Below are 66,555 nucleotides of genomic sequence, written 5' to 3' on the forward strand. Positions count from 1 at the left end.
TACCAAGCAGCAGAATTACTGGATCATATGGTAGTTCTACTTTTAAATTTCTGTGGAAATCCCAGACTGTTTTCCACAGTGTCTATACTAATAGTCCCAACAACAGTGTGGAAGGGTTCCCTTTTCTCTATATCCTCACCAGCATTTGTTACCTTTTTTCTTTTTTATATAGCTAGTCTTGTCAGAGTAAGGTGATAAATCATTGTGGTCTTAAGAAGTCCTAGTACAGGCCATCTAGAAGCTGGAGAACTGGAATATGGGTAGTGTGGCTCAGTCCAAACCCTAAAGCTTCAAGCCATGTGTGGTGGCCCATGCCTGTAATCCCAGCCCTCAGGAGGCTGAGGCAGGAGGATCACTTCGAGTTTGAGGCCAGCCTGGGCTACATAGCGAGATGCTGTTTCTAAAAAAAACACCCTAAAGCTTCAGCCAAAGCAGCTAGTAGTCCAGTGCCAAAGACCTCAGTGCCTGGGGGCTGCTGCTCTAAATCCTGGAGTCCCAGGCCCAAAACCCTAGAGTCCTGGTATCTAAGGACAGCAGAAAAGGACAAAGACTTACTTTTCTTTGCCTTTTCCCCAGTCCTGGGGATTGAATCCAGGAAGTGCTGTGCCAAATCCTCAGTCCTCTTTTTATTTTGTTTATTTTCAAATTTTATTCTGAGACAGACTCGCTAAGTTGCACAGGCTGTTCTCAAACTTGCAATCCTCCTGCCTCAGCCTCTAGAGTAGCTGGGATTACGAGTGTGTTTTCTACCTTTTTCTTCTGTCTGGTCCCCCAACTAATTGGATGGTGCCCTTATCCCCACTCAGTTCACCAACACACACACGCACACGCGCACCCCAGTCTGTTCTGGAAGAAGACACACCCAGAAGTGATCCTTTATGAGGTCTCGGGGTATCCCTTAATCCAGTCCATCTGACACCTGAACTAACCATCACAGCAAACATTTGAGGCAGCCTGACGGTCACGTGGCTAAGACGCCAGGCTGGTCCTGCCCTGCACTGCCTGGAGCCCAGGAGAAAGCTTGGCTCTTGAGCTGTGTAGCTGGCAATGTGAGAAACATAATGCTTTAAAGCAGATTTTCCTCCTATTCCTTTTGCGACACTGGGGATTAAACCCAGCTGCTTCTGCACTAAGTGCAAAGCCAGCCCTTGTTTTGAGATGGTGTCTCAGTAAATTGCTAAATTGCCCAGGTGGGACTTGAACTTGTGATCTTCCTGCCTCAGTCTCCCAGAGTACTGTGGTCACAGGCTTGTGCCACTGCACTTGGATGCCTTTATTATTAGTATTTATTTTGAAACAGGTTCTCACTAAGTTGCTCAGGCTGGGCTCAATCTTGCAATCCTCCTGCCTCAGCCTCCAGAGTGCTGGGATGACAGGGATTACAGGTGCATACCACCATGCCCAGCATGTCCACTCCTTTTACCCAACAGGTAAAAAATTGAGGTGCAGACAGAAGGGGGTGTATAAGTCTAATAACAGCACATGAAAGCCCCGGAGCCCTTTCCACTGCTGCACTCTGCCCCTTCTCCCTTGGTCCAGAGGTCATTGTGGCCACAAGAGGAAGCCAGGAAAGCTGATCGAAGTGTGAAGGCTATGGTAAAAGTGCACTGTGGGGTGGGAAAAGGAAAGGAGCAGCAGGAGAAAAAAATACCTGAAGTAGACAAACAGTTCTGATGAAAAAGCCACTGTAGACAGGTCTGGAAGAGATGTTCGCACACTCGCATTCACTGAGGCATTATTCACAACAGCCAAAGTGGGAGAAACCCAGATGCTCAGCAATCAATGAATGGATAAAGAAAATCTGGTATGAATACACAGTGGAATATTATTCAACTTTAAAAGATAATAAAATCCTGTTGAGCCAGGCATGGTGCGGCACGCCTGTAACCTCAACACCTCTGGGAGGCTGGGGCAGGAGGATCAGGAGTTGAGCCCAACCTAGGCAACCTAGGGAATTTGTGAGACTCTTCTCTAAAAATAAAAAGTAAGGGCAGGAGAGAGGAAGGGCCAGGGATTTAGCTCAGTGGTTCTGCTGCCTGCCTCGCAGGCGCAAGGTCCCAAGTTTGATCACCAGTATCAAAAAAATAAATAAGTAAATAATTAAAAATAAGAAAAGATAGCCAGGCATGGTGGCCCATGTCTGTAATTCCAGCACTCAGGAAGCTGAGGCAGGGGAATCATCATGAGTTCAAGCCCAGCCTGGGCTACATAGTGAGTTCAAGATCAGCTTGAACTACATAGTAAAATCCTGCCTTGGGGTGGGGAGGGGGTTAGTGGAAAGAAGAAAGAAAAGAAAAGATCTGTGAATGTAGTTCAGGACAAAGCCCCTAATTTTAATTTCCAGTACTGGGGAGGGGGCTGGGTTAAAAAGAAGAAAATCGTGTTGAAAAATACAACGTGGATGAACTTGGAGGACACTGAGCTAAGCAAATGAGTCAGCCATAAAAGGACAAGCACTGTACAATCCCACTTAAAAGAGATACAGAGAGGGCCGGGGATTTAGCTCAGTGGTTTCGCCGCTTGCTGCGCAAGTGCAGGGACCTGAGTTCAATCCCCGGTACCAAAAAACAAAATAAAACATAAAAGAGATACAGAGAGCAGTCAAACTCATGAAAACCAAAAGCAGAATGGTAGTTTGGCAGGGCTTGGCAAGCGGGCAGGAGGAGGCTGCTGTGTAACAGGTATGGACTATCAGTTCTTCGAGATGCAACACTTGCAGCAATCTGTCACACAAATGCGAATACAATAGCACCACTGAACTGCACACTGAGAAGTAGCTGGGGGCAAACCCTATAGTGTGTGTGTGTGTGTGTGTGTGTGTGCGTGTGTGTGTGTGTGTGTTTACCATAATTTTTTAAAAACTTAAAAGAACCTGTGGTAAAACAGTGTTTTAAGGGGCCAGGGATGAAGCTCAGCGGTGCAGCACCTGTCTGGCAAGGGCAAGACCGTCTGTTCGATTCCCAGTACCAAAAAAAAAAAAGAAAGAAAGAGAGAGATATGTGAAGAGGGTGGCCAGAATGAAGGCCCTGCAAAGGTGGAAGCTGCGCCTGGCATGTAGGGGCTGAGAGTCACAGGAACAGAGGACAGGAGGCAGGCGGTGAGACAGCCAGTATGGAGCCTCTCCAAGGGACAGGACAGAGACCAGGGAGGAGGCCTGGACTGGGCAGACAGTCAGGGGCAGGATGGCTGTGTCTGGTATTCATGCAGACCACCAAGCACATCTGGAGGAGGAGGGGGAGATACAGAGGAGGAAGGGGAAAGGGAGGTGGAGAGTGACAGCTTATAGAACAAATTCCTGGCCGGAGAGAGGAGGCCCTGGTGGAGGGAGCAGGCAGAGGCGGCGGTGTGGGCGGAGCCTCGTGTGAGCCGCCGGAGTGGGGAGCGGCCAGGCTGGGCAGCTGCACTGTCTTCTTATAAATTCACCCGCTAGGAGTGAGGACCAACTGCCGCTAGGGGCTGAGCTGGAGTCACGAGAAGCGTGGGAGAGCCGGGGAGCCACTGTGGGGCCTTGGCCAGGGAGTTACGGCAGACGAGGTATCACCCACTGTCTAGCAGACCCAAGTGGAGCTGGCCCACACAGCCCGAGCTTGGTGCCCTTCAGGCAGGGGTTCCAGAGAGCGCCCGGCCGCAGCCCCAGAGTCCTCCGGCCGGTGGATGCCGTGGCCACTTGCTCTGCTCACATCCTGGCTGTCCTCCGCTGGCGCGCTCTGCTCCAACAGAAACGTCAGCGACCGTAAGCTTTTCTCTTTTTAATAAAAATAAATCTCCTGTGACAAGCAGTTTTCAAACAAAGGGAGAGAGAGGAGAGGTCGGGGTCAGCCAGGGTGAAGGGGAGAACGAAACTCGGACCACCCCTGCCACGTTAGTCAGGACAGCGCGGGGCCGGCCCCAGCCGAAGCCGGAAGGGATGTGTCAGGCTCCAGGAACAATCTCCTGGAGTCGGTAAGGGGAGCGGTTGGTCAGCTCCCTGCAGGACCTGCAGACCCCTGGGAGTGGGGTGTTTGTGTCCAAGGTAGCAGCTGCCTTCAGAGTGAGTTTCCAGGAGTGTTGTCCTAGCTCTGGGCTATTTACCGTCTGGGCTTCATTACTGTCAGGTCCTGCAGCACTCAGGTTTTAGGGTCTCCCGGATGGGATTTTCTGGAGGGTTCCTGGGATGGCCAGAACGGAAGGACCCTCTCCAGGTCCTCCTGTCACAGCACAGGTGCGGGTCGGGGGCACCCCACTTCAGACAGCCCCGTGCATGGCAGAAGGGAGTCGCACTGGGGACCAGGCTCCATGCAGGGCCCCCTGCGTGCTACTGGCGGCACAGATGGCAGGAGAAGCTCCAGCGGAGGAGGAGGAGGAGGGAGGTCACCCCACATGCCACCCCCGCCCCAGTCAGGGCTGAGCGGCTTGGGGCCGCAGCCAGCATGGCTAGGTGCACGTCCCACTCAAGCCCAGCCTGCGCCCGGGTTAAGCCACCTCCGTGCCCAGGCAGTTGTTGTCGGCATCCACATCAGTGGCAGAGGTCCGGCTTTCTTTGGGGGGCTGGACGCGTGGCTCCCTGCTCAAGGGGGCCTTCTCCCCAGGGGGCAGCGTCCCACAGCCCTGGACCTTGCCCCGAGCCCGCAGTGCCCCCAGTGGGGAGGCCAGGAGGACGATGAGGGCCCCGGAGAGCACTAAGGCGAGGAGGACAGTGACGACGAGAAAGTGAAGCCAGTAGGATCGCTGGGCAGCCGCAGTGGCCCCGCCACCAACCCTGGTCAGCGGGACCTGCACACGCTCCCGGGGAATGCCCGCCAGCTCCGGGTCCAGGGCCAGGGGCTGGTCCTGGCTGTGCACCCAGTAGGAGACCACTGGGTATGAGAAGCCGTTCTCAGTGGCTATGCACTGGTAGAGGCCGCCGACTCCATCCTGGGGCAACAGCAAGAGGGAGCCATTGTAGACGGCGGAAGAGGCTTCGGGGACAGTCCTGGTACCACGACTCCAGCGGTAGGAGGCCAGCACGGACAGGTGGGGGCAGGGGAGCTCCAGGATGGAGTTGGGGACCACGAGGACTTCTTTAACTAGGGGACAAGGAAAGATGGGTCAGAGAGAGCAGAAGGAAGACAGCGAAGGGAGTGAGGAGCCTGCATTTGGACCTCCACTCTCATCTCCAGCTTCCATTTCAACTCCCAAACTCAATGTTCATCCCTTCTGTCTTCACGGAGCCCCGAAGTAACCTCCGGTCCTTCTAACTCCAGCCTGCTACCCACTCCAACTTCAGCCTCATCCTAATCCCACTTTGGCCCCCGCCAGAATTCCTGCTATTCTTCCCTATGGCCAGGACCCAGATCCAGCCCAGCTCTGGGGTTCAGGTCTCAGGCAGACAGGGGCCAGGGAAGACGGGAGCAGGAATGCCCACCCTGCCTGAGCGAGCGCCTGCCCAAGCCCCACACTCACTGATCTGGGGGCGGCTCTGAGGCCGGTGGCTCCTGCCCAGTGGGCCCTTGGCACAGGCCCATTCCGGGTTCCCTCGCTCCATGTCCTGCTTCCAGGACATTCTGAGGAGGCAAGGCGAGCAAAAATCATCTCTTGGAACAGACAGAAGTGGGAAGAGGAGAAAGGGAGGGAAGGGCAGAGAGGAAGACAGCCGAGGAGAGAAGGTTGGACAGGAGGGGACCTGGGGACCCAGGATGGCTGGAGCAGCTTCGGAACTGTCAGCCAAATGCCAGGCCAGGAGAAGGCCCCACGGGAGGGTGCACCTTGGAGTGAATGTGTCAGTGGGCCCTGGAGAGGAGGAGCAGCAGAAGCCAGGGAAGAAGGGCCCCAGCTGGTCACCTCACCTGCCACCTAGGCCTGGCACTTACAGGTCCAGGGTCCACAGCAGGGAGCAGACTCTCGACTCGGGGTCCCAGGCGCAGTGGGGGTCCCGGGCAAGGACACAGTCAACACAGCTCTCGTAGACACTGCAGTTGGCCCGGGGCACCCTCCAGACGCCTCCAGAGAAGCCTGCAAACACTGCACCCTGGTGGAGATGAGTGTCAGGAAGCCCCGGACACCTCGAAAAGCCCCAGCTCCCCGCCCGCCCCACCAGACCAACGAGCCCCCACCTGGCTGGGGGCCAGCTGCAGGTTGCGAATGGGCTCGGGCTCAGGGAACAGCTGGATCTCCTCCACCAGGTAAGCACGGCTGGCCTGGCTCACCACGGCCTTGTGCAGGAAGCCGGTGGCTGCAAGGAGACACAGCTGAGATCCCTCCCCTTGCAGCACGGCCTCCCCGCTGTCACATGCTCCTCGGGCAGCACTAGTGCTGGCACAGACTGACAGGCCACTCCCCTTCAGGCACCCTTCCTCTCAGCCCCTCAAGGCCAGAAGGAGTGAGGTCTACCCTCGGTGCCCCCCGCTCCTCTCCACCCTGACACGGCTGCAAGTCCATACAGCTCTTCTTAAACCACGGAATGCTCCCACCAAGCACCACGAAGCCAGAAGCTCGGGAAGGGCATGGACTGCACTGTCCCCCCCCCCCGCACCGTATTTCCAGAAACAAGCAAGCCACCAGGTGTAGTAAACGCCTGCTGAACAAATGCACACGCGGCTGATCTCAGAGGGCTCCCCCCTCGGCTGGGGAGCAGCCCCACACCAGTCCCTCCTCACAGGATGTCCGGAGCCCTTACTCACAGGTGCCCAGGTACATGACCACATAGCTGTGCCCATCCAGGCCCCGGGCTGTCTCCACCGTGAGCCGAGTGTACTCCACATCGGATTTCACCAGCAGGGGTGTCCCCACCACCTGCTCATCCATCAGGAAATGGTCCTTCATGAAGGTCAAGGCCTTATCAGAGGAGGGGCCCACCGCACACTGCAGGAGGAAGCAGGCGGCTCAGTCAGCTCGACACTTTGCTTTCCTGCAGCTCGAGCAGTGCCACCTCCTCCCTCCCTCCCCCAGGCTGCTGTTCGCCTTTGGCTTCTTCCTGCAGGAGCCACGGCTCTCAGCTCAGGACTCTGAGCCATCTGGCTACAAGTTCCAGCCCTGGCGGCTGAGGTTCCTTGGCTGTAAGGAGAGCATGCACCAGAACTCAGAAAGTCACCAGCGCAGTGCTGGGCGCACAGGAAGTGCTGTGGATGCGCTGCAACTGCCACGTGTTCCTGCCCCTTCCTTAGCACCTGTGCCAGAGGAAGCAAGGTGACAGCCCCTGCAGGCAAGGACGCCGTTTCACTCTGGAGTCCCAGGCCCAGCCCAGGACCTGGCGCACAGATACTGTTCAGCCAGCGCCTGCTGCCTCCACGACGGAGTGAAGGGCGTCACAGAGTGGGGCGGTGTGGCACGGAGCTTTTGCATGACTCGGGAGAGCCTCTCCTCCATTCTGGGCCTCTTTTTTCTCACCCAAATGAGGGGGTTGGACCAGCTGCTCACCAAAGGCCCTGCCAACACGAGAGCGTGCTGTGGCTCTGGGACAGCTGTGTCCCATCATCCAGGCCCGAGCGCACCTTATGGGGCCAGCCTCAACCCCGTCACGGATACACTGTCTTCAGAGAAGTTACTTCACCCCTCCAAGCTCAACTTCCATATCTATAAAGGGAGGTAACATCCACATCCTCTGTGATGCCAGCAGGAACACACACCTCCTCCTGCCTCTTCCCAAAAGGATTTCTTTTGTAGAAGTAGAAACTTACAGGGACATGTGAAACAGGGAAGCAGGCAAATCTTCCACATTTTGGAAGCAGGAAAACAAATGAACTGGGGCTGGGGATGTAGCTCAGTGGCGCTACACCTGCCTGGCAACCGCAAAGTCCTGAGTTCAGTCCCCAGTACCACAAAAAAAGAAAGAAAGAAAACCAAATGAACCAACAAAAACAACTCAGACAGAAAAGAGTCTTCTCAAACCAGCTCTGAAGCCCTGAAACATCTGATTTACAAGGTAAATTCCTAAAATGCATGAATTATGGCCCCAGCTATCCCCTGGAATCGAGGAGAAGGGAAAGCTAAACAGGGAGGATCACTGCTAAGTCTGTTCAGAAGCAGGCCAGTCTCCTCCCAGCTCCACACGCCTGGGGGACCACCCCTTCCACATCCAGCCCCTGCAGGTGAGGAGCTGATCCCCGAAGAAAGCACACAGAAGGTCCCTAATGCAGCACAGCAGCCCTGCGGCTGGGGATGCCATCCTGAAGGCAGAGGGACTGAGCACAGGCAACCAAGTAACTTACTGAGACACTGTCTCAAAATTTAAAAATAAAATAAAAAGGGCTGGAGATGTAGCTCAATGGGAAAGCCCTGGGTTCAAACCCCAGCCTGTCTGTCTGTCTGTCTGTCTCTTTCCTCTCTCTCTCCCAATGGAAGGCGCAGAATATAAAATTGAAACACTCTCAAAGACTTGAAAAATACGAAAGGTTTAAAGAGTAGAGGGCCAGTCTAGAAGGCTCAGGCAGAAGTGAGAAAAAGCCTTTAGAACATAAGTGCCAGGAGGGAAGGGCCTTTAGCCTCTCCTGCTCATGGATGGAACCCCAGTGCTTACAACAGTGACACATATACTCGATAAATATTTTTTAAATGAAAAAGAAACAGAGAAATATAGTTCAAGAAAATTTTTTTTTAGTGCTGAGGCTTGAACCCAGGACCTCGTGCATACTAACCAAGTAGAGAACTACTGAGCAACATCTCCAGTCCAACAAAACTTCTTAAAACTAAAGAACTGAATTTCTAGGCTGAAGTGGCCCACTGAATGCCCACCCCGCACAGTAAATGATTAGAGTTTCATTAATGCACACTATCATGAAATGTTTTTCTGGTCTTTTTTTTTTCCTTTTTTGGTACCAGGAATCGAAGTCAGGGCCTTGTGCTTGTGAGGCAGACACTGCACCACTGAGTAACATCCTCAGCCCACTGGCATGAAATTTTAGAATACTAGGACAACCCCCAGAAAAAAGACAGAGTCCAGTGAGAAAATAACAGGTTATAGTCAAAGGACTAAAGAATATCTCTGAGAGGAAAAAAAAAAAAAAAGAATAGCTCTGAGCTTCTCCACAATAGCACTGGATGCTAGAATATAAAAGAGCAAAGTTCTCAAACTTTGAAGGAAAATTATTTCTATTACAGAAACATATGCCTGCTGAGCATGGTAGTGCACACTTGTAATACCAGTTCCTTGGAAGGCCAAGGAAGGAGAATCACAAGTTCCAGGCCAGCCTGGGTAACTAGCAAGACTTTGTCTCAGAAATAAAATTAAAAAGGCTGGCAGATATGGCAGAGCACTTGCCTGGCATGTGTGAGGCCCTGGTTTCAATCTGAGAAAAAAAAAAGATTACCTATATCTACCCAAAGCATCAAGTGTGAAAGAAGAATAAAGACAAAAGACATTTTCAGACAGTCAAGTTCTCAAAAACTTTTATCTACTACTATGTGTCTTTTTCCAGGAATCAATGAGATAGCTAAATAATAAGTAAAAAAGAGGAAGCATGGGCCGGGGATTTGGCTCAGTGGTTTCGCCGCCTGCTGTGCAAGCGCAAGGACCTGAGTTCGATCCCCAGTACCAAAAAAAACAGGAAGCAAGAAACACAAGATGTGAGGCAAGAAAAAGAGGCCAAGGGAACCCCTGGACAAGGAGGAAGGGACATTCCAGGGTGGCACTGTGCTCCGGATGTAGAGGCCACCGTGCTAGACGGGCAGATATGAAGGGTTTCCAAGAAGATGAAACTGGTAAAACTGCTAAGGGTCTGCCCTCAGGAGATGGTTAGATAATGCAGGAAGAACCTGGGTCAGCTTCGAGACGAAAGCGTAGAAAACAAAACAAGTTAAAAACAAAAAAAACACAAAGAATTATAAACCCCAGGGAGAACAAAAATTGTGCAAAAAGAAAAAATAATCATGGCTTACTAGCTGGCTCTGCTGTGAATAACAGGGGTCATAATATAAACATTACTTTGATTAAAATCACAGTAGGACTATGGGGGCGCTGGCGGTGGGTGCAGGGGTGCGCTGGACGGCCAGCCAGCTGGGAGGGGGGCTGTGGAAAGCCTACTTGGTAGCTTGCTCTTTTCCAAGGTGCATATTCTGTCCGAGATGAGCATACTACCGATGTCATGTCCTCTACAATCCTCTGAATGTGCAGAGGTGTGCAAAAACAGTTCTTGCTAGTTGCTTCAAGTAGGCTTCAGCGCCCTACCAGCTGGGAATCCCCACCTTCCAGAAGGGGAGTTCAGTAGGGACTGTCTGAAGCTGATATATTGAGAAATAGTAATAAAAATGTGGGGCACGGGACTGGGAGCATAGCTCAGTGGTAGAGCATTGGCCTAGCTTGGTGAGGCCCTGAGTTTGGGCCCCAGAACCACAGCAAAAAAAGCATGGTATTTAGAGAGTTCTACATAAATATAAAAAGAATCCTCTAAAAGAGTTGGTGCCCAGCATGTTTATGCTCGCCTGTAATCCCAGTACTCGGGAGGCTGGGGCAGGAAGATCACCATGAGTTCAAGGCCAGCCTGGGCTACATAGCAAGACCCTGTCACAAAAAAACAAAAAATTAAAATAAAAGATTTGAAGGTGATTGGGGAAAAGTGGAAATTAGGACGTAAGGCTGCTCTTTGTAATCAATCTTCCAGATCTATATGTTACTTTAAATTATGTACATATATAACTCATTAAAAAAAAAAGTTTCCAGGCATGGCAGCACATGCTTGGAACACCAGCACTTGGGAGGCTGATGCAGGAGGCAGCAAGTTTCAAGTTCGAAGCCAACCTGAACTACATAGCAAGACCCTGTCTCAAAATACAAAAACAAGACAACCAAAAAACCCAACCAAACAAAAAGTTATAGCTGGTTGTGGTGGTGCACACCTGTAATCCTAGTTGGTCCAGAGGCTGAGGCAAAAGGATTGCAAGTTTAAGGCCAGCCTGGGCAACTCAGTGAGGCCCTGTCTCAAAATACAATCTTAAAAAGGGGCCGGGCAACAGTACACGGAATGAAGGAAAACTGAAATCATTTCCTCTAAAATCAGGAACAAGGCAAGGCTAATCTACTTTCACCATTCCTATTAAAATAAACAAACAGGGCCGGGGATTTAGCTCAGTGGTTCCGACGCCTGCCTCATGCCTCACAAGTGCAAGATCCCGAGTTTGAGTTCAATCCCTGGTACCAAAAAACAAACAAACAAACAAACAAAACCTAGGAATCAATCCAACCAGGAAGGTGGAAAATCTCTCCAGTGAAAATTACAGAATACTAAAAAAGAATCCAAGAAGACACTAGATAGAAAGACCTCCCATGTTCATGGATGGGGAGATTAACATTATTAAAAGTGGCCACATACCCAAAAGCAACCTACAGATTCAATGCAATCTCCAACAAAATACCGATGAGATTCTTCACAGAACTAGAAAAAAAATCGTAAAATTCATACAGAAACACAAAGGAGGGCCAGGGATTTAGCTCAGTGGTTCTGCCACTTGCCTCGAAAGCGCAAAGACCGGAGTTCGATCCCTGGTACCAAAAAAACCAACAACAACAACAACAAAACGTCATCATATTGGGGCCGGGGATTTAGCTCAGTGGTTCGAGCACCTGCCTCGCAAGTGCAAGGACCCGAGTTCGATCCTCGGTACCAAAAAAAAAAAAAAAAAAACACAAAGGACCTAGAATAGCCAATGCAATCGTAAGCAAAAACAGCAAGGCTGAAAGCATCACAAGACCTGATTCACATTATACTACAAAGCCATAGGAACAAAAATAGACATGAAGACCAGTGGAATAGAACAGAGGACACAGGAACAAAATGTACAACTAGAGGCACTGATTCTTTTTGTGTATGTGTGTGTGAGACAGGATCTCACCATATAATTCAGGCTGGCCTTGAACTCATGCCAATCCTCCTGCCTCAGCCTCCCAAGTGCTGGGACTACAAATGTGCACCACCACGCCCAGCTAGAGCCATCTGATTTTCAACAAGGAGCCAAAAGCACGCTGGAGAAAAGACAGCCTGTTTACCAAACGATGCTGGGGAAACTGGATATACATGGAAGACTGAAACTAGATCCCTATCTCTATGTGCAAAAATCAATTCAAAATAGATCAAAGACCGAGGTATAACATCTGAAATTCTGAAACTTATAGAAGAAACAAAGGGAAACACTTGAATAGGACCCCAACAGCACAGAAAATAATTACAAGAATCAACAAATAAGACTACATGTAATTAAAGTTTTCTGCACAGCGAAAGAAACAACCAACAGTGAATGGGAGAAAATCCTGGCCAGCTTTTCTTCTGACGGAGGGTTAATTCATATCTAGAATGTATAATGAACTCAAAAAACAGCACAAAGGAATAGCCCAATCAATAAATGGGCAAGTTAATTGAACACACACTTCTCAAAAGAAGTACAAAGGACCAATAACTATGTTCAATGTCTTTAGACATTGGGAAAAAGCAAATCAAAACTACACTGAGGGGCCGGGGATTTAGCTCAGTGGCACCTCGCCCACCTCACAAGCACAAGGTCCTGAGTTCTATCCCTGGTACCAAAAAAGAAGAGTACAAAAAAACAAAATGCTGGGGAGGATGCAGGAAAAAAGGAACCCTTCTACACTGCTGGTGGAAATGTAAATTAAAAACAGAATTCAGTATGCAGGTTCCTCAAAAAACTAAAATTAGAACTGCCATATGACCCTGCCATAGCATGCCTTGCTAATACCAAAGGAATTAAGGTCAGGATCCTATATGGGCACCTGCATACCCATGTTTACTGAGACACAATTCCAAGTTCCACAATATGGAACCAGCCGAGGCACCCATCGATAGATGAATGGACAAAGAAGATGTGTACATATGCACAATAGAATATTATTAAGCCATAAAGAAGAAAAAATTATGTCATTTTCAGAAATGTGGATGGACCTGAGACCATCATGTTAAACAAAATAAGCCACACTCAAAAAAAAAAAAAAATAAGCCACACTCAAAAAGACAAGTATCATGTTTTCCCTAATATGTGGATATGATCAAAATGTTACATGCATGCATGAGAATACCACACTTAAACCCAATAGTCTATAAAAGTAATAGTAATAAAAATATGTTTTTTTAAAAAGGCAGGGGCTAGGGAATGTGGCTCAGTGGCAGAGCTCTTGCCTGGCATGTACAAGGCCCTGGGTTCAATCCCCAGTACTAGGGAAAAAAAATCAAAGTTAGTAAGAAACACAGGTGATGCCGGGTGTGGTGGCTCACACCTGTGGTCCCAGCACTTGGGGAGGCTGAGGCAGGAGGATTGCCATGAGTTCAAGGCCTGTGTGGGCTACATAGTGAGTTCAAAGCCAGCCTGAACTATAGAGTTGAGACCCTGTCTCAGAAAAGAAAAGAAAGACGAAAAAGAAAAGAAAAGAAACACAGGTGAAGAGTCCTTGGTACATAGTCCACGTTCCCTTAACTCCTCGGTGACACAGCCAGACATTTAGTGAGCGCTTAGTCTTGGGGAGGAGGTGGCCCTGCGTCTGCTCCGGGGTCGGACCGTGCTGGACGCCTGTGGGGCATGGACAGCAGCCCAGGTGTGTGTCTGAGCAGACAGGGCCGTGAGGTGGGAGTGCCAGGAGCCCCCGTGTTTGCCAAGTGAGGTCAGATGCTTCACCACGCGATCGTGTTGGGAGGCCTAGCTTGTGTGGGGTGATACTCACACTGCCTGGCCGCGGGCTTGTCTCAGGGTTCACATAAGTCATCCAGCGTGAAGTTTCTTTGTTCAACTCCTTGAACTGCCCCTTAAAGACATTCTCGATGTCTGAGAGAGAGAAGGAGCAAACTGCGGAACTCCTGGTCCCACCGACCTGCCTGAAGACAGAGAGAGGAGACATTGGACATCTCGGCCTCCCTCTGCAGTCCACTGCCCCCAGCCCCGGCCCCGCAGTGAGAATGCTCACTGCCCCAGGAGGGCAGGGCTGTCAGAGCTCAGCCAACCTCAGCCGTCTCTTCTGCCCCTTGGGGAGTGAGGCAGGAGTTCCGTGACCGCCCAGGCCCTGGCTCTAGGCCCATCGCAGGATCTGCAACGTGATTACCCTTAATGAGGATTAATTGGGGCACGGGCCCTGGGGTGGGTCCTCCTGCCCTGCCTGGGCTGGCACACACCCTAGGAGGGGCAGCACAACTGGCCCCAGGCTGGCTCCCCGAGAAGCCTCTTCTTTGAGGCCCCTGGACTGACTCCTCAAAGACCACAGCTGGACTACCAGACTGTTTTTCTGCCTTCGTCCTGGTCTGTGGAACAGAAAGTCTCTCTCCCGCTGTTTAGCCTATTGTACACACCAAGTACTCTGTTCTGAGTCCTAGGACTCGAGACCTCTGGTACCTGACACATCCTCAGCAAGTACTTAGGCACTGCAGGGCCAGACCAGGGCTGTGGGACCTTGGACAGATCAGTTAACGTCTCTCAACCTCTAAGCGATGAATTTAATTTTCTCTAATGACAGTGGTGGTTTCCCTCTTCGCCCTGGCCATTGGGAAGCTCAGAGAGAGAAGTGCAATCGTCACTCAAGGACAACCGTTTGGACTAGTGCTGTCCTGGCTTCCTGCATTCTCCTCTTTCCCGGTTCCTCACCTATGTCATCAGTTCTAATGCTGGTCTCTTGTAAACTTCGTCCCATCCTTCTGGGACCAGGCAGAATATAAAAGTAGTCAGAACCTGTCTGGGCGCTATTTCCCCACCTACATGAAGGGCACCACCGAAACTGCTGGGAGGTGGTGACCGTCACGCGCCCTGCCGAGTGTGCTCTCCCTCAGAGCCGGGCCACAGCGGCCTCCGTCCGGGTTCCAGCCCGGTTCACGCGCCGCCGCTCACCACTGGGAGGTGAAGACCGCGTAGACGCGGGCCTCGGCGGCCGATTCGGCGGGCAGCAGCACCGCGTGGCGGATGACGTTGAAGGGCAGCTGCCCGGGCTGGGTGCAGAGCAGCTGAGCCTTGAGGAAGGTGGTCCACTTCTTCTGCAGCAGCTTCTCTCCGCCCATGTCGTTCTAGGGGCGCAGGATGAGTCCGGGGACGCACCGGCTGGCGTGGCCCCACCTTAACCGCGTGGCCCCGCCCCGCCCCCTGCCCATTGGCTCCCGCGAGGCCGGCCCCGCCCCACCGAGCCGCAGACCTTGCAGACTTGAGCCACGCGGGAGGTGCGGAGCTTCTCGAAGAAGTCGAACTCGCTGGCTGTCTCCTCGAAGAAGAAGTAGACGACCTGGGTCGAGGGCACGGCGGCTACGAAGGAGGCGTCCGCTGCAGGGGCGGCAGAGGGTTAGGGACCTGGATGTCCTGAGTCTCCCCGGGAGAAGCCTTGGATGGCTCTGGAGACCGCGAGGCGGGCTGTGCGGAACCCCGCCGCCGGGGGAGGGGTAACGGCGGGGGTGCGTGCGCGTTAGACCCCAGCGCCGGGGCCGTCGCTCGCAGCCCCAGGCTCCGAGACCCCGGGAGGGCAGCGCGTGGGACTGGGGCCGTGTCCTTACACTGCAGCCAGCGGAGGAAAGTGTCCGTCTTGAGGACAGGCCGGGGGCCCAGCGTGCGCATCAGGATGGGCTCGCTGCCCAGGAAGTTGTTCATGGTGCCTGAGTAGAGCATCCCATCTGGGGGGGGGGGCGGGGGGAGACGGGGGAGTTTGGCCGGCGGAGGCCGCCCAGATGTGCCTCTGCGCGGGCCGGCATCTGTATCCGTCCCGGCCCCCGTCCTTCCTCCACACTTCCACGCCGGGTGCCCTCTTAAGCTCCTCTGTCCACAGGAAGTGACCGGTATGGCCTTCTGTGCTTGGCGCTTTTCGAGGCTTTCTCCGGCTACACTCTCTCACAAGCCCCTGAATCACTCGCAAAGCGCCATCATTCATGAATTCCAGACAGTAACTGCTTTCTGGCTTCTGTACCTTGGGTGCTGCCCTTCTCTTCCTGGAACACCTTCCTTGCCTCTCTACCTAGCCATCTTCGAGTCCTGCTCAAAAGCCAAAGACTGCCGGGCGTGATGGCGCATGCCTGTAATTCCAGCACTCAGGAGGCTGAGGCAGAAAGATCCCCGTGACTTTGAGGCCAGTGTGGGCCTCATGGTGAATTCATGGCCAGCCTGAACTACCGTGCAAGACCCTGTCTCCAAAAACAAGAAACAAAAAAACCCCTCAAAGACCACCTCCTCCAGGAAGCCAGGAGGGCACAGGGCCGTGATTTCATCTCTATAACCCCGTAAGTACCCAGCCAATACCTGGCACACCAGAGCAGATGTTCACACAGCCCACCTTGCTTGGACAAGCAACTGAACCTCAGGCTTCTCTTCTGCCTGATGCCCTTCCTGAACCCTCATGCCTCTCTTTCCTCATCTCTCTTTCCACTTCCTCCGAGGCCGTTTCAGCAGGAAGTAGGAGTTGGGGTGCCACGTGCTCCCTCTGGCCTGTGCTTGCAGCTCCTCCCTCTCAGGAAACTCCATCCTGTCATGCCTTTCACAGAGTGACGAGAAGGCAGGTCAGGTCAGGTCCAAGGCTGGACCAGGGAGGCCGATACTCACCCACCAAGATGGCAGTGTGCTTGTGAGCAGGGTCAAAGGGGCTCTGACCTTTCCCCTCCATCACCGTTTTCTCCGATATGGGTGACAGTTGGGAATCTCGGAATTCCTAGCGGGAGAAGCGAGGCTGGGGGCCCAGAACCCCAGGGTCTCCCATCTGGGAAATGAGGGGAGAAGGGAAGGGGACCGCGAGGGACATTGATCTGGGGCCCAGAGTCCATGAGGGTCCCAAGGAACCCGTTTTCCAGAGCCATGGGGTTAGGCTGGGAGAGGAGTGAGCAGGGTTGCCCAGCCCCTGCAAGCTGGGTGCCAGGTAACTCACGATGAAGGTGCAGGCAGGGCTGAAGGCAAAGGTGCCACAGGCGTAGAGATGGGTGGCATTGAAGGAGACCAGGACTCGGATGAAGTTGAAGCACTGCGTCTGGGGGAGAGGAGAACTCAGGCCCTCGGGCTACGCTCTGCGGGGGGCTGCCCCTCCCTCCCGAGTGCAGGGCGCAGAGGGCATGCAGGCCGTGCCTGTGCCGCTCTGCAGCGCTGCCCACCCCCCCACCCCCCGCCCGGCAGTAGTGTGCAAACAAGGCCCGTGCCCTCAGCCAAGCCCTCACCTCGCTGCTCTTCTTCTTCAGGGCACACTCGTGCTTCTTCCTGTCGCTGGCCGGCCAGGGTATCTGAGGTGGGTTGGGAGGACCGGGACGGAGGGACATGAGGCCTTCAGCGCTTCTGCGACCCCCTGTCCCTCTCAGCTCACCGGCGGGCGCACGCGCGGTAGATGGGGACCTGCTCGTGAGCAGTGACACCCACTTGTGACCGGGTTATTACTCTGCTAACCCTAATATTCACTGGGACACCGCTCCATGACAGAACACAGCCTAAGGAAGCAGAGCTGAGTTCAAGTCTAACTGCCACTTACTAGCTCCGCCATCTTGGTCAGTTAGTGTCGTGGGCTGCTGGTGGGCACAGCTGGGTGCACACATAAACCCTAACACTTGGCATTGACCGTGTTCTTCTGTCACACCTTGAAGAGTCTACTTTTCTTTTTCTTCAAGACAGGGTCTTGCTGTGTAGATCAGACTGGCCTTGAGGTCACTGTGTAGCCCAGGCTGACCTCCAACTCCCAGCCATCCTCCTGCCTCAGCCTCCCAAGTGCTGGGATTACAGGTGTGCAACACCACACCCGGCCGAGTACATTTCAACCAGTGCCCCATATACTCAAGTGACCAACAGACTCCATACTGAAAAATAAACTATGGAATCACCCAGTAATTGCTAGCACCTCCCTCCCTTACCTCCTCTCTTCTCTCTCCCATGCTCCCCCTGGGACAGTAACAGAGACGCTTCGGTGATTTCTACCAGTGGGTGGATATCAAGTTATTGGTATAATTTGAGTCAGTGTTTATCTCCTATGCCAGTGGTTTCCATATCACCCTCTCAGCAGTTGATATTATTCAATCGGTGACACCGGTGAGCAGTGAAACCACAGTCACATTTCTTGTCCGTTCCCTGCCAGGACTTATGGAAGGAGAATGCTGATGGTTGCTGATGGCAGGTAATGGCAATTGGGCTGTTCTCCAAAGGCTGCCCCAGAGCAGGGCAGCAGCCTCCTTGCCCCCAGTGCACACCCGGCGGCCCCGGCCTCCTCACCATGCTCCTCAGCTGTGGGGCTCCGGGGTGCTGGACATCCAAGGCCAGAACGGCCTCCCGGACACCCACGTATAGAGTGTTCCCGCCACCGCTCAGGAGCAGGGTGTCGAAGTCTTGGAGGCCTTTCTGGTGGAAGAGGCTCAGGGCCCTGCGTGGGTCCCCTGTGGGGAGCAGAGGGAAGGGCAGAGTGGTGAGGAGCAGCTGGACCCACTGTGGTCACCCCAGCCCCCTTGCCCCCTGCCCTGCTGCAGCCACAGGAGCTCTGTGTTGAGCCCCAGCGGAGAGGAGAGGCAGCCTGGGGTGGGGCCAGACGTGTAGACAGACAGGAAGTGGAGAGGGGCACACTGGGTGCTATTTCAGGCCTGGGGTTCGGTGAGAGAGGTGCTGGTCCCCGGGGGGGCAGCAGCAGGTGGGGGCCCTCACAGGCAGGGCTCACAGCCACGGGCAGGAAGGGCAGAAGCGGACAGGACTGTGTGGCAGAGCTGTTCGGGGTTTTCAGGGTCCCTATTGCCACCTCTGCCACCACCCCTGTTTCCCTCCCCTCCTCTATTACAGGACACTTCCAGAACTAGAAGCATTGTGAATAGAAAGGAAGCATCTGCACCCTTCCTGAGGTCCTCGTGGCATGCCTGAGTGTCGCCTGGGCAGAAGTGAGTGGACCTATGGGGAGGCTCACAGGCCCTGTCCCTCTCCCAGGCCTGATGTGGAGGGGGTGCCTGTGCTCGTTCATGTGTGCCCCACCCTGCACCGCTGCTGCATCAGCAAGAAGGACAAACAGCTCGGAGCCTTGCATTAGCAGCCACACCATGGCGGCAGCTAGAGGGCTGCGACCTGACTGTCCCCTCTGGAGGCCTAGGGAGCCTTGGCCGGAGAGTGCAGTAGGAAGGGCCCAAGGGTGGCTCAGGGAGGGGGTTACGGAGCTGCTGGTGTCGGGGTCACTCTGCTCCCCCCATGAGGCTATGAGCTCCTGGAGGGCAGGGCTGGGCATGGTCCCTGTTTGTGCCCCCACTGCCAACACAGAAGGGGCCTCTCCGTCAACAGGCAGCTGCATTTTCTCTACCAGACACGCACGTGCCCAGGAGACCCACCCCTGCTGCTCCCTCGGGGCCTCTCCTGGAGGTGAGGCCACAGCCCCACCTCCTCGGTGAGAGCCTGCAGGCTGTGCCTCGGGGTTCTGGGCCCTACATGCCAGCCGGTCATCCCAAGAGCTCATCCTCTGGGCCTGGCATGTGGTTGGTACCAGCCTGGGACACTCTTGGGCACTGGGTCTGCAGATGACATGCTAGCATGGGCCTTGACTTTGGGGGACCTGGGGTGTGGAAGCGCTTGGGGCTAAGGTGCCCCTCGTGGTCACAGTGACAGTTGAAAGAGAAACCTCCAACTTTGTGGAACTGCCCTGGGCCCCAGCCCCTCTTGCTCCCTGCCTCTGTGCATTTCCATTTCTCTCTGTCTCTCTCTCCCACCACCTCTGTTGCTCCCTGACATCTTCCTGGGCATCTTATGTCTCCATGTCTGGGCCCCCGCCCTCTGCCCCCTCTCCATCTGCACCCCACCCCCTCCTGGCACCACACACTTACCTGCACTGTACCTGACCCTGGGCATGGGCCCCTGCCCACCAGCCCCAGCAGTCAGCGGCGGCAGCAGCAGCAAGAGCAGTTGGAAGAAGAAAAGGCCCAGGAGGCTCCAGGGGTCCAGGCCTAGGGCTGGGAGGGCCATGCTCGGCCAGAGGCTGTCACCAGACGGCTCTGGGGAAACAGGCACCGGGCATTTTCTGGGTGAGCTGTCCTCACCACATCCCCCCTGGCAGCCAATCGGAGAGCCCCAGGGAGCAGAAGTGTGTGTGTGTGTGTGTGTGTGTGTGTGTGTGTGTGCCACAGGGGAGGGGAGAGCCCTCAGTCTCACTTCCATCCCACTCACTGGCCTCAGCCTGTTGCCTCAGTTTCCCTTCTCCACAGGGCGCTGGCCCCCATCCTGCCCCTCTGGTCTCTCCTCACCAACACCTCTGCTGAGCCATTTGTCACCGGACTAGCAGGGAAGTCCCTTGTGCCTCCTGTCCTCTTCGGCTTCTCCCTCTTCCCAGAACCCAGAGACCAGGGGCTCCAGGGAGCGAGATCCTGTGCTCACAGGAGACACGCTTGGCACCATCCTCTCGCCTGTCACTCTGCTCTGTTACACATCCCACGACCTGGACCCATGCTGGACCTAGGTGTGAGTGGCCTGCTTTAACCTGCCCCCAGCCCCACCCGGCTCTCTTCTTCCAGGAGGGCCAGGCAAGTCCACCCTCCCCTTGGCTGTGAGAGCTTCCCAGGGCAGCCAGGGCAGGGGAGCGGGCTTCTCCCAGCCTCTGCAGCCCCATCTCTGGTCTCTGGGCCCTGTGCCTGCCCCCTGGGCTCTGCATTCATCCCCTGGGGCCACCAGCCACAAGCCCAGTCTCACCTCACACACCCTCGGGCCAGCTGCGGTGAGAAACCCTTGTGCAGACTCTGGGACTGGAGCACCATCCAAGAGAAAGGAGGACGGGGTTCCTGGGCCCCAGAGGCAGCAAACAAAGGCTCAGCCCGGCTGGAAAGGGAGCACGGCTCTCCAGGCACCCATCATGCCAAAGCCAGAAGCACCAGGAGCTCTGTGCTAGGGAAACCAGAATTTCCACCTCCAGTTGTGACAGATCCTGGCTTGGGCGGAAGTTGGTGGTTTGGGAGGGAAAAGGCTGACCTGCCTGGCGGCAGACACACCTCTCCCTCGCTCCTCTTGCTTCAGACTGCACAGTTTAAAAGGTCTTTCTGGGCTGCTCAGCCACACTCTGCCTCTCTGCCACACTGCATCCGGTCTGTCCAGCCTGGCTGTGGTTTCCTCCCTCTTTCGATTTCCCAGACAGTGGATGAAACATCTCTCAGGTTTCTCTTCTCACTTGTGTATGTTTGGGGTCTCACCACTCCTACCTCCTGGGAAGTCCCTGAGTACTTGAACCTTCACCCTCCCACTCTTAGGCCACAATCTAAAAGGTATGGAGCTGTTAGTAGACTTGGCTGAGGAAGTCCCCCTGCAGCATCACCCTGCCACCATCAGCGTGCCATCAGGCGAGTGGGAAGCCCAGGACATCCCCCAGCTGAGTGTGTGCTTAACAGGACTCGCCTCTGAGGCCCCCACCCCCGAGGTGGCTGCCAGGGGGAGCCTCATGGGGCAGCCTCGTAACGCAGGGTTAATGAGGCCCCAGGCCTGTGAAGTGGGTAGCTCCTGCCCACTCAGCTGCGTCAGGTGACGGCAGGTTAAAGAGCACACGTCCCACAGGGCCCAGCCAACGCCAACAAGTGATCCCTCCATTCCAGGCTCATGCTGCTCACCATACATCAGAAGCCCTCTCTGAGTGTGACTCCATCCCTTCTTTGACAGTGCCAGCCATCAGGGAGCCATCATGAGGCAGCCCCTCAGCCTTTCTCTCCCTCTGCTCCCAACATCACTCAGTCCCCCAGGCTCCTCTGACACAGGCTGCTCTTGACGACTGTTTCTGCCAGGACTTGTGACCTTGAGACCCCTATACTCTCCCACAGGCTGGTTGCCAGGTCCCTCCCAGGCTCCCAGAGTCAAGGGAAACTTCCATTCCCCTGACTCCCAGCTTGCATGTGGGAGGCTGCCTTGCCCGGGACCTTTCTGCTGGAACCCACTGGCTCACCTGGGTCACAGGGAGGGGCTCTGATGGGGAAGCGAGGGGGGTTCCAGCATTCTTCTGGCCCAGACCTCTCTCCCCAGCCCCTCAGCCAGCTGGAATACTTGGCAGGTTGGGCCACAGCCCTCCCCACAGTGTCAGGAGGTTGGTGCCACCACGATGCCACTTTACAGAGAAAGAAGGAGGCTACACAGCTCCAAGGAAAGCTAAATTCAGATCTGCCCCTTCCAAAAGGAATCCTTCGCCAGGACAGTGGCTCCTGAGGCCTGTTCCCTCAGCCCCACCTCCCAATCCCTGTTGGAAATTACTTTGGAGCTGCTTGGGTGAAGAAGGGAGTGTGGAAGGGGAGGGCAGCAAGCTCTGTCTTCTCTAAAGCTAAGAAACAACATCTCTGGGGTCAACGTGGCAGGAAGGGAATCTCCCGGAAGAGAAGTCTCTGGTGGCATCTCCCCCACCCCTGCGCAGGGCAGAAGAGCCAGATGGGGAGGAGGGCTCCCTGCCCCCCAGCAATGCGCCCCTGGCCCGGAGGCCTCTGAGTGTGGCCCCCAAGCCTCACAGGCAACAGCTGTGGAGCCCACTGCAGGGCCGGCTGGGTGGTGACACCCTGCACTGTCACCGGGTCCCCGAGCTCAGAAGGGCCCACTCGCCCTGTGAGGCTCTGCCCTTGCTGTCTTCAAAGTCTTAATAATTTTTAAACCAGGGCCCCACATTTTCATTTTCCAGTGGACCCCACAAATTATGCAGCAGGTCCTGGCCACTCAGGAAGCTCAGAGCTGGCAGGGCCCCACCCCTTCCTCACTGTACAGCGAGGAAACCGAGGCTGGGAGAAGAGGCCAGCCGGACTGGAGTCAGGGCGGCCAGTAGCGGCGGTGGGGTCAGATGTCTGAGGAGCAGGTGCAGCTCAACACCTTCCTCACTCCTGTGTGCCGTCCCCCGGCCGCCTTCTACACCCTGGAGCCCAGAGTTCAGCCTCCGCCCCGGGGTCCCGTTCCCCGCTGGACTCCTCTCCCACATGGGACAGCAGCACTTCCTGCCGGCTGGAAGGGGGGGGGGGAGGCGGGACTCAGGGCTTCTCCCCTTACCCCTCCCTCCACCTCGCAGCCTCCGCCCCCGGGCTCTCTGCAGAGCGCCTCAGGGAGGGAGGGCGCGTGGACACATCCCACTCCTGCCTTCACAGTGACCGGGCGGGTCCAGTTCCCCTCCTCCCCCTCCTCCTCCTCCTCCTCCTCCCCCCAGCATGAGAGCGGCCCTCGGAAAAGCAGAGTCCCGAACAACATCTGCTTCCGGCTCCCCTTCCTCAGCCCCTCCTTCTAATCACAAAAGAGTCAAACCAACTTATGTGCGTCGTGTCGTGGCCAGTGTCTGCTGTGTCCAGGCCCCGGGGGGTCCCCTCCCACCCAGCCCGTCCCCCGTGACCCTTACCCAGCGCCTCCCAGCTCCGCTCCTCGGCTGCCCAGTGCTGGCGCTGCTCTGAGGAGCTCACACAATGCCCGACCCCTGGGTCGGCCCCTTCGAGGGCAGAGCGGCGGCAGACAATGGCCCGCCCCCTCCCTCCAGGGCTGTCAGGGGCTCCCCGCTCATTACCTGCAGCTGGGGTGCCGCTGCGTTTCCCCCTGGAATGTCAGGCGTTCCGGTTTCCCAGAGCCTTGTCCCTGCCACACCCCCACCCCCATCCCCAACCCCATCCCACCTCACTGGTCCTTAGTCACCATGGCAACCGCATCTCTAAGTAGGAGGGACCAGAATCTCCCCATATTCTTCCTCCTCCTCCTGTGCCCCACTGTGTCCCATCTTCTGCGGCTCCTGGAGCCATATGTGTGGGAAAGGGGGGCTCCAGATGTGGGCGCAGGGGTGGCGAGGGTGGTAGTCCCCTTCCCACTTGCAGGCAGGCACCACTGGGCAGATGCTTCCCGGCTGGTTTAGGGAGTCAGGCGGGGCCACCTCCCCTTCATGGCCGTGTCTCTGTGTATGTGAGGGACACACCTGGGCATCAGCCTGGCCCCATGCAGACGAGGTTCCCGTGAGGACACAAATGAACGCATGAACGTCTATGCAAACATGCCCCGGACAGGGCCTCTGTCAGGAAGCCGAAGCAGCCTCTTCTGCTGCTATCACCCTGACTTCCTAGGAGGGTCCACCTCAGGCCAGGTTCCACCTTTCTTCCTAGCCACCCCAAGAGGCCTATCAGGAGGGAAGTGTTGGTGTGTTGTAGGAGGAGTGGAGGCAGACTTCAGAAAAGAGCTTTGCAAAGGTCTAGGCAGAGAAAAAGCCAAGCCTGAGCAGGAGTCTCCCTGAGCTTCGAGGGAGCAGAGGCTTGGGCGAAGGCTCTGGGAACTGGGTGCCATGTCCCTGTCAGGTTGGCCCTAAGCACCTGTTACCAGAGCTCCTCCATGCCCACTCAGCCTCAGCTTCCCCACTGCTAAGCCAAGGAGTGGAAAAGCCCCTTCCAGGATGGTTCTCAATGTGCAGGGGACTGTGGGGCGGCACCACGGGAGCCAGGCACAGCGCTTTCCAGGCTGAAGCAGGAAGATCACAAGTTGGAGGTCAGACTGAACAATTTAGCAAGACCTTGTTTTAAAATAAATGCAAAAAGAGGGGCTGGGGATTTAGCTCAGGGGCACTGCACCTGCCTCCAAAGCTCAAGGTCCTGAGTTCAATCCCTGGTACAAAAAAAAAAAATGCAAAAAGGGCTGGGGATGTGCCTCAGTGGTGGAGCACCCAGGTTCAATTTCCAGTAAGAATAAGAAAAAGATGAATAGAAAAGAAGCCAGAAAAGAAGAGAAGAAGCCAGGCGTGGTGGCACATGCCTATAATCCCTGCACATGGGAGGCTGAGGCAGGAGGATCACCTTGAGTTTGAGGCCAATCTGGGCTACATAGTGGGTTCAAGGCCAGCCTGGACTACATTGTGAGACCCTGTCTCCAAAAACAAACAAACAAACAAATAAATAAATAAATAAATAAAAAGAAAGATAGAAAAGAAAAAGAGAAAGCACTATGAGACCGACGAGCAAGTCCTGAGTCCCTGGCCTGGCTGTCCTTAACTTGCTGTGTGATCTAGGTCACAGCACTTGCCCTCTCTGATTCACATAAGTTAAAAAATGGAGGGGCCAGGGATTTAACTCAGTGGTTCCACTACCTGCCTCGAAAGAGCAAGGTCCTGAGTTCGATTCCTGATACCAAAAAAAACAATGTCTTTTCAGCCCACCTGGGAACAGCTTGGCTCCTCTCCAGTTACTAGTATTTTTAAGAAGGAAGTGAATGCTGGAGGCTGCCAGGACAGAGGGTTTCACAGGCCGATTCCAGTTCCCTTTTAGGTCTAGGTTAGAGTGTTGGCCAAGCACTTAGGGAGGGGCAAGGAGAACGTGGCATGGAGGCAGAGCTGACTGCGCAGCTGCTCTCATACCCCCGGCTGCCCTCAGCACCCTCACCTGCCTTAGGAACCGCCGTGTGCCAGGTTCCTGTCCCCAGGGCAGCAGGGGGAGAAATCATTTGAGATGGAGAAGGCAGGACTGCAGAAGCTGAGCTCGTCCTCCAGCAGGCGGGGTCCCCCGGGGATATGCTGGGGACCCTGCTCCATCTTTTTTAGGAGAAGTGGCCTGGGCTAGGTGGCAGAGGTGGAAAGGGTAACATTTCTGAAACATCCAAAGGAACGAGGGAACCTACAGTCCCCTCTGCTCTCCTTCATTCCGGTTACCCAGCCGGACTCTCAAGGGCCCCTCCTGCCCTTGGCAAACAGAAGCCCAAACTTCCAGAGTCAAGTGGCCCTGGTGAGCTCAAGGGCTTCCTCCTGGCAGGCAGGGCCGCGGTCGCAGTGGGAAATAGTTCTAGCAGCCTGGATGCCGGCTCTCCCGCCCCAGCCCTCTGAAGTGGAGGCCAGAGCCTTTGCACAACCTAAGCTCCATTCCTCTGTGGCACCCCACACAACTCAGTTCCCTCCGCTTTGGCTCTCCGTAGGTTCCCACCTTCAGAGAGATGGGGTGCTGGGCGTTGTGTTTGCTTTTTGTTTTCTTTCGTTTTTTGATACTGGGGATGGAACTCAGGACCTTGCAGTTGAGAGGCAGGCAGCGGCACCACTGAGCTAAATCCCTAGCCTTGGGTGTTGTGTTTGATCGTGGGGGGATGGGGAATGTGGAGAAGTTTAGCAGATGAGGGTCCCAGGGAAAATGAGATAGAAGAGTAGCTGGGGATGTGGTTGCCCACATCCATAATCCCTGCACTTGGATGGAAGGCTGAGGCAGGGAGATCATAAATTCAAGCCCAGCCTGGGCTATGTAGCAACTTAGTGAGATCCTGTCTCAAAATAAAGAATTTTTTTAAAAAATAAACAAATAAAATAAAGAATTTATAAAAGGCCTGGGGGGCTGGGGATTTAGCTCAGTGGTTTTGCTGCCTGCTGCACAAGCACAAGGACCCGAGTTCGATCCTTGGTACCAAAAAAAAAAGGGCTGGGGACGCAGCTCAGTGTGAAGCCCCTGCCTTCAACACCCAGTACCACAAAGAAAAAAAAAAAGAAAATAAAAGAAAAGAGCAAGAGAAGAAAGAAAAAAGGGGGCCACTCAAGCATCCTGGTCCTTAGGATTTGCCCCTCGGGAACCATGGAGCTGGCCTTCCCCGGTCAGTGGCCACAAGGCCACCCCTGCCCTCAGCCACCGAGGCTGGCCCACAGACACCTGGTGTCCATGGTCCAGGGGTCTCCATCCCAGCCTCCACCCCGCGCCCAGGCTGCAGCCCCCTCCCCGGCACACGTGCCAGCCTTACCCCCAGCCCAGCAGTGGAGACGCCAACCCAGGCGTCCCAGATTTCCAGCAGAGTCTGCGAGCAGGGCCCGGAGGGGTGCGGGAGGGAGGGCGCCCCAGTTCCCAGGCAGCTCTTAAAGAGACCAAGAAGATTTAGCCAGGGGCAGCTTAGGGGGTGAGTGGAGAACAGAGTGGTGCTGGGGGACTGGACTGCCAGGCCAGGAGGGGAGGGCTATGGCCTCCGCCTCCCCCACCTCCCGAGCCCCGTGTCTCTGCCCAGCCTGTCCCCTCTGCCGTGAGACCCCCATGCGCCCACCAGCTTGCTCCCCACCGCTTGCACACCCTGTCCCTGTTCTCCTTGGACCCCTGCCCACTTCCTCCCCTCCCCCATCCCATGCCACCCCAGTCTCCGGTAGGTGCTGCCAGCTGGCACTGACTGGCACTGGCTGAGAGAATCAGCCTAAGGAGACAGAGCCTGAGGCCTGGCTCTCAGGAGAGGCTGGCCTGGGGAGCTGCCCCACAGGGTGGGGAGCAGCAAAGGCTCTTGCCCCCTCCTGCCTCTGCTGGGCCAGCAGGGCTGTGGCGTGGAAAGGAGAGGACCAGGACAGTCACTAGCCACGGGCCATGGGAGGTGGGAGCACACAGAGCAGGGGGACATAGGAGCACAAAGGAAAGACGGAGAGACTCAGAAATCTGCAATTCTCCATCACAACTGCTCACAGGGCCCGCAGAATCCACGCAGACTCCCCAGACTCACTGGGATGCCACCTCCGGTCAGCGTGGGCTCTGCCAATCCCACCTGGACCCTGCCTTCCTGCAGGTTTCTGTTTGCACTGTCTCCCACCCGGAGCAGGGCTTCTTCTCACACTGCTGGAGAGACCTGTCCTGCCCTTCACACCCATGCCGAGATCCTTCCTCCGCACCCCCTGGGCTCTTATCCCACAGTCCAAGTTGACACAGTATTTTCAGGCAGTTGGGAGTCCTGGGAGACTTCTGGTAAACCTCCCTACGCAGGGCTCCCAGTTGCTTCACTTGTAATGGGAACCATATAGACATGGGGTGCACGCCCATAACCCCAGCTATTTGGGAGGCTGAGGAGGGAAGACAGTAAGCTCAAGTCCAGCCTAGGCAATTTAGTAACTCAGTGAGACTGTGTCTCAAAATAAAAAATTAGCTCAGTACAAAAGTCCTGGGTTCAGTTCCCAGTACTGCAAAAGTAAAACAAAGTATTTTAAAAATTAAGAAAGAAAGAACAGTAGTAACCTGCCCATTAGCGGTGACAGCACAAACTAGTTCCCCTTTTGGAAGTCACTGGCAAGAAGTGCTTCAGAAACGCTTACACCAGCGAGGCCAGCTGACTCTGCGCTTCCGGTAGAAAGCCCTGCGGTGCAGTCAGGTCCTGCACGAGATTCCAGGGACTCACCACGAATAAGACAAAATTATCCACCCTGGGTGCATATGCTCTATGGGGAAGAGAAAACGCACACACACGTGAAACACGTTCAGTGGGTTGGAGTGCTGTCGAGTGGGGTGGTTCTGCTGTGCTAGGCTTCCAGGTGTGAAGGGCATTGTCATTTATAAAATGTAATCAGAGGGCCAGGGATTTAGCTCAGTGGTTCCGGCACCTGTGTCACAAGCACAAGTTCCTGAGTTTGATCCTTGGTACCAAAAAAAAAAAAAAAAAGTGTAATCAGAGAAGGCTTTGCTGGCCGATGATACAGTGATCCAGGCAGAGGGGACACCAAGGCAAATACCCTGGGGCAGGCAAGCACTGGGCCCCAGTCACAGTCACCGGGCTGCAGTGGTGACCAAGGAGGTGGCAGTGCTGGGGTTTCATGCCTGGCGTGGCCTGTCCTTGTGAGCAGCTGTTCTCGAGTGGGAGGTTTGGAAGGCTATGGCTGTTGAGCAGGAGGCCAACTGAACTGCTAAAGGACCATAAGGGAGGAGGAACAGAGCAAGGGTAGAGGCCAGCCAGGACGCCAACCCCACGGTCCGACCTGCTCCCGGATGACCATCAAAGGTGCATGGATCCCACATGCATCATAAAGATTTAAATAAATCCCTGGGTTCAGGGCTGGTGGCATGCACCTGTAGTCCCAGCTACTCAGGCGGCTGAGCCAAGAGCCCAAGAGTTCAAGTCCAGCCTGGGCAACATAAGGAGATAATACCTCAATAATAATTAATAATAATAATAATAATCCTTAGTAGAGTGGTTGCTTAGAATGTGCAAATCCCTGGCTTAACCTCCAGCACAGAAAAAAAAATAAATAAAATTTGAATAAATTTAAATACAATTTTAATGCAGATAGGATTGGCTAAGGATTGATGTGGGGTCCGGGAGAGTGAGGGGAGTTGAGGACGCCTCCAGGGCCGGCGACTGGAGGGAGGAGGGCGGGTCCTGCGCCAAGGCCTGGCGGGCGGCAGCTGTGGGCCGGGCAGTCAGCAGCACCACGCTTGAGGCCGCGGCTGCAGAGGCCTCGTGCGCCTGCGCACCGACCGAAACGAGAATCGGGCCCTGTGCGTTCGTGCAGAGCCCGGGGGAAGCGGGAGAACCCACGGGGGGGCCGGGGAGGGTGAGTCACCGTGACAGTCGAGGGCGGGTCAGGGGGTGCAGGGCGCAGGGACGGTCCCTGGGGCGCAGCTCGGTGCGGGGAGGTCTGCGGAGCGGGACGGGCGGTGTTGCAGCCCCAGTTTTACTCTAGAGTACGTGTTGCGCAAAATAGTGCAAACATTTTCAAATAATCCCCTGCTGCCTGCGGGGCGCCGGCCTGGGCGGTCATCACGTGGGCGGCCCCGTGCGCGCACGCAGCGGCTGCGGCCCCCCGCAAGGCCGGCTCCCAGCCGCGTCTGCGCCCTCGCCTCCCGCCCTCGGCCTTCCTCCGGGCCTCGGTCCGGTCCCTGCGTCTCTGTCCCGGGCCGCCGCGCCCCGACCCCAGTGCTGCAGGAGCCTCTGGCGCCCCCCGGTGTCCGCCGCGGGGAGTGGACGCTTACACTCTGGCTCCGAGGGAGCCGCCGTGTCCTGGCCTTCCCGGAGCTGCCCGCCCCGGCAGAAACCCCTACTTCGAGGGCCACCCCCTTCCTCGCAGCTTTTCTTCCTCCAGAGGGCCCAGGCCAGGGAAAGTCGAGGATTTCCAGCCGGACTCGAGGCCTGGCTTCTTTCATTATTTTGCTTTTCCCCACATCCCCAGGCACGCCCCCTTTCCTCCCTGACGGGATTTATTTCTTAGAAGTGCTGGGGACCAACTCCAGGGCAGGAGCTCTGCCACCGCGCCATACCCCCAGCCCTCCCTTTGGGGGGGGGGTGAGGGTTCAACTCCTTCGCCAGAGAAAGTAAACGTACATCCCACCACGCATATTTTGTGCTCAGAGAAGCGTGACGTCCGGAGAGCAGGGCTCTGTAGCGACTGTCGCCGTCTCTGCCACGCACTCTGGCCCGGGCCTCCAGCTCCAGGTCAGAGGCAGAGGGGACAGGAGCTCCCTGTCCCGACAGTCTCAGGTCAGACGAGTGCAGCACCGCGGGCGAGGTCTGAGCAGAGCGGTTCCCCTGCCTGGCCTCGGCTCCTCACCTCCCCGGGGCGCTGCATGGGCCCCACGGCCTTGTCACTTTGTCCCCAGTACTTTTCTAACTCCCACTGGAGTGAGGCTCCCAGGACACTGAATGTGTTTTGTTGGGGTTTTTTTGGGGTACCGGGGATCAAACTCGGGACCTTGTGCTTGCAAGGCAGGTGCCAGAACCGAAAGCACTGAGCTAAATCCCCAGGTCCCCGCTTTTTTTTTTTGGTACCGGGGATCGAACTCTGGTCCTTGCGCTTGCACAGCAGGAAGCGGAAACCACTGAGCTAAATCCCCGGCCCTGAATGTGTTCTCTTGCTTATCTCCTTGTCCCCCAAGCCCACAAAGCAACGTTAACTGCGTGCGTGCAAGTCCAGCCCTGTCCAGCGCCCTTCTGCCCTGCTGTCTTGACCCCAAACTCCCGGGGCGGCCAGGGCACCACTGAGCGATCAGTGCTGGAAGCAGGCGTTAGGCAGTAAACTTTTTACTTCTGGGAGGTGTTGTGTGTGCGGGGGGTCTTCACATCCAGAGGGAGGTCACAGCCTGAGTGTCCAGGTGGGCGCTCTTGGGTTCACCTCACCCTGCGCCCCCAGAGCAGGGGGGGCTGCAGCAGTGCACATGACGCAGTGACACCCACTGACAAAGACACCAGGAGGCCAGGGCTAGAAACAGCTTAGTATATTGATCTGGGGAGGGAAGGGTGCAGATGGGAAACAGGGTGGCAAGGGGCTCCTTAGTGTTTGCCAGTAACTACCTCCAGGCTCCCTTCACCCCCTGGCCTTCCTCCTCTGTCTGGTTCTCACCCTTTCCGGGGTCTCCTCTCCCTCGTCCTGCACGCCTTGACCTCGACCTGACCTCCAGCGACTGCACAGAGCCCAGCCAGGCTCTGAAGCTGGGGAGGTGGGGGCCAACCCCTTTGCTCCCTCTCACCCCCCACCGCATTCCCATCTCTTGTCTAAAGGAAATGTACAGAAGCAAGCGCAGCAGGGTCTGAAGAAGGGGCTCACCCCGGGCAGGGCAGGGTGGGGACAGGAGGGGCAGCCAGAGCCTCAGCCCACTCGGGCACCGGGGAGACCAGCTTGGGCCTCCCCTCTCTCAGGCTGGCCTGGCAGCTGCAGACTCCATGCCTCCCCTCAGGCACCATGTCACGGGGTCCCCGGGGTCGGGGGCAGCCGGGACAGCAAAGGAGAAGCTAGGTCTGTGACGGCATCCCTTCCCTTAGCTCCTACAGGAAGCCCTCTTTGGTATTTAAGGCAGATGTAGAGTTTCCTGGAAGCAGGGAAAGGAAGGAAGGAAGGGGGGAGAAATTAGGGTTGAGAGAGAATTTTTTTTTTGCTTATGCTTTTCCTTCAGTATAAAACCACTGTAGAAAATAACTTCTCTTAGAAAAAAAATACAGAAGAAAAAAAAAACCAAAGCGGGTGTTTTCTTTGGCTTCAAGCCTGCTCCCATGAGGTGCAGGGCAGGGGTGGGCATGAGGTGAGCAGGAAGCAGGGGCCTCCGCCCTCAGCCCTGCCCGGCAGGTCCCAGATTACATGATGCTGCAGTTCTGGGGTTTCTAAGAGAGAAGAGAGGGGAGTGCGTGAGCCGAGGCCGCACTGGTCCCTACCTTCCCGGCCTGCGCCTGTGGAAGGAAGGTGGTGTTGCCCCATCCCTCACCCTCCGCCCCGCCCTCAAGTCTGGGGCTCAGACCGGAGGGGCAGGAAGTGGGAGTGGGCTGTTCAGGACCCAGGCTGAGGGGAGCTCCCACTCCCCCGGGCTGCGGAGGAGAAGGCTCTGTCCCCAGGCCCACTGTGTCCTAAGCCTCAGTGACCAGGGTCTGGTCTAGGGCCAACTCACCTGGGTTCGGGGGCGGGAGTTGCCCAGGAGGTAGGAGCGGGTGACCAGGTTGTCCCCGAAGCTGCCACCCCCACTGCCCCCCACACTGCGGTAGCTGCGAGTGACTGTGACACTGGAGGCGGAGGAGCCAGAGGAGATGGATCCGCCCAGCTGGGCTGCCGAGCTGCTGGCAGATGCCTTGTCGGCTGGCTGCCCGCATGTCCCGCACAGCACGGTGCGTGAGCGCAGGTTGTACTCGGCGGGGTCCCCCGAGCTGCTGCAGTGGGAGCCCTGGGGAGGGAGACAAGGCTCAGGCGGAACGGCGAGTCTGGGACCGACTGCTCAGATGCCAGACACAGGCTCCGGCTCCTGTGGGCTGCCAGCCTTGGGCCGGTGGGCAGGCGGGAAGGTGGGGTTTGTGCTGGGAGCCAGAGGGGCTGGAAGTCAGGGGCTGGAAGGAGGATGCAAAGGGGAGAAAGGTCAAGAAGATGGATGTAGAGAGTGGCTTTGACTCTGAGCTTAAGAGGAAAAGTGGGGTGGGGAAGGAACAAGCTTACAGAGCAGTAGACATGCAAAGTTAATTCGAGAGGGGCAGGAATGAGAGAAAACATTCTTGCAGAAGAAGTGAGGGCGGTAAAAGGACATGCGTGCTATAAGACCAGAAGACAAGAAAGGAAATGCATGCAGCCTGAAAGGGGGGAGATGCAGGGCTGGAGCGCCCACCTCTGTCCTCCGTCCCCTGCCAGGAGACAAATCCAGACAAATCCTTGTCCCCTGCTCCCGTGGGAATTCTCCACGGCACCAGGAAGTTCCCACTCCCTTCCTTACCAGAGGAGGGCACCCAGACACCTGGGCTCCCTGCTCCAGGTAGGGGGAGGAGAGAGAAGAAAGGCCAGGCAGCGAGTGAAGTTCCAAAACATTCTTTAATGAAAAGACTTTGGCATGGGAGGCGGGGAGAGAGGCTGCCCAGGCCCGGCGGGCGCGCTGCGGGCTGCTCAGCGGCGGCTGCCACTCACGTGGTGGTGATGGAGCAGGTCCTCTCCATCCTCATCCTCGTCGTCCTCCACCACGGTCACGGAGCGCACCAGCTTGCGCATGGCCACCTCCTGCAAGGACGCAGGGTGCGGAAGGTCAGGGAGCAGAGCGGTAGCAGCCGGTCTACCTGCGGGGCCAGCTGGGACTTCCTGAACCAGGGGGCCTCGCTTTGCTTGGGAAGGAGCAGGGGAACCCTCCTGGCTGACCTCGCCCCTGGCCCTGTGGGCTGAGGACCGCTGCCCCAGCTCCGGCCACTAGGGGGGCCCCGGGAGCGGAGCGGCACACGCACCTCGCCGGTGGAGTTGATGAGAGCAGTGCGCAGGCTGTTGCCACAGCCCCAGGTGCTCTGTGCCTTCCACACCAGGTCGGTAGGGGGGCTGTGGGTGGCCCCGGCTCCTGAGGCCCAGATCTGGGGAAAGAGGATTAGAGGACAGCGCTCACTCTGCTGCTGCCGTCCTCAGCCCCAGGCGTCCCCGCAGCACCTCCAGGCTCAGAGACTCACCGTCACAACCTGCCCAGCCTTCAGGGTGAATTTTGGTGGGAAGCGGTAGGTCAGCAAGGGGTCATCTCCATTCTGGCGCTTGATCTGCCAGTTGCCCATGGACTGGTCCTGCGGAGGGCAGGGACGAGAGGCAGGTTCAGTGTGCTGCTCCCGGGCCAGGCGGGGGCCGTGGGGCACAACTGCAGTGCCAGCCACTCCAGAGCTGAGCATCACGTCACAGCGAGCCCAGGCAGGCCTGCCTCCGTCCACACAGGGAGGCTGCTTTCCCTCCCTCCACTCCCAGCCGCCTGTGCCCCGGTCCCAAGGATTTGTCCTTGCTCTTTTCCTCTTCCCACTCACTCACTTAGGGCCTATTTTATTTTTATTTTTGGCAGTACTGGGGATTGAATCCAGGGCCTTTTCCACTGAGCTGCATCCCCTTTTCACTGTGTGAGACAAGGTCTCACTAAGTGGCTAAGTCGCCCAGGCTGGGCCCACTCTTGCCTCCTCCCCATCCTCCTGCCTCAGCCTCCCAGAGTGCTGGGATCACAGAGCGTGCAGCACACGCCTGGCACGTAGGGCCTGCTCCTCATCCCTGTTGCAGGTTGGGAAACACCTGCCCCCGGGTTCACAGCGAGTCCAGGAGCCAGGCCCGGAGCTTGGCAGTGCCCCCTCCAGCCCTGCCTGGCAGCCTACCTCGTTGGACTTATTGTGCAGCCGCACAAACTTGCCCCCCTCGTCCACCTCCTCCACGGCCACGCGCCCGCTAGTGCGCGCGTGCTGCGAGAAGCTGCTGCGGCTCTCTGTGGACTCCAGCTTGCGCTTTTTGGTGATGCTGCCCCCGGCGCCATGCGTCTGGGATGAGTGGGAGGAGGTGCGGCCGCGGCTGCGCTGCGAGGTGGGGCTGGGGGACAGGCGGAGCCTGGGGAGGCAGAGAGGCTGTCAGGCCTGATGCAGGCGCCCACTGCCCCGCCCCCGCCTCCTCCTGGGGCACCCACCTCTCCTCCTCGCCCTCCAGGAGCTTGCGGTAGGCGTGGATCTCCATGTCCAGCGCCAGCTTGATGTCCAGCAGCTCCTGGTACTCGTCAAGCTGCTGCTGCATCCTGGCGCGCATCTCCGCCATCTCCCGCTCCTTGTCGGCCAGCAGCCGGCGGCTGGTGTCCCGTTCCCGGGCCAGCGAGTCCTCCAGGTCCCGAAGCTTCGCCTCCTTGGCTGCCAGCTGGAATGGAGGAAGTGAGGGTCTGGTGAGCTCCCCGGGGCATGGGTACCGGGACATCGAAGACCCGTCCAGCATCTGTGGGCTTTCCTCTGAACCCAGGTGTGGACCAGGAAGTCCTCCCAGCATCTGACTGAAAGCTCTCATTCTGAGGCTAGACCCCACTTCCTCCTGTCCCAAATGGCATGGCCAGCGGGATAATACTGATGGCTCCACCATGGAACCCTGAAGAGGGTTGTGGCAGATCTGAGTTGCAGAGGACAGTGATCTCATTTCCAAACAGGAAACACATCCCTGAGAAGGAAGGCATGGGCAGAGGGAGGGCCGGTGGGGCAGACAGACAATCTGACTATTCTGTCCCTCTCCTCCCCGGGCACCCAGCCCTGACCAGTGCTGCTGGTGAGCGGCATCACCTGCTTCTGCAGCTGGCTCAGCTGGGCCGACAGGCTGTCGATGCGGATCCGGGACTGCTGCAGCTCCTCGTGGGCGGCCCCCACCAGGTTGCTGTTCCTCTCGGCAGACTGCCTGGCGTTGTCCAGCTGCAGGGAATGCACAAGGTTAGGGCTGCGGGCACTGGAAGGGCAGTCGAGGGCCTCCCTGAGGCACAGCCTGGTATGGGCAGGGCCAAGGCTGCCGGGGCAGGGGCTGCGAAGCCCTGGGGAAGCCCTGAGCGGCACCTTGGCAGAGTAGGTCTTCTCCAGCTCCTTCTTGTACTGCTCCACCTGGTCCTCGTGCTGGGCCCGAAGCTCCTGCAGGGCGTCGGCCAGGCGACTCTCAAATTCGCGCTGCTTCCCATTATCAATCTCCACCAGCCGGGTCTCGTGGCGGCGCTTGGTCTCACGCAGCTCCTGGAAGGGTTGGAGTGAAAACAGAGACTGCGTCAGAAGGGCCAAGCTCACCCCGGCCCAAGCCCAGGTGGCCACTTCAGTCAGGGGCTGGCGCAGCACCTTCCCCGTGACACAGGGTGGCAGCAGGTGGGCGCTCCCTGACCCGCCCAGCCGTGTCTCACCACCCAGCCCCTACCTCGCTGTAGATGTTCTTCTGGAAATCCAGCTCTTCCTTCAGGGTCTGCAGCCTGTTCTCAGCATCCACCCGCCGCAGCATCTCATCCTGAAGTTGCTTCTTGGCCTCGCCCAGGGCCGCCTCAAGCTGAGAGGAGGGATCAGGGGTCAGGAGGCTCAGGGAGGAGGGCAGAGGGAAGCTGGGCAGTGCTCGCCCTGGGCCCGCTTTACTGCAGAACAGGCCAGTGGATGTGAGGACGTTCACCCTCGCACAGTAACTACTCCAGCTGGGTACTGTGCCGAGGACTCACACGAATCCCTCCAGCACCGTGGGGCCAGCCCTGCACGGCACACACAGCAGCCATGAAGGAGACCCGCACGAAGCAGAGAGGGTGCCTGGGGGTGGAGGGTCTGGGAAGACCTCCAGGAGGCTGACCCTTGGGGACATGCTAGCGGAGCCTGGGGAGGGCCTGCACGTGGCTGAGGGCCAGAGACATGTTGCAAAGGGACAGGGCGGTGAGGCACGTGTGCCTGCTGCGGTCCCAGAAGATCGGCACTGGTGAAGAACAAAGTGTGGGGCCGGGACATCGGAGGGGATGCAGCTGCCCCGGATGCAGGGGCGGAACTGTGAAGAGATGCTTTTCTCTGCCACGAAAAGAGCCCTGAAGAGGCCAGTTTAGGGCCCCAGCCCCAGACACTGAAAGCAGACGGAGAAGAGGAGGGCGTCCCTGTAGGGGGTAACTGCGGGTGTCCTTGACCTGAGGAGTCAGAGGCCACGAGCTTGAGTGGGCCCTCACCCACCAGCCACGGATCCTGGAGCCTCTCTGAGCCACCCTGAGGGCCAAGAGCCTGAGCTCGAGTCCCAGCCATCCCTTGCAGGAAGCCTCATGCCACTCTGCTCCCTTCTATTTGAGGTCTCCCCTTCCCCGCTTCCCTACTCTCCCGGAGTGTGGTCCAGGGGCCTGGGTCCCCCCCTCGACTCTTAAGGCTGGTGTTCTGTACAGACTGCTTTCCAAGCCAGCTGTTTCGTGACCATTTGTGTTTAGAGGATGTGCCAGCCTGTGGCAAAACACTGTGTGCTGTATTTATTTATTCTGTTAGTTGAAGAAACAAAACTCAAACCACCCCCTTCCCCTTGTCCTGCCTCCTGCGTAGTGCAGCATGATACTGTCTAGTGTATCTTTCTGTCTTTTTGTCCATCTTACTTCCTGGGATGTTGTGACCTGTTCTTTGTCCTACTTGGCTAATAAAAGAGAACCTGGTAGCCTCCCCCCGGCAAAAAAAAGAGCCCTGAAGAAGCCCGGGCGTGGCAAGCACGCTGTCATCCCAGAACTCTGGGAGGCTGAGGCAGAGAGATCACAAGTTCAACCCCAGCCTGGGAAACTTAGCAACTTAGTATGACCCTGTCTCAGAATAAAAAACAAGTGGGCTGGGAATGTAGCTCCAATGCAAAGGTCTTGGGTTCAATCCCTACTATGGGAAGAAGAAAGGCTCTGAAAAGTCTGTGCAGGGGAACACCTTGTTAAGATGTTCATTCTCTTTGTTTTGCTACTGGGGATTGAACCTGGGGCTTTTGACTGAGCTATACCCCAGCACCTTTTTTGGAGACAAGGTCTCTCTGGAGTTCAGACTGGCCTCGAACTCACAGTGATCCTCCTGCCTCAGCCTCCCAAGTGCTGGAATCACAGGCGTGCACCACCATGCCTGGCGGGTTTTTTTTTTTTTTTTCTTTTGAGACAGGGTCTGTCTATGGAGTTCAGGCTGGCCTCAAACTCGAGGCCATCCTCCTGGCTCAGCCCCCCTGTGCTGAGATTACAGGCATGTGCCACCACGCTAGCCACTAAGATGTTCATTTTAGAAAGTGCAGGCAGATGGGCTGGGGAGCACAGCCCTGCATTGGCCCAGAGTCAGCCTTCTCAGGGTCTCTCTGGTGTGGAGTGGCCGCCAGGCTTGTGAAGAGGGCCCGGGAAGGGAGACCACCCACTGAGCAGAGGAGCCGGTAACTGAGACTGACTCTGGGCCCTGCTTGTAACATGAGAAATCGGCGAGGAGACAGAAGGGTGTCTCAGAGCGCAGCCCACCACATGCGCTGAGGGTCATCAGAGCTGGGTGTGAGTAGCCGTCAGCTCCCCTTGAGGCTGCAGCACTAGCTGCTCCTCTTCTTTTCTTCCAGAGGGCAAAAGCTGTCCAGAGCCATCCAGGCCCAGTCACCGCTCAAAGTTAAAAGGACACAGCTTTTGGATTACTTGAAATTCCTTGTGCTAGGTCCCTCAGCAGCCAAAGGAGGCTGAGGGCAGTCGGGGGACAGGGGGGGCGGGGAGCCAGTGTGCGCACGGGCGGCGGTCACGTGTGCCTACCTTGGCCACCTGCCCCCTCAGGTCGTGCAGCTCGCCCTCCAGCGTGCGCTTCTCACTGAGGGCTGTGCTCAGCGCAGCCTCCTTGGAGTTGAGCAGCGCTTCCAGGTCCTTGAGCCGGGCCTGGGCGGCCATCAGGTCACCCTCCTTTTTGGTGTTGCTGAAAAAGAGAGAAGAGTAGGTTTCAGAAGAGTCGGCTCTCCCTGCAGCTGCCAGGAGGGGGCGTCCTGGCTTTAGGTTTGTGCATCTGCCTGCCTCTGGGGCTGGGCTCCCACCTCCCCCAGGTCCCCCAAACCCCATTCCTGTCCTCCACCCTTCCCATGACTCAGGGCTCAGGAACGTGCCTAGGGCCAAGGGCAAAGCTAGATCCCATGATATGAATGCTTTTCCTTCTCTCCCCTCCCATTCCTCCCAAAAGACACAGGGGCACCTTTGTCTGGCACCCCTCCCACACAGGGCCTTAACCTTCCCCTCCCTGGGCTCCACCCACTTGCCATTCAGCAGCTTCCCTCCCTCCCAGGAGCCCAGCGACCAGGCTCCCAGGCCTGGGGATCACAGGCCCCTAGCACTTCTCCCTGTCTGAGCCCCAAAGCTGTGGTTCCCCCTCCTGACCCCTTCTACCTCGCAGGACACTGGGGAAGGAAAGTCTGGTTAGAGCTCAAGGAGAGAGCTGGGATGCGGGCCATGGAGCACAGTGTGACCTTTCCCTCTCAGGACCCTCTGGATCTGCTGCCAGGGCAGAGAGAGGGTCTCCACCTCCCTCCAATCCCTGAGGAAATCCTGTCCCCCCATCAGCCCCCAGTTGCAGCTCCAGATGTGGCTCCCTGGCCTCCACGCCCATCTGGGCTCCTCAGACTGGCACAACTGCCCCTGGGCTGCCCTGGCCTCCCGCACCTCCCTGGGCCCCTGGCCACTTCCGCCAGTGGGCTGAGGAACAGAGATGCTCTTCCCTCACAACCTCCAGGGACCCCAACAATCTCTGGACTGACATTACAGTCACTCCGCAGATACAGGCGGAGAGAAGGCTATTGATCCAGGGAGGGGCAGAAAAGATCCCGGCCCTGGTCCCAGCTGCTCTGAAACACAGCAGTCCCCAAACAAGCTTAGCTGGAAGGAAAGAACCAAATGTGGGCAGGCGGGAAAGCCTACCCTGGGGAGGAGAAGCAGCGCAGCCCTGTCAACATTTTTCTCCTGCCACAGACGCCCTCAGCTCCGAGAGCACAGGGAGAGAGGCCAGACAGCTGGGGACTCAGGAGATTCCAAACAAGGGGTCACCCCTCCAACTGGCCTCCACCAGGCTGGGAAGGGGACCCAGGGACACCCCAGGGGCTGGTGAAAAACAGAACAAGTTGTCTAATGCAACAGTGTCTCCTGCAAACAGGCCCTTCCAGAGCCCCAGAATGTCTCTCTCCTCCGTCTTGGCCTAAAAAACTAAAAATAAAGTCAAAACCCAGCTCAGGTTTTGGCCGCCATCCGGCCCGGCCGCTGGCTGGGAGCACACCCCCAACTTTCCATGACTTCAGAACTTTTCCAAAGCTGAGGCAGCTGCAAGGGGAGGAGGAGAAAGAAGAAAAACTGCTGGGAAAGTGAAGCACAGGCTCCGGGCTCCTTGGGCCCACTCCCAGGCTGGCACATGCTTGGCAGAATAGGCCTCCCACCTTGAGGGCCAACTGCAGTAGGTGGCTGCATTCCAGAGATTCCGGGACCCAGGCAACTGCACTTGGCTCAGCCTCCTCCTCTTCCAGCAGAGGACTCAGGTGTGGAGCTGGGTGGCCCCGAAGGCTGGCTAGTGGTCCGGGGCTGCTTGCCTCCACCTCACTGCTTCCCCAGACTCGAGGCTCGGGAGCAGACCCTGAGTGACAAGATGCTGGGGACGGGAAGGAGCGCAGGGTGCTTGCGGCCTGCACCTTGAGAAAATCTCTTCCCTGATCCTCTCCCTGGGGCTCTAGCGGAAATACCCATCCGTGGCTGTGCCCAGCAGATGCTGGCTGAGGAAGACAGGCCCTGTGCTCTGGGAGCTGATGATCCGACAGGCACAGGCATCAGACTGTTTGGTTTTCCCTGTAATCTCTTCTTGCTGCTCCCCAAAGTGACAGTCATGGTAATAATAATAATAATAATAATAATAATAATAATAATAATAATAATAATATACAGGCCCAGGGATTTAGCTCAGTGGCACCTGGTCCTGAGTTCAATGCCTAGTACCAAAAATAATAATAATCATAATAATCATAACAATAATATAGTCATGGGCAGGGGGTATTGCTCGGTTGTAGAGTGCCTACCCAGCCATGCTAGGCTCCGGGTTCTAATCCCCAGCACTGCCAATATACATATATATGGTCACATGGTTATGTCACAGGTCTCTTAATGACAGGTTCTGAGAGGCTGACAATTTCATCGTGCAAACATCATAGTGCACTTGTGCAAACTAAGACAGCTATGATGGGACAGGGAGGAAACTACCCTTCATATATATGGTCTGTTGACTAAAATGAGGCATGGGGGACATGACTAATAGTAAACACACAGAGCTTATTATGTACCAGACACTAAGGATTACAGCTACTCTGAGAAAGATGCAGTTCGGCTCACGGACACTGGGGCAGAGGCGGCGTGCGGTAAGTAGGTAGCAGACATAGAAATGGAGCTGAACCAGCGCGGCCATGGTAGACTGACTTCTCAATAACTGAGGGAGGTTCCATCCCGTCCCTCTGGTGCGCTAGGTGCTAGGGATTGCTGGGCAGGTGCTCCACCACTGAGCTGCATCCCAGCCCCTCCCACAGGTCTGACTGGCCCTGCAGAGAGGGGATTAAAGTAGGAAGACACACCCTGCAGATGAAGGAAACCGCAAGCGAGCTGTGAGCTGGAGGGGGGAGCGGGAAGAGCCTCTGCGGCCTCCTTAGGCCTGGGGAGCTCCCATCTGTGGGGAAGAAGCCACTATCGCCATGGCTCAGCCTGTGACTCAGACCTGGGCAGCACCAATCACCACCTCCTCGGACCCCTTGGGGCTGAAGCAGACACTGGCCAGGCATTGGGCCCTAGCATGGCAGGGGGAGGCTGGGCACGTGCTGAGCACTGTGGCCGGGAAGCCGGGCTGGCAGGGAAGAAAGGGTGAGGCAGGCCAGGAGCTGGGAAGGGTGGGAGCCTCCTCAGGTGACTCATGCCCATGCAGACAATACCAGGGCAGGGGTGGAAATCCTCTAGTGCTCACAGGGGAGACCCTGGCTTCCCAAATCCTGCCCCGGGCCTCTCCTGCATCCTCCATGTGCCCCCAGCACAGGAGTGGATCTGTCCCTGTCCCTGCAGCTCCCTCTGGGGGCAAGAAGGGCTGGGCATCCTGTCCAACGCGTCCGTCCCCCAGCTGGCAAATCCCACACAGCAAGAGGGGAGAGGGGATGTGCGGGATGGACTGCAGGAAGCTCCGAGGATAGGAGGGAGGGCAAAGGAGGGCTGGGGCTGCCAGATGCCAGACCGGGCCACCAGGCCAGGCTGGCGAGCTCCGGCAGAAGGGCGCCAGCCACCGAGGGCCTGGTGGGCACCTTCGGCCAGCGTGCTGCCCCCCACTGAGTCACTGTCCCCTGTGATACGGTCCCAGGCCAGCTATGGAAGCTGGCAGCCTGTTTGCGCCTGGTTGCTCGGAGCAACGAGCTGACTGGAGGAAGAGGCCGGCGTTTCCTCCCGCGCCTGGGAGAGGCTGGCCGGCCAGACAGACTTCAGATTGGGGCTAAAAATAAGAAGTGGGAGGGGACGAAGGGTGGGGGCAGAGAGGAGCCCAGGCCCGGCCCTGGGTGGCCCAGCCTCACCGGCCCTCGGCGTTCCCCATTGCGCTGGAGGCGCCTCCACCAGGAGCCACGGGCGGCCGGGGACTTCCTGCCTCCCCGGGAAGGCGCCCCCTGTGGCTGGGAAGGCCGGGCTGGTAGCGCCGGGTCTTGGGGATCCTTTCTACGTCCTCCCGAGCTCGGCAGGCAGGACGGGGTCTCCTGCCGCCACCCTACATGGGCATCTCCGCCGCACCCCAATCCAGCCTCTACTGCCTTTCCTTCCTTTTTCTCCTTAGCGTAAAAGTCAATTCTCGGGGGACTGTATGTGTGCACGTGTGTACTCGGGGCTGAGTCCTGGACATTCACACTGTGCTACATTCTCAGCCCTTCTTATTTTGAGAAGTCTCATTGAGTCTCAAACATGCCCAGGCTGGGCTTGAACAGGTACAGTATGGGCCACCATGGCCTGCAGAAATTCCACTGTTTTTAGAATTGCATCACCAGGCATGGTGGTGCATCCCTGTAATTCCAGCACTTGAGAGGCTAAGGCAGGAGGACTGCTTCAAGGCCAGTCTGAACTACATAGTAAGATCCTATGTCAAAAAACCAAACACAGACAGGTGCGGTGCCACACACCTGTAATCCCAGTACTCAGGAGGCTGAAGTAGGAGGATCATTTCCAGTTTGAGGCCAGCCTAGATCACACAGGCCAGCCTGCATTACAAAGCAAATAAATAAATACATAAATAGGGCTGGGGATTTAGCTCAGTGGTTTCGCTGCCTGCTGCACAAGCGCAAGGACCGGAGTTCGATCCCCAGTACCAAAAAAAAAAAAAAAAAACCATAAATAAACCAAATACAGTAAATAGTGCACATACATATGAATGATCTGTATAATGTACACTCAGCACAAAAAGCTTTATATATTTGATCCTCCCCTCTGTCTGATCCACAAATCCTCCCACTGCAGCACTGTATGCCTCCTTCTGAGCCCTTTCCCCCACACTCAGCGGGCTCCACCCAGCCCGGCCCGGCCCTGCTGGTTTCTGCTGGCATACACTTCAACGGCTGGGCCTTCCCCACCACTACGGCCTCTGAATGCCGGACACTAGGCAGCTCTCTGCCTCAGGGCTACCAGTGGGGTCTCTGGCACTTTTATAGGTGGGGAAACCGAGGCCTGGAGAAGGGCAGCTCGGCACTAAAACTCTGCTGGCTAGGTCACCTGAGGACACCCACAGCAGACAGGGACAAAACACAGTGGGCTCATGGGGCTGGGGGCAGCTTGGTCTAGTGTGCGCTCAGCACTCGTGAGGCCTGGGTTCCATCCCAGAACCAGAGGTAAGGGGAAGAGAACAGCCTGCTGCGGTAGGGCAGAGAGGGACTTTGTGAGAGCCAGAGACCCGCGGCCTCTGCCTCGACGCCAGTCTGTGACAGCCCTGGGACCCCACCATTCCTGGCAGCCCCCTCGAGCACCCGTAGCCGTGTGCAGCCACGTGCCGCCACTTGGCTTCTTGGCTGGGCTTGGTCTGCAGAATGCGGCGGCGGCAAAGCCCTCACTCTGGCATTCAAGGCATGGGACGCTCTGGAAAGGAGACCTTGAAAAGAGGAAGTGAGGGTGGCCCATGTCCCCGGGAATGAGCCTTCCCCAAACCCTCGCCGGAGGAGTTCCAGGTGCCCTAGTCTGCAAATCACACAGGAGGTGCGTTGGGCTGGACCTCCCCACCCAGACACAAGTGGCCCCAGCTGGCAGGGCCCAGCTTTCCATGCTTCTCTTGGGCGTGACGACTCCCAAACATGGCCCTCCAGCATGGCCAGGCTCCCAGCTGTCTTCCCTCCAGACAAAGCCAGGTCTTCATTCCAGGAGGAGCAGGACTGGGGCAGGGGGCAGGAGTGCTGAGGGACAGAGGCCTGCTGACATGTTGAGACACAACTCCAGCAGAGCCTGGGGGCCTGGCGGGGGGCCAGGCCTAAGTCACAGCTGCTGGGTGTATCAACGTGGCACTGTACAAAGAAGCTGGCGCCAGAGCCAGGGCAGAGAGTCCTGGACACCAGGCGGCTGGCTTCCTCACTAACCTTCCTCACAAAGTCCCCTGCCAAACTCCACTTTCCACCTTCCCGGTCTGTTTCTCCAGAAGGCATTCGCATTCCTGTGTTGTCACAAAAATGTACGGGTGTGGCCTGGGGACAGACCAGGAGAAACAGGGGAGGAAAGCTGGAAGGGGTAGGGATGGCCTAAGAAGGCAGAATGTCCTGAGACAGGAGGGAAGGAGGCCACCGGCCACAGGGTGGGGCACTGAGGGATCCTCACAAAGAGGCGACTCAGCAGTGCGGTCCTGAGCCTCATTAGCTCTCCACATGGAAACCCACGGTTAGGAACCTGACAGCAGAGGGAGAAGGTAGGAGCCGCACCCCTGGGGCAGGAGAGGAAGTGGAGGATCCAGGACTTCTGGTCCCACGGCATTCTTGGGGAGAGGCAGTGCCGGCCCCCAGCCGGCAGGGGGCGGCAGCGCCGGAGCCTCTTCCGACGCCCGTGTCCTCTCCACTGCCTGGGAGCCGACCCCTGAGAGGAGTCCTAGCTTCCCAGAGGCAGAGCTTCGGGGCTGGGGCTGGTTCTCGTCAGTGATAGGGACAGTGAGCGGGAAGGTGGTTAAGGAGAAGCCAGCGCTGGCCCTCTCCTCCCGGTGACTCAGCTCCCCGAAGAGCCGGAAACCAGCCAGGCCAATTCCTGGCTTTAACAAGCAGGATCCTGGCTCCCGCTCCACAACCAGGGGAGCTGGGAGCTTCCCAAACTCTGACCCCTGGGCTGAGCGCCCAGACCTCCTCCTCCCAGTCGGCCTCGGCTGGGTGCCGCTCAGGTGCAGGGGGTGCAAGGTAGGCAGGTCAAGGTCACCGCAGGCCACTGTGGGCTGGGCACTCCTGCCTTCCCTAGGGCCTCGCTTCCAGCCCACACAGGTGTGGCAGTGGAGGCCCTTCGTCACACACACACACACACACACACACACACACACACACACACACGCTGCCTGGCAGCCCTAGCCCCGCTCTGAAGGAAGAGGCCCACTGGCCTTTCCTACCAGCACGGAAAACAGCACACAGCACAGGGTATGTACCAGTGGCTAACCAAACTCTCAGGAAATACAGGGGGTACTAGTGTTGTTTTTTTTTCCTTTTTTCTTTTTGGTACCGGGGATCGAACTCGGGTCCTTGTGCTTGCACAGCAGGTGGCGAAACCACTGAGCTAAATCCCCTGGCCCTGGTACTAGTGTTTTTAGTCCACTGCTTGTTGGAAATATTTCTATTGAGATTAACCTGGCTATTGATTATATTTGACTTGCCTACTAATAGCTTGGTATTTTAAAGGACTGTTTCCTCACTTTGTGGGTCATTGTATAACTTTGAAACCGAAGGGTTCTCTGGAGATCTTCCCTTCTAACCCCTTCTTTTATAGCTGAGGAACTCTGGAGGGGGGAGGTGACCAGCTCAAGGTCACACAGCCACTTAGGGACAGGGCTAAACTTACAACTACAGACTCAGGGCCAGGGCTGTCTCCACTATCTCAACACTCGCTGTCGCTCTGGGTGGGGTTCCTCACCTCTTAAGAAGGAGACCCTGCAGCCTCGGGATTATATTAGCATTAGATGAGATTAGATTAGGTCTCCAAGATTTTATTAGCACTCAGTCTGTTACCTTCAGCTCCCTCAGCCCACCAAGGAGGTGAGAACGTGAGGAACTCTCCCTAGTGTCTGGTCGTGCTGCCGCTGCAGCTGGTAGAAGTACTGGGGGGCTGGGGGAGGTGTGCAGAGGGCATAGTTGGTAGGTGAAAAGAATCTTCTACCAGTCGTCTTCCCAGCTGTCCCTGGCTTCCGCTATGACCCTGAGGAACTGGATCAGGACTAGGAGAGGGGGAATGGGAACCACCCATGCAAGAGGAAGTCTTGGGCTCCCAGAGGCCAGGGGCAGGCACTAGAAGCCTGGTGAGGAATGATTTTCATTTCCCTTGGGCTCCTTAAGTACTCAGCCGGCAGGTTAAGCTGTACCTTCTCCTGCCCTTCTCAATCAGAATGTGGACTAGGGAGGGGTAGTTCAGAGAAGTAACTCCAGGGTAAGGGCCAGGCCCCAGGTGCCCAAAGACTCCCATCTGCACCAACCCAATGGTCCGGCTGAAAGGCACAGCCTCCTTCCAGGCGGACACTTCTCACAACGAGTCCCAGGGCAACCCAAAGACACGAATCACCTGGCTCCCTAAACTCCGACTGTCTCACGATCTAAGGCCCGGTGGGATCCTGGTCTTTCCAGCTGCAGGCTAGGGCAAGGGTCGCCAGCCCCAGGCAGGAAAGCAGAGCTTTAAGGCATCACCTGTCCCACAGGAGAATCTCCAGGCTGCAGGAGTGAGCCTTAGTTTCCCTTCCTTGCCTGATCCTCAGTCTGTCCCTAAGGATAGAGAAGTGAGGGCCAACGACAGGAGCACCCAACTGAAGCCAGCCATGGTGGTAACACACACCTGTGACCCCAGCACTAGGGAGCCTGAGGCAGAAGGATCGTGAGTTTGAGGCCAGCCCAGACAACAGAGTGAGACCCTGTCTCACTGAAACCAAAAAGAGAGACAAAAAGAGTAATTCAACAGGAAGTGGCCCATGCTCAAGTACTGACCTACCACTCCTCGCTAGTTGACATGGGACAAGCCTCTGTCTCTCGATGACCTCTGTTCTTGTCCTTTTTTTTGTACTGGGGATCGAACTCAGGACTTTGGACTTGCCAGGCAGGCACTGTGCTACTGAGCTAAATTCCTGGCCCCTGTTCTTGTCTTCATAGAAGCCTGCATCTCCCTGCCTGTTCACACCAGGGCCACAAAAGGCAGGCAATCCAGGAAGTTGTGGAGCATGAGGGCCTGACAGAGGGAAGAGGTGCTTCTGGTTTGTGGGCCTGGGATCTCCCCATTTCTGACTCAGCCTTCTTCTGACAGGCCCTGACTCTGCATGCTGACTGCTTGTTCAGTGCCTGCCCAGAGCCCTGCTTCCAGACTACACCAGAGGCTCTCAGAAGGAAGGGACCCCAGGCTGCCATGGGAAGGGGCGGAAGATGCAGACATTCAAGCCCCCACCTGTCTCCTTCAAGCCATCTGCAGCCTGTCTCCCGCTGTCTCTTGTAAAGCCACCCTGGGCTAGCAGGAGGGGGTAGCCTCTGAGTCATCCACCCAGCTGTCTTGCCTGGGTGGGGCCCAGATCCCAAGCTTGGACCCCAGGTGCCTTTCCAGGGTGATTACAACCTTCCCATTCTCCCCACACTTAGGTGTTGGGGGGTGGTTCTTGGTGCCTGAAACCCAGCCCAACAAGGAGGAGAACCCCTGGATATGGTCAAGATATCCAGGCTGGGCTGAGGACAGCAACAGGGCCTTACAGATAGCTCTGCATCTGTGTTCAACTCCTGGCCCTGAACTCTGAGCTCTAATTAAACTTTAAACCAGGCAACACCACCTTTCCCGGGTTTGGTGGGGGGTGGAGACACCCCAGTCTGAGTCTCCTGGGTCTCCACCCCATTGTCCACCATCCTGGGATCCAAGTGTGTAAGCCTCCCCCACCTCCCGGAAGCCTAGCCTCCCCACTTAGGATCTGTGGGAGAGAAGAGGCAGGTGGCTAAATATAACACGCACACACCCCACCCCCGCCTCTCCCCACGTGCACACACTGGCCTGCTGTCCTGGCCTGGACAGCTGCACCATGAGGCAGAGCGGACAGACTGGCATGGCCAGGTGAGCAATCGGTTCCAGACCCCCAGCCTAGTCCCTAGACAATGTTTTCCCCAGATCTGCTAATAATGTCCTTCATAGGGCTAGCAGGGGACTAGTTTAAAACACTAATGCACTCACTCACTCACTGGCTTACCTCCTGTCTATCTTGCTAAGTTGTTCATATTTCTAATGGAAAAGTCAAGTGATCCCTTTAGTGAGCATAAAGTTTGAACCCCAGACAGTCAGGAGGCTGAGGCAAGAGGACTGCAAGTTTGAGGCCAGCCCAAGCAACTTAGTAAGACCTTGTTTCAAAAAATTAAAAAGGGCCAGAAGCCGGATGTGGTAGCACACACCTGTAATCACAGCACTCTAGTTTGAGCCCAGCCTGGGCAATTCAGCAACTTAAGTGAGACTCTGTATCAAAATAAAATCCCTGGGCAGGGGATTTAGCTCAGTGGTTCCGCTGCTTGCCTGGCAAGTGGTCCCAAGTTCGACCCCAGGACCAGAAAAACGAAACAAAATAAAATCCTGGCTAGGGATATACAATTCAGCGTTAACAGTTTACTTTCAGTCCCTGCTACAAAAAAAAAAAAAGAAAGAAAAGAAAAAAACCTATCTCCCTACATAACTTCCATTCACATCCGGAGTCTGCTGGACCACCACCCGGGCTGGGGGCTGGTAAAGGGTACGAAAGACCAATCGGGTACCTAAGTTTCTGGGAAGAGCAAGAGGCTAGAACAGATAAAAGCCTGGGGCCACCTAGGGATCTCTGGCACTCTTTGGCCCATAAAGAAAAGGGGAACAGGGCCAGCGATTTAGCTCAGTGGCTCCACTGCCAGCCTCGAAAGCCCAAGGTCCCGAGTTCAATCCCCAGTACCAAAAAAAAAAAAAGAAAGAAAAAGGGAACAAGGAGATCACTGGGTGATGGAAGGAAGGGCCTAAACTTCCAGGCTCCCAAAGGCCATTTTAGAAAAGAGGGTGGAGTCAAGCAGGGTGGGGTAGGGTGGGGCAGGGATGGGTGTAGTGGGAGCGGCCTGAAGCTTCCAACGGCTGGATTTCAAAAATGTCTCTGTACTCCAGCAGTTTAATAAAGCAAAGATCTAGACGTCAGCCAGAGAGGATGGGGCAGAGCAAAGATTGCTAGGGCTTGGCTGGGAAAGGAAAGTGGAGGGAGGGAAGGGCAGAGCCCCTGACCCTGGACACCAGGCAGAGGGCCAGGAGGAGGGGTTGCCCAGACCTGGCCCTGACAACTTCCTGGGCCCAGCCTCTGCCCTTCTCCCTCACGTGCATTCCGGGCAGGCCAAGGGCTGAGGGAGCTGCGGGGGAGCGAGCTCCTCTGGGGTCCTGGCTAAATCCAAGGGAGGCCCCAGATCCGCGCGTGTGAGCACAGCTTCCCGATGTAGGAGCACCCCAGGAAAGATCACGTCAAGGGGGTCACCGCCATGTCCTCCAGAGAGGACGAAAGGGGCCACCCTGCCTTGGTGACCTTTCTCCGCCCACTGGGCAGATGCCAGAGCTCTGCCTCGGTGGGGATCGTGAACTCAGAGCCAGTCAGCGTAGCCGGCACCGTGGCAAGCCCGCAGGACCGTTCCAACAGGGCCCTTTCACCTACTCCCACGTGTCTTGGGTGCCCAGAGCTCAGAGCCCCGGCAGGGCCAGTTCTGTGTTGCTCAACCCTGTCCCCCAGGCTACAAAGAGCTGTCAAATCCCACCCGACAGGACAGGACCCCGCGCTGGCCCGACCTTCCCGCAGTCCCGCCCTTCCTCATAGCCCCCGCCCTCTCCCGGAGACCCCCGCCCTGCGCTGTCTTGACAGTCAGTCGCCCGCTGGGGCGGTTCCGGGGAGGGAGGAGACTGGCAAAGGTGTCGGCCCCAGGGCCGCCTGGGGCCCTCGGCTCCCTTCCCGTCCACGCGGGCCGCACTCACCGCGCCTTGAGCTCCTTAAACTCCTCGCGCACTTTGCCCAGCTCCAGCTGCAGGCGGGCGCGCTCCTTGGCCACCGAATCGAGGGTTTTGCGGGCATCGCCCAGCTCGGCCTCGTAGGCGGCCTTGATGCCGGACACCTCGCGGCTGACCACCTCCTCTGACTCGGTGATGCGAAGGCGCAGCCCGGCATTCTCCGTCTCCAGCGAGCGCACGCGATCGATGTAGACGGCCAGCCGGTCATTGAGCTCCTGCAGGTCCTCCTTCTCCTGCAGCCGCGTGATGCGCGTGGGTGACAGCGGGGTAGAGGTGGCCTGCGCCCCGCTGCGGGTGGCGCGCCGCTGGGACGGGGTCTCCATGGCCGGCAGGGTGGCAGCGCTGCCCGGAGGGCAGGGGTCCCGGAAGGGCGCGGGCTCGGGCAGCAGGCGGAGCGCGGCGGCGGGGTCCGGCGGGTGCGAGGAGTGCGGGTGAGCCGGCGATGCTGTGCGGCGCTCCGCGAACACTGAGTCACCCGCGCCCGGCCGCTCTAATAGGGCCTTCTCTGCGGGGCGGGGCCGCCGCTCTTAAAGGGGCCGCGGCAGCCGCGGGGGCGGGGCGGGAGGACCCGGGACCCCACCCTCTCCGGAGCGCTGCGGTCTCCCCGGGCTCCAGTCTTGGTTCCTGCCTGCTCTGGTCTCTCAGCTCCGAGCTTGCCCCCACTGCCTCGGGCCTTCTGGGGTAGAAGGCAGAGCCAAGGCGTGAGCGAGTGGGCAGAGGGCGGGTGAGTGGATTCAAAGCGAGGGAGAGCGCCGGGCGGGCTAGGAAGGGGGAGCCGTGCCCGTCGGAGTGACTCACCCTTCTTCCCCCACCGGCCCCTCGCCTCCCAGTAGTAACAGTGAGTCACCTCTGCCCCTCCACGTGTGGGCCGCCCATTCCAAGCTCCATCTCGGAAAGCGGGGGGGGGGGGGGGGTGCGGTCCGGAGAAGCTCCTTTATGCCACAATTGTGGGGCAGGATCAGGAACCTGGGGTCCTTCCCGTGTTCTACCTCAATTTATTTGCCTTTGAAACTAAGCCCTGGGTCTCTGATGCAAACACCAAGCCTCAGTCTCCAGCGAAGGCCGAGAATAGGACCCAGAGGCTGCCCCCTCCACTCCCCAGGCCTTGGAGGAGGCCACCCAGGTCCCTCCCCATTTTGCGCCTTTCTCCTGCTTACCTCACCCAACCAACTCTAGGCCTGTGCTTTTTTTTGGTACCGGGGATCGAACTTGGGTCCTTGAGCTTGCGAGGCAGGCGGTGGAACCGCTGAGCTAAATCCCGGCTGTGCTTTTTTTTTTTTTTTTTCCAGGACTATACTTATTTTAATGGATAATTTAAAACAGATACAGAGTTGTGCTTGCGTTCATCACGTTGCCAGGACACCGGTCCCAGATTTTTGTGGTTCCCAGAAAGGGCGGGCGAGGGGTGGGGGTGGACAATGTTAGATCTCCATTTTAGTTCCAGCAGAGACGGGGTGTGTGTGTGCGCGTGTGTGCGTGTGTGTGTGTACAGTGAAGACCACGGCCTTGCTGCACGCTCACCTCCACATTCCCGCCGGCCAGCTCTGCGGGCAGCCAGCCCGGGGAGGGTCCCACCGTCCGCGGTCTCCCCGCCCCGGGCTCTGCAGCCTCCACCTCTGCTCAGGTCTCAGAGACCCTGCGCTCGGCCTTGCACTGCTCTGATCCAGTGAGAGAGGGCAGTACCACGCCCCTGGCCCTCTTGCTGGGGGCACTCGCGCGGCCGGCTGGGGGACTAGATCGCGCTGCGCGCCCCACCAGCTCCACGGTACCAGCTCTCTTCCTGCACACAGCACATGGAAGCAGGGCTGGAGGGCACTTGGTTCTGGGGTTGGGGCCAGGCCTCCAGGGGACCAGGGACTGCAGTGGGATTAAATTAGGGTGAGGACTCGGTATTCGGGGAGGGACCTGGGGCGGGGACACTTAGGTTCTCATTTCTGAGATCCCTCTGCTGCAGCCTTCTCCCCCAGGGCATGGTATCCACCCTCAGCCTCCCAGAAAAAAAAACTTTACTCTGCCTCTCCTCTCCCCGTTCTGTTCCCTAAAGCAGAAGCAGAGGCATAGAGGGGGGTGAGGGACAGGGCGCAGGCTGTTCCCACTCTCAGCCCCTCCCTGGCACTGGGGCCCCCTTCCCCTGTTGGCTGAAGAAGCAAAGCCACACTTAACCCCAGCCCTCCCCATCTTTGGGGAAAAGGTGTAGGAGAAAGGAGGAGGGCCTTTGCCCCAAATGTCACTCGGGGCTCTTTCCAAAGGGTCTCCCTTACCACCACCACAACCATGGCCTCAGCCCTAACTGTGGGCTTCACAGGAAGTCTATCCTGCGTATTCCACCCTGATCTCAACCCCAGACACCAGGAGTCCATCACCACTTCCAGAAAGCAGGAGAAAGTGGGAGGCCAGGTCCAGAGGAGCTGGGGAGCTGCGATGCTGTGGTGACCAGGGTCTACTCTGCCCTCCCTCCATGTGTGGCAGTTGAGCTGCTTCTCAATTCTCAGGACCTCAGTTTGCTCATCTGGAACATGGACAGGGTGGCTACCAAGGATGGGATTTGAGCACTACATGGTAACAGCAATACAAAAATTTTAAAAACTATTTTAAATGAAGGGCCAGGGATTTGGCTCAGTGGTTCCACTGCCTGCCTCAAAAGCGAAAGGACCTGAGTTCAATCCCTGGTCCCAAAAAAGGAAAAATTTTAAATGAAAAGAGAGAGTAACAGCAATACTATGCTTGTTGTCTCTCTCTCTTTTTTCAAGACAGGGTCTCCCTATGTAATCCACACTGGTTGAATTCACTGTGTAACCCAGGCTGGCCTAGAACTCCTGGTGATCCTCCTGCCTCAGCCTCCTAGTGTGGGATTACAGGTGTTTGCCACCACGCCCAGCTGCTATGCTAGCTCTCAAGGAAGCCTTCCACTGGTGGGTGAAGACAGAAGCAGCAGCAGAGGAAGAAGTCCAAAAAAAAAAAAAAAAAGGAAGAAGTCCAAATGGTTAAAGAACAGTGTGACACTCTACATTGGATAATGAATGGATCCTAGAAGTCAGGGAGCTACAGCATTAATTTTTTTTTTTTTTTTTTTGGTACTGGGGATCAAACTCAGGTCCTTGTACTTGCAAGGCAGGCGGCAGAACCACTGAGCTAAATCCCCAGCCCAACATTCTTTTTTTTTGGTACCGGGAATCGAACTCATGTCCTTGAGCTTGTGCAGCAGACAGCGAAACCACTGAGCTAAATCCCCAGCCCCAACATTAATGAATACACTCAGAATATAGTAGCTGAAGCCAGTCCGGGGGCACATCCCTTAATGCCAGCACTGGGGAAACTGAGCCAGGAGGATCTCTGTGAGTTCAAGGCCAGCCTGGGCTACATAGTGACTTCAATACCAGCCTGAACTATGTAGTGAAACCTTGTCTTGAAAAACAAAACAAACAATAGACAAAAAAGGTTAAGGCCAGCCTGGGCAGTTTATCGAGGTAGCTCAGTATGAAGACCCTGAGTTATATATATATATATATAGTGGTTCAATCTAAGGGATAGTTTGGACACTTGGCTCACAGAACAAAGACATGAGGTGGGTAGGGAGGCTCCTCTGTTTTATAACATCCTGGGCCTCCCTTTGTAATCCCTCTCCCTGAAAGTGCTGTGAGGGACCGGAAGGACCAAATCTTGTCATCAGTCCCTAAGGCCTAGCCCTCGACAGCACACAGAGAGAGGTGTATCTGGCCCTACCACTTTTCAGGTGAGTGATTTTTGGATAGATCATTTCATTTCTTTCAGTCTCAGTTTCCTCATTTGTAAAATGGGGATGTTCCTACAAAGATGGTAATATGCATTTGAAGGAAGGTTTCATGGAGAGGGTAGGTTTAGGGCTGTTACAGAAGTGCATATGCATAGAGAATTCACTCCTATAACAAGTATTTTTGAACACCTGCTATGTGCCTGGCACTCTTCTAGGCTCTAGGTATATGGCAGTGAAGAAAACATTAAAAATCAGGCCACAGGGGGCTGGGGATTTAGCTCAGTAGTTCCATCGCCTGCTTCCCTCGAAAGCGGAAGGACCCGAGTTCAATATCCTCAGTAATAAAAAAAAGAGGCCACAGTTGAAAAGCCAGGGCTGACTGAGGCTGTAGCTCAGTGTAAAGCTCCTGCACAGCATGCACAAGGCCCCAGGTTCCATCCCCAGCACTGCAAAGAGCAAGGACAGAAACATAAAAATGCCTACACTCAAAAAAAAAAAGCCTACACACATGGAACTGACATTCTAGTGGAGATTATAGGAGTTTTTTTGTTTTGTTTTTCTGGGGTTTTTTGAGACAGGGTATTACTATGTAGCCCAGGCTGGCCTCAAACTTATGGCGATCCTCCTGCCTCATCTTCCCAAGTGCTGGGACTACAGGCCTGTGCCGCCACACCCAGTAAAATTATAGTTTCTTACAAGGTGATAAGCCCTATGAGAATTACAAAGAATAAGAGTTGGGGCCAGGGATTTAGCTCAGTGGTTCTGCCACCTCCCTCAAAAGCACAAGGTCCCGAATTCAATCCCTGGTACCAAAAAAAAAAAAGAACAGCTCAAAGTGAATAACTTTATACTTTTACAGGGTTTTTTTTTTGGTACTGAGGATTGAACCCAAGGGCACTCTACCACTGAGCTTCATTCTCAGCCCTTTTTATTTATTATTTTGAGACAGGGTCTGGCTAAATTGCCTAGACTGGCCTTGAACTCGCCATCCTTCGGTCCCAGCCTCCCAAGTACTGGGATTCACAGGTATTCAGCACTACCACATCCAGTTATTTTACCGTCTTTCTCGTTGTGTGTTTTCACATACATTCCCAGCCTAGTTCACAAAGCAACCTCATGGGCTGAAGACTGTCTCCCTACTTTACAGGTAGAGTTGACTCTTCCAAAACCAGACAGTAAGAAACATGTGGAATCCAGAACTTGGGAGCCAGCAGGCTGGTCCAAATGCAGGACAAGCGTCCCTTCTCCTAGGACTCTGGTTGGACAAATGGGAGGAAGGCAGTGAAGAAGAGCGGAGTGTGCAGCCTGTCCTGCCAGGAGGACGGCAGAGGGACAAGGCTGGACAGTGTGGGTGGAGGGAGGGGCCTGTGTTAGGGCTGAGTGAGGAAGAGGACTCCAGCTGCTTGCTGGGACTGGAGGCCTAGGAGAAGATGGCAGCATCCAGACAAGCAAGCAAGGAGGGAGACAGAGGCCATTCAGGAGGCTGAGGCAGGAGGTTCACCTGAGCTCATCAGTTCAAGGACAGGCTGGGCAACACAGCAACACCTTACCTCATTAAAAGAAATAAAACCAAAGCCACTGGCCTTGAGAAAGCCAAACTGGGGTGGGGTGGGCTCAGCAGAGGGGTGCAAGCAGGCGGGGCTCCAGAAGCACAGGGACAATGATTACTGAGAGTATTTACAGGGCACTCACTACCACTGGGCGCTAGGAACCTGTGTTATCTTGTTGGACATACAAGAACAGCACTACCACACAGAACCTGGCATTTGTTACAGGTGGAGGAGGGACGGGTCACTGGGTCCAGGGTGGCCACGGTCAGCTGCACGGTGGCCTCCCTGTGGCTGTGCTTCTGGCCCGGGTGCTCCTCAGTCCACAGCAGTGTGGGGTCCTGGGACAGTCGGCATTGTCTGGGTAAGCGGGTCCACTTGATTCTTGCTTTTGTTGACACAGATGCAGCTGTTGTCGGCTCCCTGATGGTAATCACATTCCAGCACAGGGATCGGCTCTCCTTGTCCTCTTTGGGTGCAGGGTGGTGTTGCAGCCAGGGTAGAATCTAATACCCACGAAGCCCACTGCCCCCAGACCCTCTTACTAGCCCCATTTCAGAGACAGGGGAGGGAGGTAAACTTGCACATATAGGGCAGGGTCTCCCGGCTTGGCACTGTGGACACTTGGCGTCAGATGATTGCTTGTTGTGGGGGAAGGCTCTGTATACCATGAGACACTCTGCAGCCTCCTGGCCTCCAAATGCCAGTAGCACCTCTTCCCCTAGTACTGACAGAAGACATCTTCAGACAGGGCCAGTTGTCCCTGGGGAGGGGCAGTCACCCCAGCTGAGAACCACTTGTCTAAGTCATCTGTGAGCAGCAGACTTGGGATTCTAATACAGGCGGGCCTCCCTCCAGGGGCTCTAATCCCAGGCAGGGGGAAGCCAGAGAGGAGGAGTCAGGGAGGCAGGTAAGCACGCGGGAAGGGGTGAGTGTGAAGAAGGGCCAGCAGAGTGGCTGAGTCGGAGACCCAAGGCCAGGGTTTGGGAATGTTCTTGTAGGGAATTCTGGGGTTTTTTTGGTACAGGGGATCGAACTCGGGACCTTGTGCTTTCGAGGCATCTGCTGGAACCACTGAGCTAAATCCCTGGGCCTTGTTTTTACTTTTTTGTTTCTTTGTTGTTGTAGGGAGTTCTGGAGGCAGAGGCCTTCTCTTATCTTCTCCTCCTCTGAACAAGGTCTGGTACTGCTGAGTCAAGTGCACACAGGTGGTAGTTACACTTCTGACAGTGGCAGCCGCGCCCCTTAAGTGGCTGCCCGTGGGCCAGTCACCAGCTGGAGGCTGTGTGGAGGTGGATCTCATTTATCCTGGTCTTGACCTAATGAGGCAGGTGTTACTGTCTGTACTTTATATGCCAGGAACCCAAAACTCTGAGAGGTAATTGGCCTGAGGTAGCACTGCTGGCTAGACTGCTGTCTTCTCACTTGGAGAGGTGAGATGATGCAAGTTCGAAGCCGACTTCAGGGTGAGTGAGGATGAGGCCCTTGGGAGCAAGTGGGTGAAAGCTGTCTGATGGCAGAGAACCCCCCACTCAATTGAAACCACACACAATATACTAAATGACAGCCAGGCATGGTGGCACAGGCCTGTCATCCCAGTACTGAGGACCCAAGTGGCAGGGGCAGAGCCACTCTTGTTGGGGTACCTCTGCTGGTAACCCCTTGATCCCCATCCCAGGAGGCCCCCAGGGCTCTGAGAAATAAGCCCTTCTTTCCATAAACGGGCTGAGGCTACAGCTGGAAAGATCTGCTCAAGGTCACACAGCGAGGCAGGCCCAGAATCTCCATGACAGCACTCTGACCCCATGCCAGTTGCCATAGGGAGCGGCAGCAGTCTGAGCAGATTTTAGAAGCCAGGCGCTGCAAGGGCCTGGCCCTGGTGCTCCCGGGGAGCCAGGGAGGGAGACAGGAAGCAGCAGTGGGGGGAGAGCAGAGAACCAACCTTCACATCTCACACCGGCCTTCTCCCTGGCGACAAACCCTTCTCAATGCGCTCGCTGGCCCCATGCTACAGACCAAGAGACCGAGAGACCGAGGTGAACTAACTGCCCATCCCTGACAGGAGACAGATGCAGGCCCCGACCCCGGTTCCTGCCGCTTCTCTGAAGTTCCATCAAGACCTCAAGGAAGCCAATGCAGCAGCAAACTTCAGGCCTGCCCTTGGGAGCCACATCCCCAACATTCCAACTGCTCCCCACCCTGCGGGCCGGAGGCCTGGCCAGCGCCAGCGCCTGGCTTGGGGCTCCCTGCGTTGTCACAGTGCTAGCCACAGGACACCACGCTGCCCGCGTACGCAGCGCACAGCAGCGGCCCCAGCCACCTGCGGGCCTCGGGGCGGGCGCCGGGCGCCGGGCTCCCCCACCCCGGGCCAGTTGCTGACGCAGGCAGCGGCGTGGGCGGCTGCGTGCGGTCTGTGTGTGTCTGTGTGCTCGGTTGCCGGGGCCTCCCCTGCCTCCTAAATGGGGGTTTCCTCTCCCTGTTGCCAGGGCAACAAACAAGCGCCACAACTCCAGGACGGGCGCTGGGGAAAGGATCCCTCTGCCCCACCACACTTCAGGAAAGGGGCAGAGGGTTCCTTTTCTCCCCAGACTGAGGGCTTTCCTAGGACAAGGGCCCGATTTAGGGCTGACATCCGGACCGCTGAGCAGTTCGGTGGGGACGCGCGCTTTAAGAAACACAATGCTATCTTTGCGAATTTCACCCGGACATATGACCACGGAAACACTGGCGGCTCCTCTCCAGTGCAACTCAAGCCCCGACGCTTCACTTTCCTTAGCTCCAGGGCGAATCTGTCCGGTCCCCAGCCCCCCAGCTCCTGAGGGTCCCTTCTGAAGCCCATGCCTGGCTCTCGGGGTGGGCTGGGAAAGTGGAGTCTCAGTTGGTGGTCGGGGTGGGGGAAGGGGCTTCTCGGAAAAGTGGGGAGAGGCCCAGGGGGTAGGGGTGCGCAGGGTCTCGGGGACCAGGAGGCCCAAGCGATGGGAAAGGACTGTCCCAGCCGACTTTTCAGCGGGACTTCGGAGGTGGGAGGAGTCAGGGAATCCCGAGCCCCAGCGCCCCACTCGTCTGACTCCCCAGATTCTCTAGTCCACTAACCCTGAGCCAGCCCACAAGCCTGCCCAAGAAGCGCACCCCATTAGTCCAAAGCTCTCGGCCGCGCCTGCCTGGCAAGTGCAAGGTCCTGAGTTTGAGTCCCCATACCAAAACCAAAGATAACAGGAAACCAAAACTCACACTTCACCTTGGCCTTGACCCCTGAGGGTCTCATCACTGTGACAGGTAAGGAGTAAAGCACTGGACAAGCAGAGGCCGGCAGTCTCCAGCCCAGCCCTGCCAGGCTGTGGGGCTGTTCCTTCCTGGCCATGTCCCCCAGTCTTCTCAGAGAAGGCAGACATGCTGCTGACATTTGGTGGGGGACTCACGGCCGGGAGGGAAGGATGGCATTCGACAAAGTATTTCCCCTGCCCTCGAGCCTCCCCTGGAGCTACAGTGCGGGTGGAGCTGAGGCTCAGAGGGGGTCCCTGCAGGAAGAGCTGAGGCCTGGCTGTGAGCACCAACACTGCACTAGGAGCCACACGCCCCAGGCAGGCTCCCAAAGGCAGCTTGTGGCTGGAGGGAGGCAGAGGACCCATCCCCATCCGGCGTGGGGTCCTCACTCGGGTCCCCCACTGGCTGGCTGAGGGGAGCACGGGGTGAGAGGGAATGGACCAGAGGGAGGAGTGGGAGGGAGAAGTCTCCAGTAGGGAGGGACAGGGCCACATCTGGGGTCCAGGCTGGGGGACTTGGAGCCAGGAGAGGAGCAGAGGCCCAGGAATTGAGGAGAGGGGCATCTGTCCGGACTGACGCCAGTACTCCAGCCGCGGATCCTGGTGGGGCAAATATTTACCCGGTGACAATGGTTGCTAAGCAGAAGGAAGGAGGAGGAGCAAGGCCAGTAGCTGGAGGCCCTTCCAGGCTCCTCCCTGTCTGTCACAAAAGACAGTTTAGAGGGTGAGCCACACGCTCTCCTCGCTGTTCACCCCACCCTGCAGGCTCAGCTTTGCCCACCCCTTCACGCAGGTACACCTCAGTCACCTCTGCTCCCCACCACACCCGAGCTGGCAACAGGCCAGAGGGCTGGGCTGGGGCAATTTAATCATTGTGCTGCCACCAGGCCTCCCCCACCTGGGGCAGCTCTAGGGCTTCAGACCTTGCAAAATGCCCCCTTCCCTGGGGCCTGAGAAATGGGACCGGAAGTGAGGAATGGGGGAGGGAGGACCCACTAAGGCTTCCAGGCCAGGGATGGTGGAGTCCCCAGGGGCAGAAGAGGGGCTTGGAGCAAGGGAGGGGAAGGTGGGGTGTGCTCAGACAGAGCCAGATGTGGCCCATGTGATGTGGGCGTCCCTGGCATGGGCACAGCAGGGGCAGGATATGCCACAGTGCTGGAAAGTATTAGTCAGACGTGGGAGGGGGTAGCCACCAGAGGGGTGCGGGGAGAGGGACCCCTCCAGAGTAGATGAGCCAAAGGGCTTAGGGCCTTCAGGAGTTCCCACCCATCCCTGCCTGAACTTCTGTATGCAAAATGGGGGTCCCGACACCTCTTCTCAGGGCCCTGGGAGGCATCTCTGGCACACTAGAGGCCCTTGGTGTAGGGTCTCCTCCATGCCCACCTCTGGGGTTTGGACTCCAGTCCACAGGGCTTGTCAGCCTCAGCTGAGGCCCTCTGTTCACAGAATGCTGGAGCAGGGCACAGAGGAAGCTGCTGGAGCTCCCTGGTGCCGGAGAAGGCTGGCAAGAACTGGAGGGTTGCCCGGTGGCTGCAGGGACAGAGCCCCCAGCTCCAGTGCAGCCCCATGGGTGCCTCCCAAAGCAGGGTAGATGCAGGCTGTCACTGTGAAATGAGTGGAGGAAGGACAAACGCTATACCCCAGGAGGGACTCCCAGCCCCCATACACAAGTACCACCCCAGAGGAGGGGATCCCAGGAAACCCATGGAGCGTGCAGGGTGGGCCAAGGCCTACAGAAGCAGATGCAGACCGCTGGAGGGGCACGTTCAAATCTGCAGCCAACAGGCTGTTGTTTTCCAAACTCCAACTGGAAACTTTGAAAAACACACATGGAAACGTGACTCACTGCCCCCTCCCCAGGCCCCCCTTTTCTGATTTTTCTCCCAAGAGTTAATTCAAGTCACATTCTCACCAAAACCAAAGCTTGGTGAGGGAGAGTGAAGCGCTGGGCGAAGGAGGCTGAGTAGTGCCCGGGGAAGGGCTGGAAATGGGTGTGTGTGGGGACCAGCCGACAAGGGTGTGGTGACCCCATCTCTCCCTCTCTCTCTCTCTCTCTCTCTCTCTCACACACACACACACACACACACACACACACATATGCGTGCGTGGGCACGCATAGCCATGGGATCACCGGGATCATCGTGGAAACCAGAGGTAGACAAGATCACACCCTATTCAGGGCGTGGTGGCACACACCTGTGATCCCAGCACTTGAGAGGCTGAGGCAGGAGGATCAACTTGAGTTTAAAACCAGCCTGGGGTTCTTTGGGGTTTTTTTGGTACTGGGGATTGAATTTAGGTCCTTGTGCTTGCCCAGCAGGGGGCGAAACCACTGAGCTAAATCCCCAGCCCAGGACTCCAGCCTGGGCTTGAGTTCAAGGCCAGCCTGCAAATTCACAGCAAGACCGGTCTCAAAACCAAACCAAACCAAACCACAAAAACAGAACGCACCCTATGGCGCCAAGTCTCCCAACAGAGGACACAGGATCGGGACAGAAACACAGAAGCCCTGACTGCCACGTCTACAGCATGTCCCTGGCACCGTGCTGCCCTGTGTCCCGGGCCAGAGAGCTTGCTCTCCACCCTCCTCCTTGGAGCCCACTCCCCAGGTCAGCACTGAGACCAGACCCCTGAAGGTGGGAGCGGGGGCTCCCCTGAGCTCGCTCCCCTCCACTCCCCACCATGTATTGTGCCCCACCCTGGGGTGGGGAGCATGCAGGCAGGGCCCAGCCAACATGGTGTCTGTGGGCCCGGAGTTCCCAGCTTGTCCCAGGGAAGCCAGGAAAAGGGAGGGCCGGCTCTGGGCCCAGGGTGAGTGATTCAGAGAGGGCCGGGATGTAGCTCAGCAGCGCCACGCCTGTCTCACAAGTGCAAGGTCCTGAGTTCGATCTCTGATACCAGAAAAAAAAAATTTGAAAAAAAAAAAGACTTCCTAGAGGACCCAAGCATTTCCAGGCCAGGAGTGATTTCCCAGCTCCAACTCGGCCCACCCCTCCTGGGGTCCCAGACAGGGCTGTCTCCGTCTTGTTTCACACAGTGCTGTGAGAATCAGGGCCTCACGCACACTAGGCAAGCACTCTACCACAGGGAGCACCCCAGCCCCAAGCCGGGTTCTCCATGTCTCCTCAGTGCCACTCACCCCTCCCATCTCCCTCAGCCACTGAGCCCCACGTCCTGCCTTTCTTCCCCCAGACTCCCCCTCCCGGGTGCCCCTCCTGCTGGCCCCACTGCCTCCTCCCTAAACCACAGCGATGATCTTTCCTTCCAAAAGAACTTCGTCATGTTTCCAGAATTCAGACGGAGAGTGGATCCCCACTGTATGCATCTCAAAGCCAGAATCCCTTGGTTTGGCTGGTTAAGCCCTCAGGGACCAAGGCCCTGCTTGCTCTTTGTCCCTCTTTTTTTTTTTTTGGTACCAGGATTGAACTCGGGACCTTGTGCTTGTGAGGCAGGCGGTGGAACCACTGAGCTAAATCCCCAGCCCTTTGTCCCCTCTTTTTTGTTTTTTGAGATAGGGTCTCATTAGGTGCAGGCTGGCCTCAAACTCACAACCCTCCTGCCTCAGCCTCCTGCGTCCTTCGTGCTGAGATCACAGGTGTGTGCCACTATGTTGAGCTGCCCCTTGCCCTCTAAATGCCAGGAACTCTTCTGTTTCTCCAAGGGCAGCCTTCCTGGGCTTGGCACATAATTATTAATTTTGCATGGAATTGAACCCAGGGCCTTTGCACTAAGCACCATCTCCAGGCCTTTTTATTTATACTCATTCACTTATTTAGCTTTATTCTGAGATAAGGTCTCACTAAGTTGCTAAGTTGCCCAGGCTGGACTCAAATTTGCAATCCTTCTGCCTCAGCCTCCTGGAGTGCTGGGTTCACAGGCATGCGCCAACAGGCCTGGCTGCCAGCACATGTCTGGGCCGAGCGCCCTCCTCATAGCTTCTCTGTGAACCAGCAGCTTCCCAGTGTTCGCCTTCCCCTGGCTTCCCCAGTACGTGCTGTGCTCTGCCGCTCTCCATCTGCCTGCCCTGCACCCCACACAGCCTGAGCCCCAGAGCCTCGGGCAGTTAGGGGAATGAGCAGTGACAGCCCCTCTGTCAGGGCTTGCTCTGGGCTCTCCCATCACCCGTTCACTTGATCCCCACGGGAGCTTAAAAAAAGATGAAGGTGGACACAAGACCCAGCTTGTCTGATGGCTCAGAATGGAGCTCTCTAGGTTTGTTTTGTTTTGCTTTCTTCAGTACTAGGGATTGAACCCAGGGTGCTCACCCCGAGCTACATCCTCAGCCCTTTTTTCAGTTTTTAATTTGAGAGAGCATCTTGCTAAATTGCCCAAGCTGGGCTTGAACCTGCAGTCCTCCTGCCTCAGCCTTCCAGAGTGCTGAGATTACAGGTGTGCTCTCTAGACTTTAATTCCACAGTCATGGTGGGTAAAGGAGACAAGGTACATGCCAGGTCCTTCATAATGCTTACCACGGGAAGGAACAATTTAATTGCCACTTTTACAACAGGGCCTATCAGTAGTAAAACATCTTCTCTGGGTGCCCCGGGAGGTGAGCATGGCCAGGTCATCATTCTTGCTTTACAGAGGGAGGCTCCGTGGAATGGGTGGGCAGGGGCCTGCTTCTGGCTGCAGAGTGGGAATGGGCACCCTCTGGGGGTGGCACAGGACAGGAGCCAGGTGTGCCACGCTGTGGGGCATCGGGACCACTCGCCCAGGGGTCTCCACCCTCACGGCATCAACACTGCTTGGGGTCTTACTAAGCTGCCCAGGCCAGGCTCAATCTAGTGATCCTCCTGCCTCAGCCTTCCAGAATGCTGCGATTATAGGCATGCGCCACCACACCTGGCTGGGAGGGGGCTTTCGAAACTGCTACATGTGTTCCATCTACAGCAACACACACACACACACGCACGCACGCACGCACACACACACACACACACACACCCACACCCCCCTTTGCCAATGCCCAGAGTCTTGGATATTTTGACTGTGGTTGGTTTGAGGTGTGACGGGAAGTTTTCAGTAAAAAACACTTCTGCTATCAGTCCACAGGCGAAGCAGCTGCGTTTGAGTGGCAATTGCAGCACTGCTAGCAGCTGCAGTGTTTCCAGTGCCAGGCCGGCTCTGATCCTGCCCACAGACCCGCAGGGCAGTGACACCATCAGCTCCAGAACTCAGGTGAGAAACAGCAAGAGTGGTTCAGGGTCACACAACCCACACGTGGTGGCAGGGACATAGCCCTTGAGTCTGGCCAGGGAGCCCACCATCTCTGCAACCGTGACCCACAGCTGTCACACCCAGACTTGAGAAGGAGCCAGTGGTGGAGCCAGGCCCAGAACTCAGGTCTGCTCTGGGCAGAAGTCAGGCTGTGGTCCAGAAGAAGGCCCAGGACCCCAGCCAGCCCTGGCCCCAGGGCAAGGGCCCCTGCTGGGCAGTGTCCCCATGGGGCCACCATCCTCCTGCTCCCCAAGGGGCCCTGAGCAGCCCTTGCTGTGCCATCCCCTCCCCACGCTAATTGATGCAACCTCTAATTGCTGTCACAAGCAGGCAATTAAGCCCAATTAGGGAGCCAGGGCTAATTAGGGCCCAGCTCCCCACAGCCTGAGTACCCCAGGGTCTGCACCTGCTGCCCAGCTCTCCCACCCCAGGGAGGAGAAGCAGTGCAGGTACAGAGCAGGCGAAGACTCACATTCCTCTCTGGCTCTCCCAAGGCCAAGGGTTGAGTGCCTCAGTTTACCCCCTGCCCCCACTTTTATGCCACAGGCCATTGTCTCCCAGCCCACTAGACGGTGTGGCGACACTCTGATCCCCCACTGTTCACAAGAACGGCCCCGCCTCATCCACCCTCCTCCAAGGCTGGAGTGGGGGGCATGGACCGGGAGGATCTCAGAGAGGTCAGTGTTGCCTAAGGTCACAGAGATCTTGTGCTCCTGATGCACACGAGAGGTGCGTCCTTCAGACGCCTCACCACCACAAGTCCCAGTGGGACACAGGTGAACTTCATACCTTCTTTCCACAGCCTACACTATGCTAGGTCATCCCACTGAATCCAATGCCTGCCTCCATTCCTGAGAGAGAGTGGGGCAGCATGAAATTCAGGAGGTCCTTCCTGGCAGGAGGTGGAGCTCCATGGGAGAGGAGACCAGGGGTTCTGTCCTTAGCAAGAGCCCTTTTTGAGGGGCTGGGGATTTAGCTCAGTGGTTTCACTGCCTGCTTCGAAAGTGCAAGAACCCAAGTTCGATCCTCGGTACCTAAAAAGAAAAAAGAGCCCTTTCTGGGATCCCAGACCCTGGGGACTGCAAACAGTCTAGTTTCTCCCTTCCATTAACTCACTCTGTACCCTTGAAAAAACTGCTTCCCTCCTGGGTGCCATCAAGGCCTGGGGTGACAAGGATAACCCTCTGTTCTGAAACTGTGGGGCCCAGCGCTGAACAAGAATGAAACTGTCCTGACAGGGACTGGGCCAGAGGTTAGGGGTGTGCAGACACAGGAGCGTGCGCGCGCACACACACACACACACACACACACACACGCACATATACTCCTGCCCCCAGGACCCACTGATGTCGAGTGGCCTGGACTTGAGGTCTGCTCTCTGGCTGGGAGAAGTAGGCTGGATGCAGATTGGCCACTCTCTTACCCTGTCTTCGTTGGGGTCACACAGGGCGGGCGGGCAGGCAAGGGAGGCTGGAGGGGTCCTTTCCCGTTTTCCTGGGCCTTGCCTCACTCTAACTTCCAGGCTCCCATTCAGCCTTTTCTGCTTTCTAGGTTTCCCGCACATGGTTAAGCGTTGAGTTCTAATCTTGGCTCTGTCACCCATGTCCCTGCATGGGGCAGGATGACAGTTGTCTCCTCTATAAAATAGAAATAAGCAGGGTGTATTGGCAAACATCTGTAATCCCAATTACTTGACAGGCTGAGGCAGGAAGATCACAAAGTTCAAGGCCAGCCTGGGCAACTTAGTACAACCTCATCTCAAAATAAAATTTAAAAGGGTTGGCGATATAGCTCAGTGCTCCCCATTTTCAATCCCCAGTACCACAAATAAATAAAATTTGAAAACAAATAAAAGAGATGGAGGGCTGGGCAAGGTGGCACACGCCTGCAATCCCAGCACTTTGGGAGACTGAGGCCGGAGCATCACTGTGAGTTTGAGGCCACCCTGGGCTACGTAGTAAGTTTAAGGACACTCTGAACTACATAGCAAGACCCGGTTTCAAAAAAAAAAAAACAAGCCAGGGATGTAGCTCAGTGGCACTGTGCCTGCCTCACAAGCACAAGGTCCTGAGTTTGATCCCCGGTACCAAAAAAAAAAGGAGGGAGAGGGGAGGGAAAGGGAAGTAAAAAGAATTAAGATGTGTTACGTACATATGCCAACTCCCCGCCATGAATGTAATTATCACGCACTGCAAACGTACTAATAGATTTTTTAACATTAAAAATCTAAACTAAAATAACACGGGAACAGCGAAAATTGCATAAGGCTGTTGTGCACAGTGTGGGGCCGGAGCCAATCCCTCCATTTGACAGCTCCCCTCCCAGCAGCGGCAGAGCAGAGGCCCAGGGGCAGGTTCAGCACCAGCTCCTAAGGCAGCCTTCCCTTTCCTGTGGTGAATCACTGCTCACAGCCCTGGGGACCCAGGAGTCCCCTGCTTGCCACAAACATCACCACTGTCATAGAAACCGGGCCTCCCCTTCCTCTTTTGCTGATTGATTTCACCGCATCTTCTCCCAGGCTGTATCTGGCGCGAAGATCTCGGCTTGTGACTCACTGATTGATCTAAGTGCCTCTCGTGTCTGTCCCCAAGAGGTCGGCGGGTGCGTCACCACTCGCAGGGTCCGCACCCCCGACCTTCAGGCCCTGCTCCCTTCTCTGCCAAGTCTGGCTGGCACCTTCCCGGGTCAGCGTGGCATCAGCCCCCTCTGCCCCTGGGGCCTGGACCCCATCTCTCCCGCGCCACCCGGACCCCGCCGCGGGGGCTGCACAGGCCGAGGGCAAGGGAGGTGGCCGCAGGAGGAGACCGGCGGGCGCGGGCGCCACCTACTGGCGGGGACGGAATCAGCCTCCGCGTCGCCAGCCGGTGGGCGTGTCCCGGCCAGCGGAAGCGGACCCTGGGGGGACAATCATGCTCCTCCCTTGCTCCTTCGCTCACTCACCAGCGTTCCCTCAACACGGTCTCCGCGCCCTCGTGGGACAAGCAGAACCGCCAGCACCTCCAAGGGGAGGTCAAGACGCCAGAGAGCAGATCCCCCCACCACCCCGTCCCCCGCAGGCCTCTGAAGAAGGGGTGATTAAGCTGAGTCCTGAACAACAACAATTGACATTTATTAAGCACCTTCTGCGTACCAGACACTATGTCAGTCTTTTACATGCTTCTTCCCACTAATCACACAACAATCCTGTAAGGTAATTGCTATTATTATCTTCATTTTACAGCCGGGGAAAACAGGTTCCGAGATGCTCGGTAATTTGCAGCGGGCTCACAGGTAGGAGGAGCCCACCTGCAGGCTCCTGCTTGAATGCCAGGCAAAGGGAGAGAAGGAAGCAAGCTCCAGGGCTGGAAACCGCTGGCTGTGGTGTGCAGAGGAGAGGCAGGCAAAGAGGCCCA

At 56.7% G+C, this 66,555-nt stretch overlaps 2 protein-coding genes and 1 long non-coding RNA gene across 8 annotated transcripts; 1 reads left to right on the forward strand and 2 right to left on the reverse strand.

The window, feature by feature from the left end:
• Positions 1-3,734: 3,734 nt before the first annotated feature.
• Positions 3,735-23,446, reverse strand: Sema4a (semaphorin 4A). 3 transcript variants are annotated; one of them, XM_087203500.1, is made up of 15 exons: positions 23,346-23,446; positions 19,668-19,835; positions 18,091-18,251; positions 17,055-17,117; positions 16,772-16,870; positions 16,453-16,558; positions 15,417-15,533; positions 15,065-15,189; positions 14,767-14,939; positions 13,616-13,766; positions 6,639-6,819; positions 6,072-6,190; positions 5,829-5,986; positions 5,422-5,522; positions 3,735-5,045 (listed from the first exon to the last, which is right to left on the reverse strand). In XM_087203500.1, the coding sequence occupies exons 1-15, from the start codon at positions 23,437-23,439 to the stop codon at positions 4,453-4,455; spliced, it is 2,409 nt and encodes an 802-aa protein (XP_087059626.1). In that variant the 5' UTR covers positions 23,440-23,446; the 3' UTR covers positions 3,735-4,452. The 3 variants fall into 3 exon arrangements, with proteins under 3 accessions (XP_087059626.1, XP_021105107.2, XP_012923457.1); XM_021249448.2 differs by lacking the exon at positions 23,346-23,446 and having other exon boundaries at positions 19,668-19,829; XM_013068003.3 differs by lacking the exons at positions 18,091-18,251; positions 19,668-19,835; positions 23,346-23,446 and adding an exon at positions 17,736-18,068.
• LOC110347023 (uncharacterized) lies at positions 17,107-23,088 on the forward strand. 4 transcript variants are annotated; one of them, XR_015448184.1, is made up of 4 exons: positions 17,107-17,607; positions 17,957-17,995; positions 18,646-20,984; positions 21,078-23,088. It is a non-coding gene; the product is annotated as an uncharacterized LOC110347023 (long non-coding RNA). The 4 variants fall into 4 exon arrangements; XR_015448186.1 differs by having other exon boundaries at positions 17,109-17,607; positions 18,646-20,298; positions 20,848-23,088; XR_015448185.1 differs by having other exon boundaries at positions 17,112-17,607; positions 18,646-18,740; positions 20,171-23,088.
• Positions 23,447-30,724: 7,278 nt separating the features above from the next.
• Lmna (lamin A/C) lies at positions 30,725-49,808 on the reverse strand. Its single transcript, NM_001310258.1, is given in 12 exon segments — positions 30,725-31,602; positions 31,884-32,153; positions 32,879-32,968; positions 33,187-33,306; positions 33,400-33,507; positions 34,075-34,300; positions 34,377-34,597; positions 35,008-35,133; positions 35,272-35,442; positions 35,618-35,743; positions 37,953-38,109; positions 49,371-49,808. Coding segments are annotated over 12 exon segments (1,998 nt in total). The 5' UTR covers positions 49,727-49,808; the 3' UTR covers positions 30,725-31,575.
• Between the last annotated feature and the right edge of the window lie 16,747 nt (positions 49,809-66,555).

Source organism: Heterocephalus glaber, unplaced genomic scaffold (genome assembly GCF_053883595.1).
Source record: "Heterocephalus glaber isolate CG9 unplaced genomic scaffold, H.glaber_assembly_v1.0 deba00001795, whole genome shotgun sequence".
NCBI lineage: Eukaryota > Metazoa > Chordata > Mammalia > Rodentia > Bathyergidae > Heterocephalus > Heterocephalus glaber.

Bases quoted from the DNA above. Each gene is read 5' to 3' on its own strand.
- Sema4a (XM_087203500.1), bottom strand. From the start codon at position 23,439: ATGGGGTTGGGGATGGGGGTGGGGGTGTGGCAGGGACAAGGCTCTGGG. The intron at 17,118-18,090 runs GTGAGGAGGCCG...AACCCACCTCAG, and splicing joins CCCCACAGCTGAGGAGCATG to ATACCCTGGCCGGCCAGCGA. The intron at 5,987-6,071 runs GTGGGGGCTCGT...CATCTCCACCAG, and splicing joins TGCAGCTGGCCCCCAGCCAG to GGTGCAGTGTTTGCAGGCTT.